We start from the raw sequence: 72,089 nt of genomic DNA, 5'->3' as shown, positions 1-72,089 counted from the left end.
ACTTGGCTTGAACCCAGGCCCCAAATAATCTACAGATAACATTCCTGGTTGTATGCATGACGTGGAGGAGAGAATCAGCAGATACAGAGGATAAAATAACTACACTTAATTCCTGCAAGAAATAAATGAAGCCTAAAATACCCATAAAAGGAATAAGATGCTTCAAATAATAACCAAGAAATTTTGAGTAAATGCCAATTGTATCTTTGAAAATAAAAACTCAGATGTTTTGTTACTTAGAATTATGTCTTTTTTTATACTGATTTACTTAATAGTTCCGTATACAAAAACTTCTAGAGGTGCAGTCTAAACTGTTTCTACCAATTCATGCTTTGCCTTTTTATTCTCTTGATACCATCTTTTGATAAGCAGTAGGTCTTAATTGTAATGAAGTTCCATTTATCAATCTATTCTTTTAGTTTTATTGCTTATTTTGTTCTGCCGAAAATGTCTATCCCAAGGTTATGAAGATAGTCTCTTTTCTTCTGGAAATATGATTGTTTTACTTTTTGCTTATATGTCTATCAATCTATCCCAAGTTAATTTTTGCATATACTAATTTTTGATTTGTCTATCCTTGTACCACTCTGACCTAACTCGACTAGTTGTAAAATGTTAGTACTGGAATTTTAAGAGGGATATCATTGAATTTGTAGATCAATTTGGAGGGTATTGATGTCTTTTTTTTTAATTTTTTTTTTAACGTTTATTTATTTTTGAGACAGAGAGAGACAGAGCATGAACGGGAGAGGGTCAGAGAGAGAGGGAGACACAGAATCTGAAACAGGCTCCAGGCTCTCAGCAGTCAGCACAGAGCCTGACGCGGGGCTTAAACTCATGGACCACAAGATCGTGACTCGAGCCGAAGTCGGACGCTTAACCGACTGAGCCACCCAGATGATGTCTTAAAAATATTGGGTATTTTGGGGTGCCTGGATGGCTCAGTTGGTTAGGTGTTGGACTTTTGATTTCAGCTCAGGTCATATTCTCATAGCTTCATGGGTTCTAGCCCCACATCAAGTTCTCCACTGGCAGTGTGGAGTCTGCTTGGGATTCTCTCTCTCTCTTTCTCTGCCCCTGGTGCTGTCTCTGTCTCTCTAAAAATAAATAAGCTTAAAAAATTATATGTTGGGTTTTCCAATGCATGAGAAAATATGTACATTTTAATTGACAAACTCTTACAATTTCTCTCAGCATTTTTTGTGCATTTTAAATTGAAGTCTAACGAACATACCGTGTTATATTAGCTTCAGGTGTACAGTGTGATTCAACAATTTGATCTATATCTTAGTGCTTATCAAGATAAGTGTACTCCTAATCCCTTTTATCTGTTTCACTCCTCCCTCATTTTTTGGATTTTTTAATAGTAAAAATAGTAAATTTTTTATCTCGCATATATTTCTTTAAAGACTAGCCATTTGGTATTTTGGTACGATTGTAAATGAATTTTTGTTTTAATTTTTTTATGTTTATTTATTATTGAGAGAAAGTGAGAGAGAGCACAAGTTGGGGAGGGGCAGAGAAAGAGGGAGACACAGAATCTGAAGCAGGCTCCAGGATCTGAGCTGTTAGCACAGAGCCTGATGCGGGGCTTGAACCCACAGGCTGTGAGATCATGACAGCCTGTCATGAGAGTCGAAGTTGGACACTTAACTGACTGAACCACCCAGGTGCCCCTGTAAATGAATTTTTAAATTTTTATTTACTTTTGTTGCTAATAAGAAGAAATTCAAATGGACATCTATGCGAATAGTGACTTTTTATTAATTCTAATTATTTGTAAGTTCCTTTGACTTTTCTAGGCATGCAAGCATGTCTTGAATTAATAATGACAGTTTTGGGGTGCCTGGGTGACACAACCACTGGGTGGTTGAGTGCCAAACTCTTAGTTGGGCTAGGTGAGCTCATATAATAATCTCAGGGTTGCTGAGATGAAGCCCCTCTTCTGGCTCCCTGCTGACAGCACAGAGCCTGCTTGGATTCTCTCCCCTCTCTCTCTGCCCCTCCCTCTGCTCACGCTCTCTCTTACTTGCAAAATAAATAAGTAAACATTTAAAAAAAACAGTGACTGTGAAAAGATTCTTTTCTATTCTTTTTATCTTTTATTTCCTTGTCATTTTACACTGGGTAAGACTCAAGTACAACATTGAATAGAAGTGATGGTAATGTACATCATTGTTTTATTCTTAGTAGAAAATTGTTCAATATTTAAGCAGCTTAAATATGATGATAGCAGTAAAACATTTATCAATAGCTTTTATCAAATTAAGGGAAGTTCCCTTCTTTTCCAAACCAATGAGAAGTGTTTTGATTTTTGTTTTTTATAATAGTGTACTAATTGTTATCAATGATCTTTGCGCCTCTATTCAGGTGATATATGAATTTTCTTTTATTTTAATGATAATAAGAATTATACTGATTGATTTCTGAGTGGTAAATAAACTTTAAATTGTAAAACTTAATACCTATTAGTCATAATGTCCACATATACTGTCTTTTACATATGTTACTGGATTCTAGTGTTTTTAGTGTTTTGTTTCTTGAGAGGTATTGGCCTGTAGTTACTCTTTCATGTAATGTCCTTGATTACCTTCATGTATCAAAGGTTATACTGGCCACATAAAACAAACTGGAAAATGTCCCTCATTTTACAACTTTTTGGAAGAGTCTTTGGAATTTTACTATTATTTCTTTTTCAAATGTTTAGCATAATTCACTTGGGAAATCATCTAGTCCTGAAGAGTCCTTTGAAAGAATGTTTCAAAGGAACATTAGTTGAATTAAATGTTTAATTACAGATTCAATCCATTTAATAAATATGCTGCTGTGCAACTTTTTCATTTCTTCTTATGGTAGTTTTGTTGATTTTTTTCAAGTAATTTGTGTATTTTACTAGAATTTTCAAATACATTGTCATAAAGCCATTTATAACATATTTTATTATTTTTTAATACTTATAAGATTTATAGTGGGTTCTAGTTTTTCATTCTTGATATATCTTGTTAAGGATATATCACATTTATTAATATTTGCAAAGAAAATTCTTTTTGATTTATCTGTGTTTCCTATCATACACCTGTTTTTCTTTTCATTGATTTCTGCTCTTACATTTACTTTTTTTTCCCTCTACAATCTTTGAGTTTACTTTGCTGTTTTTATTAGCTTCTTGTGATAGAAGCTTAAGTCATTAAAGTTTGACTTCTCTTCTGCTACATACATTTAGAGCTGTAATTTTATAGTTAAACACTTTTTTGGTTTTTGTTGCAGCACCCAAGTTTTTATGTCATTGTTTCATTATCATTCAGTTTAAAAAAATCCTATAATTTCCATGTGATTTAGTCTTTGACCCATGATGAACTCCTTAATTTCCAAACATTCGGGATTGTTCTCTTTATATTTATCTTCCCCCCCCCCCAGTTTAATTCTCTTGAGACAAAGGACATACTCTGTGTTATTTCAGTCTTTTGAGATTTGCTAATTCTTGCTTTCTAGCTCAGCAGATGGTCCAATTTGGTAAATGGTCACACGTACAAAACATTATTCTGCAGTTGTTGGATGAAATCTTCTGTATGTAGCAAATAAGTAATCTTGGTTGATCAGACCTTCTATGTCCTTCCTAATTTTTGTGTGTTGATTCTGTCACTTGAGACATGTGTTAAGCCCTCCCTCCTCCCATGATTCCTGAATTATCTACTTTTTCTTTTAATTCTATCATCTCTTGATATTGAAGCTATGTTATTTGGTACAAAAAAAATTATAATTCTTATATCTTTCTATAGGATCAAGAATAATGAGTCTTTAATGTAATTAAAGACTGAGATAATTGGATTTTAAAATAAACATGTAGCTATTTATTTCCTATTTGTCCAACTCTTCTTTGTTGAATTCCTCTTTTCTTGACCTCCTTCAACCAATCACTGTCTTTCCATTTTCCTTTTCTGTTGGGCTCTTATTTTTATAATCTTTTATCATTCCTTAAATGATTGCTCTAGAGTTTAAAATATGATTTCACAATTCATTACTTAAATTAATACTGCTATCATTTCCTCATGATACTGCTTACATTTCCTCAATGCAAGAAACTTAGGACAGTTTAATTCCATCTATCCCTGAAGGGGAACAGAATACACCACATCCAAATATACCATTTGGTATATTGACTATTTTGAATAAAAGCTACTTAAGCAAAATCCAGGGCAAGAAAGACACTGTGACCCTCCTTTGTCTTCCTGAAAGTAGTAAATAAATCTCTTTGTGAAAGGTCCCTTCCCTGTCTCAGGAGGAAGAGACACCCTTGTGATCAAGGATAGCGAATTTAGGGCTAAGAAGGCTGTAAGCCTTGTTACTTCTTTACTAATTTATTACTCCAAGCCCAAACCCTTCTGTCTTGTCAATTCTTCACAAATTTATTGTTTCTTTGTTTAAATGATATGAAAGCTGCCTACTTCGGCCACGTTTTTTATTTCCATATTTTAATGAGCTCCCCTATGTATGAAATTAAATTTGTTTTTTTCCTGTCAATCTGTCTGGTGTCAATTTAATTATTAGACCAACCAAAGAACTAAGAATGGAAGAAAGGAAAGTTTTCCTTCCCTAGACTATTTGCATTATTACATTATTGTCGCATATATATTATTGTATATATTATAAACTACACGAGACATTATTATTATTGTATTTTAAACAGTTAACATTCATTTACATTTATTCCAATATTTACTTTTCTGACGCTTTTTGTTTCTTCATGTAGTTTTATTTTCCAGCCAGGATCACCTTCTTGTATTGTATTTAAAGAACTCCCATTATTATTTCTGAAAATACAGGCATCCAACAATAATTCTCTCAACTTTCTTGTCTTTTAATCTGCAATTTGGTTCATTTCATCTTCATTTTTGAAGGATATTTTCCATAGGTATAGAATTCTAAGTTAGAGGTTTCTACTTCTAATACAATAATTTAAAGACAATATTCCTTTGCATTCCATCTTCTAGAGTTTCTGTTGGAAAGTCACCCATCTGTCTTATTGTTGCTCTATTAATGACAATGGGCCTTTGCTTCCTGTTGCTTTTAAGATCTTTTATTGTCTTTAACTTTTAGCAATTTGACTATGATGTCCTTAAGGTAATATATATATGTATATATATATACATATATATACATATACATATATATAGTATATAGACACACATATATATACATATACACACATACATATATATATCACATATTATATGAATGATATAGGTAATGTATATATGATACATATATGATATGTATTGAGGTTCTTTAATCTCTTGGTAAATGTCTCATATCACTTTGGGAAAAATCTCAGTAAATCAGAGGAGTGTAAAACCTGCATTATGATTATGGATCAGAGAACAGGGGTATAGAGAGAGGACTTAATTCAGATATCAGATCTTTTAGAAAGTCTTTGGACAGTCCCATACCTACTCATAAACCCTATGTCTCCCCTAGGTGTTATTTCCTAGAATGTTGCATTATAGCACATTTAATAACGTACTGTGCCTGTCTGTCTCTTTCACTAGAAATGAGCAGAATGCAAATAATATGGACCTTTTTTTCCCAATATGCACAAATGTGTGTGTATGCAAACATATGAAAAATAATTTTTATTAAGCATATAATCATATTCATAAAAATGACTTTATTATGCCATTATTTATTTGTATTTTTGTTTGTGTGTTTTGCTTGTTTAAAAAATTTTAAAACTAGACAATTGAATACGTGCTTTAAAATGCCCTGAATAGGGGAGCCTGATTGGCTCAGTCATCTAAGCGTTTGACTTCGGCTCAAGTCATGATCTTGTGGTTTGTGGGTTTGTGCTGACAACTCAGAGCCTGGAGCCTGCTTCAGATTCTGTCTCCCTTTCTCTCTGACCCTCCCCCACTCTCTCTCTTTCTCAAAAATAAATAAATATTTTAAAAAACTATTTAAAAATAAATAAATAAAATAAAAAAAGTTAAATGCCCTGAATAGTATTTACAATTAAGAGCTACTTATTAAAATTGTAAAGTTATGTTTTCCCCTATATCATTGAATTTACTGGATAAGGAGATCAATGCTTACATTGTAATTGATTTCTAAATTTTTAGTAAGTATAAAATGCCTACAGTAGATTCACCTTTAAAATTACTTTTAATTAAGCATAAAGTATAACACTAAACCATTATTTAATATTTACAACTCTATATCAATTATTCAAACTCTTAGTCAGTGTTTCTCTTCAACTACAACGTCAAATATCTTCAAGAAAATAACCATCCATTTGCTTGTCCACCTGTGGAATGAATTACATTATTTTGTCAATGGCTGGGAATCTTAAAATCATTTGCATATTCTTGGCATAGATTTTATTAACATGTATTGATCATTGCTTCTATATTTAATATAAGTAACAGAAGAGCAATACTAAATGTCCTATGATTAAATTCTTCTAAGTTGCTGTCAGTTTTTTAACAGAAGTATGCTCCTACAGATAGTTACAAGAGTGGCATCTGTAGGTTACTCATGTATATCTGCAGATATGGGACTATAGCAAAAATAATGTAGCACCTTAACCACAGTCTTACATAAAAAGCATTAATTATCTAAGTAGTGAAAGGCTATTCTGTGCTAATACTTTGTGATACAAAGATGACCCTACCATAGGCCTTGTAGCATAATAAAATAAGAGTTTTGGAATATTTTTGAATATGCAATAAGGGAGGCTAAGAGGTAATTGCAGTATTGAGATGCAGTTCAGTGCTATTGGTGCTTAAAGAGAACAAGCTTGTAAGGACAAGCTTGAATCCTAAGATTGCCAGAGGAGGTATTAAAGCTATGTGAGAAGGACGTATGTCATGGAGGGCACACACATACATACACACACACAAGCATCCAGAAAATGTTAACGATACAAGACTAGACAGAGATGTTGAGAAGTTTAGGTTAGTTCATCTATAGGAAATGTGTATGAAGCACAGCAGGAAAAAGCTATCAACAAAAACTGTCATCTCCGCATAAGGGAGGTCAACTGTAAGGAAATGTTTGCATTTATTCTATGGGGGCAAGAAGCAAAGGAAAGTATGTGAACAGGGATGTTACGTGTCAGGGTTGGCCTCAGAAAGACTGATTTAGCAATAAGATGTGCCAGAAATTCAGTTCCACATCATATTTAAGAACCTACTTATTCCTCACTTGAACCACAAAAAAGTACCAAAGACAATAGAGGTCAAAGAGAGTACAGAACCCAAGGAGAAGAATTAAAAACAAAGAAATAAAAACAAAACAGAATGAAGAGTGCCTTGAACCCAACAGAGTGAAGAAAATAAGTACTCGCTCTTTTCAATAAATAGATCACAGATCTTCCCAGTCAGTTCCAATTTCACCTCTTCAGGGAGACCTTTTTTGACTGCCACCATCTAAAGTACCCTGTAACAGTTGGGGAGAGGGGCAGAGGAGCAGAGGGAGAGAGAAAGAGAATCTTTAAGCAAGCTCATTGCTCAGTGTGGATCCAAGCAGGGGGCTCAATCCCAGGACACAGGGATCATGACTTAAGCCAAAATCAAGAGTTGGTGGCTGAACCAACCGAACCACCCAGGAGCCGATACTTTTGATACTTTTTTTTTTTTTTTTTTCTATTTGAACGTGTTTCTTCTTCAAATTGGTTTTATGGCTTCAGTTCATGAATCCAGTCAAAATAGAATTCTCACTATCTCGGTGTTTTGTGTACAAGAACTCCCTAAGTGCTTTGGGGAAAAGACCCAGGTTTCACACACAATTAATTCTGTTATTTCCAGATTGTCCTATTTGATTCACATGGCATTACTGAGCAAATGCAGATGTTGACATACTTCTTTTTACTTATTGCTTCTTTCTCTTTTCTGTAGCCTACTCTCATTTTTAAGTACAAATAGTGCAGGAAAAAGCTGAAGAATTTGGTGCTGTTCTCTCAGAACTAGCATTCTTTGCCTCATTCTTTCCCATATAAGGGTGAAATCAGGGGTAAACATAAAAATGTTTCTCTAGGCAATCTCTATCATAAGTTGACTATTCATACTACATGGACATGTTCCCAAAAGGATATTAATTTAATTCTGATTTCAGCTACAGATTAAACAAAAAGGTAATTTAGATGAAAGATATTGGTTTTCTGGAAAAACAGGCTTGGGTAACTGGTTCTGTGGTAAATTAATTCTGTTAGCAGAGATTCTTTAAGGATATAGATCCCATAAAGCACAAATTTACATTTATGTTGGTTTAAAAATGTTTGCTAATCATAAAGCTTCGCTGTCACCAGCTAATATATCAAGGCAAATGTTCATTATTAATGAATATTTAATAGCATCATCACCATTCCAAGTAGGTTTGGAAAATTTTAATTCTTTGCCCAGTCTGCCATGTGTGATTGGATCATCAATATTTTTACATCATTGTGCGGTTGACAGAAAGCCTATTATCATAAGCGTGGTAGTTACAACAGTTGAACTTCCTTAGGGTTAACTTGGGCTTTCATTAAAAAATTATTCTGAATATTGGTTCTGCAGGAATTTTCCAAGAACATTTTTTAATGTTCAGTAAAAGCTAGATCTCAAAATTAGATAATTCTCTACCTGACTCACTAAAATGCACTGAAAGGCCCTGAGAGCAAATAGCCAGATAAGGAGCATGGCAATGCTGCCTTGGACAGCTCCTTATTCCTTCAGGTCACCCCACTTTCCTCAGAAGACATGCAACTCTTATATGTGTGGACCTGGGTAAGGGGATGCTGTCTACCCCATTAGCCTGCGGAAAATCTTAACAATATTTTTTTTCCTAGGTAAAATTAAATACAAATAGAAGTTCTTGATAGAAGTTCTTGTGTTTTTTAAGTACTTTTCTTAATGGTTCTTCTTGTGCACACTCTGGGAACACAAACCCCACATTGGACACCATTAATCTATGTGAGAAACTATGGCGACTTGGATTAGGCCAATGAAAGTTGAGCTGATGCCAAGCATTACGTCTAGTGGTGAATGGTGTCAGAGACAACAATCTGTGCAGCAAATGGCACTTATTGTTATTGGATTGCCATATAGCATCTAGGGCTTTTTACCATTCAAAACTAAAAATATATTAATTTTCAAAAAGAAGATGCCTTGAGTTAATAATTCATATTTAATATTTCAAATTCTTATTTAACATTCTAGTGTTTCTTAACTTTTTGGAAAGTATACTTCTTTTCTCTTACATTGAAAAACTGAAAAAAAAGTACCCTAATTCCTTATTTGCATTTTTCTCCCTCAGTTCCCCACTAATACTACTATGGATGGACTACTGAATAAAGTTAAGTGCTTCTTTGCAGCTCTGTCTTTACAATATATTCTGCTAAAGATATACACTCATTGTGGGGTTCCTGGGTTGCTTAGTCCATTAAGTGTCCAACTTTGGCTCAGGTCATGATCTCATGATTCGTGAGTTTGAGCCCCACGTCGGGGCTCTGTGCTGACAGCTCAGAGCCTGGAGCCTAGTTCAGATTCTGTGTCTCCCTCTCTCTTTGCCCCTCCCCCCTTCCTCCCCCCCTGCTGTCTGTCTGTCTGTCTGTCTGTCTGTCTCTCTCTCTCTCAAAAATGAATAAATATTAAAAAAATAAAAAAGATACATGCTTATTGTGTTTCAGAGTTATTTGATATGTTTTTGTCCTCTCTGTCCTGTTCCCTTCTTATTCCCATGGGTAATCATTTTTATTCTTCTTAATTTATAATTCTACCTCCATTTTTGCAAATAAGAACAAATGTATATTATAACTGCATGTGTATTTAAGTGTATTGTTTCTGCTAATATTTCTTACAAGGGTAACATTCTAGTTTTATAATTGTGTACCATGCCTTTTCATTTAGTATCATATCCTGGAAGACAACTCTCTACCAGTATACAGAGATTTTTCTCGTTCTGTTTTTTATTTGCATAGTATTCCCTTATGTGACGTACTATTCGGCCATGTAACTTTCCAAATATGTGGATGGGAAACTGGAGGCTTAAAAGATGACAGAGTGAAGTAAACAGTCAGGACCAGCAGGAGAAAGAGAAGCAATTGACAGAAAGCCACAAGACTCCTGGGGAGACCCTCTGAAAAGGCTTAGGTTAGTGAGGCTTTCTTGTCTTGGGTGAATTATGGTAAATTGGTTGTAGTACCAATGCCAATGTATGTGTGTTAGGGGGTAGGAGGCTTCCCATACATCACCAGTCAATTCTCAGGCACCGGCAGGGTATCCAGGAATTCAACTCAATTCTGACACTGTCTAGCAGGAGGTAGCATCAGATCCCACAGGTGAAGGTTCAGTCCTACAAGATTGCCCCCCCCCCCCCCCCCCACTTCAGATGCCAGTTGGGAGCCCTATGCTTCCAACCCACCCAGCTATAGACTGGGATTCCCATGACTCCCTCCTTGTAGTTCAGATGCCAGTGCAAGTCCAGGTTATTACCTGCACTTCTAAGCAACTGGGTATAAATAAAAGGTTCCCACCACTTCCTCCTTGTGCTCAGTTAATTTGCTAGAGCAGTTCATAGAACTCAGAGAAATTTACTTACTAGATTACCAGTTTATTATAAAAGTATGATAAGAGAAGATAGGACTCAGTAGGCAGAGAAGGAAAGATTAGGGACTGAGGTCCCTGGGTGGGGAAAAATGCCAATTTTGGAACAGTGCTGGGAGTGTCTGACCACAGCAAACCCCCCCAAGCATTAGGTTTCTCTTAAGAATGTAACAGATCCTACCTATTCCCCCTCAGGTTTCCCCTCAGGAATTTTACAAAAGACCTAAGTCTGGCCATAGACCACCCCTCATACAATGGAAATAAGCCAATCAGGAACAGACAACCCAAGGCCTAGAGCTGTCAAGCCAATAGGGGTAGAACCTGAGAAGGAACATGGAGGAAGGGATGGGGGAGGGCTGACCAGAGCCTTATAAAACAGTGACCCTTGCTTATAGTCCTCAGGCATTCATTTTCCAATGTCCCCTCTCTGTGGAGAGAGCTTTCCTTTCTAATTTTATACTCTCATAATTTTTTTCCTGCTGCTCATTTTGTATCCACCTCTTCATTCTTCTGAAGCTGCGAGACAATGAACCTCAGGTATTGTGGTAAAAAATCCTGCAACAAAAGGATATAACTCAGGAACAGACAGATGGATGAGATGCATAGGGCAAGGAATGTGGAAAGGGCAAGAACTTCCATTCTTCCATTCCCTCTCTTGGTGTGCCGCTCTCCTAGCACCTCCACGTGTTCACCAACCTGAAGGTTTCTCAGAATCCTAGTGTTTTTGTTTTTTTGTTTTTTGTCTTTTTGTTTGTTTTTCTGGAGGCTACAACAGATAGGCATGGTTAATTACATCATTGACCATTGGCTGTTGATTCAACTTACAGTCCCCCTCTCCACAAAGGTCAAAGAGTGGGACCAAAGTTTCCCACCCTCTAATCACATGGTTGGCTCCATTCACAACCAGTGCCCATTCTTAAGTGTTTTCCAAATGTAACTTCATTAACATAACAAAACACACCTTTGTCACCACTCTCCTTCAACAGTTAGGAAATTCCAAGGATTTGACAGATGTGAGCCAAAAACCAGAGGAAGACCAAATATGTGTTTCTTATAATAAATCACAATATCACACATGGTAAGGAGAAATTTGAAGTCTTAGATTCAAACCCTTCTCAGTGAACTGGCCTATTGGATCTACATCTCACCAGAGTGAAAGGAATCACCGTTCTACAAGGCAGAGCCACCCTGGGAATCACTATCCTTGGGCCAGCTAGTGGCCTGAGGTGTGCTTTTCTGGAACATCTATGGTTTCTCTTCAGGCCTTCTGTGTGGGGAGCATAAAAATATTTATGTTCAACTGCTGCAATTTCCCTCAGCCAGAACTTCTTGATATATTGTTCTTTTCTTCTCCCTCCATGGAAATGTCTTTTGTATTTTACTTCCAACTATTTTTTGGAAAAAAAGGAAAAAAAGGAAAAAGGAAAGAACTAAGCAGGGAAAAGAAGAAAGGGGAAAAAAGGAAAATAGAAGATTTTTGGTGTATTTCAGTGATGTATTAAAGGTATAATCATTGTTGCTTTAGAAAAGTAGTTCCTAATACCTTACCAAAATTATCATGCCATCTAGTTCTAGATTTATTTTAAAAACTCTATTGAAAATAAAAGAATTAGATATACTTTTAAAGCAAAATTATTAATTATAATATTTTATTGAAAGAATATAAGTACAGCAGAGCTCACAAAGCTACAGTTGTTATGCTTTATAAGAACAGAGGTTTACACAGGTTTTATGTATGCACACATTCATGACATTATATCACAACATCAGAGCACCTTTCACTGCCACAGTGTTAGGAAGTGAATAAAACATCCAAATTAATCTTTTAAAAAATTTAAAACGATATAGTATATTTTAGGATTATGTACATGTTTGAAACATTTAGATGCTTTAAAAATGCATTATTTTCATATGTGCACCACAATTGTCTCCAATTCTCAAACTACTATGATACCAAAATTCTGTTTGTCAAATAACAAAACACAAGATCCCACGATCTATATCCAAGCACCAGTTAAAGTCAGCATTTAATTCTTCATCAAACCAGAAACTTCTAACATGTGCAAAGTGAAGTGGGTATTTAAAAGAATCATTGAAATAATTAAGTGCCTCAAATTTTTTCTTGCTTTAATTAACTGATTATATTAGAGAAAAATGGATGGGGGGGAATTGGATATTTTAGATTCATGTTTTTCTAACTGATGGACTCCTAGGCCTCTCAGAAGAAACTTCCCAGGCACTGGGGAAGGCTTGGGTATAAGCAGGTTCATTTTATGTGTAGCATATGTTAGAGTTTTATATACAATTGAGATCATAAAAAGTATTCTCTTGCTTTAAAATAAGTTTGAAAATACTAACATGGAAAACTGCTTCAAAATATATCTCATTTGGTTGTACTAACATAGTTTAAGAAATATTTCCATCAAAACAGATCATCACAATTATGTGATACACACATATAATGTCAATGACATACCTCAACCAGAAGTTTACCTAAGAATTTTGTCTTCATTAATTATATCAGGTGATAAACTTCTAAGCTTTTATGTACATTTGTTAGACTACAAGGACTTTGAAGGGAATAATACAATTTTATCATTAGCTAAATACTATGACCAAAGAACACTATCAAATTTTAGACCAACAAGTAAAAATGGAGAGATAATCTAATTATTTTAACACATCTCCTTTCAATCTTATGTACTATGCCAAATAAAAATAAACACTTCTGAAATGAGACACACTTATAATTTTGTTAATTTTAATTCTAATTGTATTTATGATGTAAACTAAATGAAAAATATACTTTAGCAATACTTAGTTAAGAAAAAAAAAACACTTCGATAAGCACCTCAGAACTAAAATATCATTAAAAAACATTATTTAGGAAAGTGAATGCCAAGATATATTCTCTCTTTTATCCTCTTAGAAAATTATGTCAATAAAGGCAAGAATTTTCAAATGCTGTCAGATTTAAGAAGTATGCAAGAATTCTAATACTGTGCAACTTCAAATTTTTTTGAAGAAAACACTGGCTTTTTCTTGCAGGCCAAGCAGCCATCAAAAATTTATTTTCATAATCACCAGAGGGCGCCAGTGCCTACAGCATGGTTGATGTAGGTGTGATCTAACCTTCAGGTGGTATTTGGACTTGGATATGGCCAAGCTAAAAAAGGCCTTAAAAAGAAAATTGATAACCTCTAAAGATATGTATTTAAATTCTGTAAAATCTAAATAATGTTGGACTGTCAGACAAAAAAGAGTTCACTGGCCTATTTATGGGTAACAGGATTTTATTAATATATCTGAATCAGGAATTAAATGGATAATACTTTTAACAATGAATAAAAAGAGCATTACTGAAGCTATTAACACTAACAATTCATTTAGCACCATATATTTAGCACCAGAATCGATATTGCTAGTTCACACTTAATAAAAACTTTAACTAAAAAGAAATCTCAAAATTGTAGTAAGGATATGGTGGTTTAACAGATTTTCAGCACCATTAATGAGTGAATTGTTAAACTTCCTAAGGTTTTGATTGACTTCTCATAAGTCAAAATTATATCATGACATAATTTTTAAAAAGTCATTTTGCATGGGTTTAAATATGCCTTTCCCCACACATATAATGATACAAAAAAAATATATATATATATAGTCAAATATACTGTTAGACATTGATAAAAATCTAACTTTACTCTCCCTAAACACTTTGGTAGGTAAAAGCTTCCATTTATGTCTAGATTTGCATCCTATGATACTGAGGAACATAAGGAATGATGTTATACAAGGGGGAGAACATATACCACAGGCTGAGCATTACTTTCCTTCCTGGACACATTCAAATGATCTGTTTAGCGTCTATATTCATTTCATAAGCATTTCACAAAACACTTCAACTGGCCTAACTGTGTATTAGATTTGCTTAGGTGAATGTTATAAGTTGATTTAACACATGTGTTAATGAGAAAAATGCATGTTGTTTCAATTCAAATAGTCGGAATAAATTGTAGTAGTTGAACTTGCCTTAGTGTTTGGTCAGCTCTGTGCTGAAGTTGCACGGAGCTTCCAAAGGAACATTTCCACAAAGGTTTCAAGGGAACATTATGGCGCCACAGCCAAACGAAGCCAGTAGGGATCCCCTGAAGGACCACAGAAGTCCCAATCCTTAGGCTACTGAACAGAAACAAAAATGATAATAATAAAAACTGTTCCCACCACATTTGAAAAGCAGATTGAAAAGGTGATCTGTCCTCACCAGGGACATTAAGACTGTGCCTACACAAGTCCTCAAATACAATTCTATAAAGAAATCCATCAGAGTAACAGCTAAAATTGTCATTTTTCAGTCTTCTGATGACATGAAAGCCAAAAAAAAAATCTATATTGTGACAGAAATTTTTTACTTTTTTACTGAATAAAGGGTGATAAAAAATCTATACCATAGAGGATCAGAAGAATACGTAGAATATGTAGGATGTAGAATATGTAGGATGCGACTTCTTTTGAATGAAATCATTTGAAATGAAAACCTCAATATTGACTATTTAAAGCTGCTCTTAAGAAATATCTTCTACCCAGACTCTTTCTGCCCCTGGGAATTACAGCGAGAAATAGCTCTCTTAGCACCACGGTTGAATGCTGTGAAAAATATGACATATGGTGTTGACACCAGCAAATTTTCATTTGCTTTAGCCTGGAAAATGAAACATTTCACATGGCTACTTTATATTACTAACTTTAAAAAGTACAGATAGCATAACAAAAATACCCGTTATATTTTCAGCTGAGTAGTTAAATTATAAATAAATGTCTAGCTCTAGTTGTGATTTGGAAAGGACTGTGGTATGAGTTATACATGCAGAGACCCTAGTCTTCATCTGGTATGTTTGATGATTTATCTGGATTTTTGATGCATTCAGAGCTTTGTATTTAAGACATTTTTTTTTGTTTTAATAAAACATGGAAAGGTGGGACTCCTCTACACTGTTCTAGACTTTTTAGTTAATTCTAAAAATATATTCTTAGACACATTCATTAAACACTTACTGTATTATAGCCACTATACAAGAAACTGGGATGAGCACAAAGAATCAGACAAAATTTCTGCCAAAGAGAAGCTCATAAGACTTAATTTTATCCCAAATAAGTTTCATAATGTTAATGATGCTTTTCATATTCATTAATTTCTATTAATATGGTAATTTTAGCCTCCTAGGAATCTCTGTGAAATGTGTAGCAAATATCATTATTCTTTTTCAGAACTGAGAAACCGAGCCACACAAGTAGTCCAGCAACAGAACTGGAACTAAGAACAGTCATCTTTGTTTAATAGTACTTTTGCTACTTCCGTAGAACTAATATAGGAAAATGAAGGATGGAAATACTTTCTAGATAAACCAAGTAAACATCCCACTAATTACTTTTTGCTCCAATTGCCCTTAGTTAGATAAAAGTTAGACTGGGGGCCGAGTCTTACAACTACTTCTGTTCTCCGTTTTAGTCTCCAAACATATTTATGTTTAGTAAAGTCTATATATGTGCCCACAAAAGCAGAATATTATGATATGAAAACATTTGGTCACCACATTCAATTTGTAAAAGGAATCAGGCCAATTGTTTGTCATCATGTAAACCTAAACTCCAGATGGTGGATTTTTCCCTCATTGAATGGATTTAATTAACTCATCTTTCAGTGCATCCACCCTAAGAAACTGCAAATGTGTAGAGAATTTTAAACAAGTAGCTTCCTTCTGTTATTTGCACTCTGGAACTAACGCTGTTTGCTTACTCTGTAACTCTATGGAAGCTTTACATAACTTGAATCTCTTTCTCTCCCTGTCTCTCTCACTCACTCACCCCCACCACACACATAAAATTAATATAAGTGTCTTGACCCAGATGTTGACTTTTTCTCTCTAAAGCGGTTTCCTGAATGAGGAAACACCACATTTCCAAAATCATATGAGTGAAATTTTCATAGTGACTTTGATTGGACTTCCACAATCAAATTTAATGGAGGACTGAAAATTATTCTTCTTCACAGACATAGAAATAAGATTTGGTAAGTAGTCCTTAGCTAACCATCTGAAGAGGGCTACTCTGCAAAGCCATAACTATGGTGTGCGTGCAGGATCTTTAATGTGATGCTCAAAGGCTCATGGTGATTGGATTGATTCTCACCAAATAATGACATAAAGAGACAGAAGTGTCCTGGCATCTCTCCAGTTTTTGTTTTTGTTTTTGTTTTTGTTTTTGTTTTTGTTTTTTTTCTGGCATCCTTTACCCTCTGCTGACGGGCCTCAAGATATGCTACACTCTCAGGATAGGCCCTTCTGAAGCTCTCCGCCTATATTTTTTTGTGCAGTAACTGTATTTCTGTGACTTCATACCTTAATTCTCTTGGGCTTTCTCAGAATTTTTTCCGCGTTTTGTTTTCTGTCTTCCAAAGTCACAACTATTTACTCTAATACAGTAATCCCTGGGCAGTTAATTCTTGTCCTGCCTCTTTTAGTTCCAAGCATTGTAGCTACATTTTCATGCTAATCAGAAGCCTCACATATTATACTGGGTGTCTTACCACCTATTCCCCCAACAGGTGAGCATGGTGGCATCTACTTCCTCAAGCTTACATTAAAATCAATTTAAAAAAAAACTGTAAATTTATAGCAAAATCATTAAACTGCATTATTTTCTGAATATTTTTGTGAGCTTCTTGAAGGCAGGAACTGTATCTCGTTATCTTTGCATTTTCAGAACATAACGAGCAGAGTGCCTTGCACACAGTAAGCACTCGACACATGATTAACTGATTCAATAAAAGTGATTAAACAAAAAGCATGATTTGACACTTACATAAGTTGAGCATATCCTTTGGTGAACCCAAATAAGACAAAATATACCTCCAGAATGAAATCTTGGGTGATCAATTAAATTATTATGTCCAGATATCACTGAGTATTATTTGCAATTTATCACTTTGTAGGAATTATAGAAATGGGTGCTGAAGATGTCCCACCACCTCATATATATTTCAGAATAGTGTTTTTAAAAATTTCCCTCAAGTTAACTACTAAATCACGTTATTGTCTGCGTTACATCATCTATTATATGTAGTGTGCGTGTATATAAATATACATATATGTATATATGTATCTATATACACGCACACTACATATAAGTCAAGTATATATTTTATTCCTTACAAACATAACATAATTCCTTTGGAAAGCAAGTTTTGGGATTGGATGCATCAACTATGTCAATACTATATCTACAGTATTTTAATTTGGGCTTAGAGATCAGAAGATAGAAATGGATGTTTTGATTACTTCAAGATGAAGCAAACATACTAGACAAACACAAATTTATACAATGAATAATAAAAGGAAAACAAGATTATTATAAAATATGTATACTATGTGCAAAACTCAATATATATATATGCCTATTCCCAGAAACCATTCTATTTCCTGAAGGAAAAGATAAGCTTATTTAAACCAGTATAGGTAGTTTGATGTTACTCCTGGAAAACAAAGATTGTCAGTACAAGATCCTCCATAACTTGGAGGGCAAGCTGAACATGGTACCCCTACTTTATATGGTGCTTCTCCAATCCAATTGCCCCTAGAAAGAAGAAAAAAAAACATGTAAGTGCTATATTAATGCCCATTTAGAACAATTTGATTGTCCTTAAGCACATGACCACATGTATTGACATGTAATGATCTTTTTTGAGAAGTTTAATCAGTTTAGGAAGGCACTGAAAATTGTATCCATTTCTTATTTATTCAGCAATGTATTATTCTCTAAATCTCACTTTTTAAATCTTTCTCTCTGCAAAAATTAATATTATCTTAATTTACAGACTAGAAGTAAAGCACTACAATGAATAGTGACATAATTAATGTCAAGCAAGGCCTGATGCTTATTCAGTCACCACATCTGTCTCTGTCCTATAACTAACTGCCTTCTAGAGCACATTGGCAGGACATACTCCCATTTTTAAAACTCCCACTAATGTTAAAGATGATAATATATACATGTACTTAGTATTTTCTGGGAGGCTTAGAAATGATGAGGTGAGCAAGAAGTTGTCATAAGCACAAAACGAATAGATTCGTTTCTAAAGTTGTAAAACATTTTAAGTTCTCAACATTTATAAAATGAGATACAGAAAACTCCATTCTCATGGTAAGAGACTAAGGGCTCAGAGAAGCAATTAAAGGTGATTTCAAAACCTTTTGTCATGTGTAAACTCATAGCTTTCGTTCTTCGTAATACAGTTTGTTTTTTGATAAGGCTAAACAGACTAAATTGTTTTGTGTTAACCATATTTTTATCTGTATTGATAGCCATGATAATAGTAATACATTAAAGCCATCACTCATGACAGTTAAAAATAGCCATAATGCCTTACTGTTCATTTATGAAGAAAGTAATAGATTTATTTTCAGTAGCATGGTACCTAGAGTACTAAGAAATAGCAAGATAGCCAGCAATTTGAAGGAAATTGAATGGTCAGGAGAAAATTTGGTTGCCTGTCAATAGTAAAAATCAGGGTTGAAGATAAGACAACAGTAGGTAAGAGGCTAAAATATGAAACAGGTGGTTCTCATCTTCTTTAAGACCTAAAGAAGACCAAGCAGTGACACTTAAAGTGTACCTACATAAACTATCTACTGAAATCAGTCATTTAAAAATTCAGGCTTTGATCTATAAAATATTTATAGAGGAAAATTTATCTATAAACATAAAAAACATGCTGATTAGCTATTCATATTACAAAATGTCATCAGATTCCAAGAGCGTCCACCTCTGTTTAGTTCTTTCTATACTCTGCCCTCTGGATAAGCTTCCTCGAGTATAATTTGACAATGTCACATGCTTACCCAGAAACACTCAAGAAGCTCGTGCTCTTATGAGTGTAGCTCACCCTTCTATCCTAATCTCTCCTATTTTATATTCATAATCTTATTTCCCTCTGTATCTTTACCCAAAGCTATAAATGTATATGGACCAAGCATATGCTATTTTGATTTCATATCTTTCTCTTTATTATACATACCTTTGGAAATTATATAGCACATATTTTTGGTAACATAAACTTAGAAATATAATTATATTGCATGTAAAAAGTATTACATATTACATTACAAACTTTTATATAAATCACAGATTTTTACCAAATAGAGGATAATTATATTCAATAGTAAATCAGTCAACTAATAAACGTATATTATTAATCCTTTTATTTTTTGTTTCCTATTCCATCTAATTAAATTCTCCCTCCCTGTCTCCTTCTCTCACTCCAACTCTCTCTCTCTCTCTCTCTCTCTTTCCCCCACTCCCCAAAAACAGGCATGAGATAACTTTATATTTGCATCGGAAAATTCACACTCAAATATTAGGAATTTACAACTTTCTTCATTGCCTAGGTTTAAAAATAGTGGTTCTTATTTATAACAAATAAAGCATATTAACACAATATATTAATCTCTTGTACCCATAAAACAATCAGATATCTCATCAGTAATACTAGAAAATTCTAAAAACAGAACAAACAATTGAAACACAAGTCTCTTTTACCATATGAGTACTACTTGGCCTATTTATGTCAGGAAGAAGGGTAAAGGATTAATAGGAAAATATAAAGTGTGAAACTGAAAATATCCAGCAAATGCACAATTTTAATGCTTTTGGTAATGCAGACACATTTTACTTTCCAAACCTTATTATTCTAATAATTGTGAAGGGGGACCATGGGGAAAATCACTATTTTTCTAACTTTGCAAAAACACTGCAACTGGCATACTACCATATAAATGAGTAATGCAGTTATTTGTGAAACGTTTTCTCATTCCCTCCCCATATTGGCAAAGTCAGAGAAAATCTTTGTTTGGAACTTACTTTGGAAGACACCAAGAGTGTCATAAATCCTTTGCACATTTTGGTATTTACTCCAAATGGGAACAGACTCATGTATAAATACTGGAACATTTTATCATCTGAAGAAGTATTGTTATCAAGAAGGCATTTTATCAAATGTTAACAAAGGCTTATTTATTCTCATCTTGTAAAGAATATTTATAAATATGACTATATTTTATAATCCTTGATCAATTTTCACAATACATTTTTATGTATTCCATAAGATAGAACTAATGAAAAAATTTTTAACTTTCAATATTGAAACTTAAATCATGACAAACCTTTCATTTAAAAAGAAGTCATAGCATTTAAATTTTCCCTTCCAGTAATAAATGACTCCTTAGCCATCTATAAAATTAGTAAACCGTAACTTTTAGTTTTATTCTTAAAAGAAAGAAGGAAGAAGGGCTTTCTTTTGCTTTCCCAGTTAAAAAAATAAGCCAACATTCTAGTACTGATAGATGGGAATGTTGCAGTGTTGATAAAGTCCCTATGAGATTCTTTTCTGATAACTTTTATAGAGCTATCGAAAGCCTGGAAGTACAGTGTTTATTTTACAGTTATCATCACTAAAAAAAGATGGTGAAGGGAATTTAGTGAATCTCCATACCTCAAATTACTTTGCGTAAAATTTTAGCCCCAAATACCAGTCTTTGTGAAAAATAACTGTTCATCTCAGTATTTTTCAGATATACTGGGGTGAAGGGAGATTTGAGAATTAGAGGCTATTGTACTTAAGCCTTATTCATATTAAAACAATTATCTGACTGGAGCTATTTAACATCATTAAAGGTTCCAGGAAGTAGAATCCAGCCTAGTACTCACTTTGGGGCATAGTTGCACACCAGGTAAACTGCGCGTCGCCATACAGCTCCCCAAACATTCATGTTTTGGCAGGTATGAATTGCACATCCTATCCGATTGGAGGTGGCCCAGACCATCTGCAAAAATAAACCAATACGTCATTACTGAAGTTAAAGCTAAGAAAAGGCATATTCCCCAAAACAGCAAGAACGTTTTTAAAACTATGAATCAAAACTTAACAAGACAATTTAAATAACCTGCGTATAATGTGTGCACATGGGGCCAAAACATCTCATAGGACATCTGGGGTTGCAATCCTGAGGATATGGAAAAGCATAATCTTTCACTTCATCATACCATGGCTTGACCAGCTGGAGAATAGAGCGATATCTAGATATCAAGAAAAACAATGACAACTTAGAATACAGTAGTGGTAATATATAGTGGACTCATGTTAAATTATAAGTTAATTAGTTTTTTTTACTGGTTATTCATGCTGAATGAAGAGGAAATCCATGCCTCATAATTACCATCACCACCTAGCAGAATCCTCTATTCCTCCAAGTAGGGCCAAGCATGAAAATACCCGGGACCAAAGCAGGTGAGCCTATACTCACTTAAGAGTATGTCTGGTTGTTTCAAAAAACGAAGTACAAATATTTCAAGAATCTTCATCTTTATCTTGTTTTATCTATATCAAAAGTTTCTCCCACCAGAATCATATATATAATTAAAAATTAGATATGCAAATGTAGTTGTGATACTAGAACTTAGTGTGTTTTTTTTCCCTTAAACTTGAATTACTTTCATTGTAATAATAGCACACCTGATTTTTCTCCTCTATATGGAAGAGAATGGGTCTTTGAAATGTTGGATGATGGCATTCCACAGTGGTGGAAAAGTTATCCTCTCATTGGGGACAGCCTTTCTCATAGCTGCACATACTTGCATGTATATATATATATATATATATATATATATATATATATGTACATGTAAATATAAATATTTTGTATAACACACACAGGCATACACATACAGATATATGCAATCATGGGAAAGTTGCATAAACACAAAAATGGCTTCTGCCACAGTCAAAACTTTTCTTGAGGATATAGGATATAGCACACATCTAATCCTTTCAAAGACTGTGTGAGGTTAGTGAAGAATACAGCCAAGGAATGGTGTTCCAAAGGTGAAATAGGAAACTGGTCTCCTTAGGCCCTTTAAACCAAATAAATAATCCTTGAAGACATCTGAGACAGTCATAGGCCAAGCATCATTGCTTGACACATAATGAGCACTCAATAAATATTTGCTGATATTACTTGAAATTGGTGTCACTACCCCTTGGGATTCATAAGTAATAAACCATGTGGATGAACTGTATCAGTGAAACTGCTTCCTACCTTCCAGTTCGTACCGACAGATTTTGGCCCAAAAATCTCAGTAAGTAAGAAGGTCCATGGTCCCAAATGCAAGTAGCTGCCCAAGCCTCTGCAGATTTTGCAAGATTTTCATCCCAAACCTGTGAAGGGGAAAAAAAAAAACCTTTCATTTTGCCAGTTTTGCTAGTAACTGACAAAAAGTAAAAGGAAGAAGTGGTACTACTACCTCCTAAAGTCCGTTCAATTCTGGTTCTTTAGACTATTTTAAATAAAAGGAAGCAAACTGAGGCCATTGATATTCAAAACTCTGTAATGCAATATAATCATATAATGGCATCCTCCAAATCCTAAGTACAAACATCAGTTTTAGTAAAGGATAGGTGAACAAAAATACCCTATCTGGTTGTAATTGGGGACACTTCATACTGACTACCGAAATTGTAGTCCACCATAGTCCATTGATGTTCCTAGAGGTCATCTTCACAGCACCAAGGAGCCATGTGATTAATATACCTTAAAAGCTAATATCATCCAATTATTTATTCAAATCAATTTACCAAAATTAATAATGTCTAATATTATACTGTAATTTTTAAGGGTCAAACCATATGATAGTATAATAATTCCCAAGGAGCCTTCATATTTTATATCATTTGAGTCTTTGGTAGTAGAAATAATATAATAATATGAGAAGTAAATTTTAGTTGGTATGAACTGAAAACAAACTATGATAAAAAATAATTTGACTATGCTACATAGGACTGCTATGAAAATATAGCATATGATGGTCCAATGAAATAAATTAAGAAAAAAAGTAATTTTTCTCAAAAAATGAAGGTGTTTAAATTGATGATGAGGGTGTTATTGATGTATAGCTTATTCTTTGAAAAGAATTGTGAGATCAAATTTAAATAAGCCTTAGATTTAATATACATTTATATTAGTTACCATATAGATTGACATTTTCATCTTTAAAGCTGTATGGGGAAGTTAAGCCAAGCATCTGTGGACCTGCCAATGATAAATCAGCTCTAAAATGGTAATACATATCTTTGTGAGAGAGTGTGTGCACACAAGTGGGGAAGGGACAGAGAGGGAGAGAGAGTCTTAGCTGGCTCCACATCCAGCAGGGAGCCCAACACGGGGCTCATCTCACCTCCGTGAGATCATGACCTGAGCCGACAATCAAGAGTGAGCCATAGACTCTATGAGGTGGAGTCATAGACTCTATGAGATGGAGCCATAGACTCTCTGTATATGAGATGGAGCCCTGTGTCAGGCTCTGCAATAGCAGCGGGGAGCCTTCTTGGTATTCTCTCTCTCTCTCTCTCTCTCTCTCTCTCTCTCTCTCTTTCTCTGTCTCTGCCCCTCCCCCACTCTTGCTTGCTCTCTTGCACACTCTAAAAAATAAATAAACTTAAAAAAAATAAATAAAGAGTTGGACACTCAACCAACTTAGCCACTCAGGCATCCCTGAAATGGTAATCTGTTTTATAACAAGTTACAAGGTACAAAAACAGAAAAAGAGAATATTTGTAATTCTTATAAATCAATATAGAAAAAAAATGCTTTCAAAATTTTTCCCTAGTGAAATGTCATTTAGTGAAGTGTTTTTCCTTTGTAATGAATGATTTTAATTGAATTTTATAGTTTGTATCATGACATTATTTCCTAAATCATTTAAATATTTACATATTATTCTATCTGAAAAAAAAAGTTATTCAAATTGTGTCTAGTGAGTGGTTAGTAGTATATTTTAGAAGGTTAGAAATTACACAAAAAGTGACAATTTTATAATTACTCAAATTCACATGGAACTCCCCATATGAAAGTGTATCAATGTCCCGCTGATCGTTGTGCTCCTATTTTTCATAGTCTCCTTTATTTTATCATTCTTTTGGTGACTTTCTCCTCTATCAGGTTGTACGGAGCTAAGCAAGACTCACCTACATTAGGGTTGATGGCTATGAGTGCACTGTGAGTTATAAAGCTTTTAAGCAAACTCACAAATCTGCTAAACTTATAACACTGAAAGCCTTAATTTTCCACAAGGGTAATGGGATATATATATTTATTTAATATAACAATGTATTTAAGTGAAGAGAAATTATTTTAGTGACTTTGAAATAAAACATGCAAAAATTAAAATAATGGATGAACTCTTCTAGAAATACTTTTGTCCCATGAGGCCATGGCAGTCACCTTCAACAGAAATTTGTTGGTTCTCAGAAGATGTTTTAAATTAGGAAAACAAAGCCATCTTACATAAACTCATCTAGAATTACGTTAAAATAAACTTACAAAGTTTGTATAAAATCAGAATTATTTAGAAAGAATCTGGAGTAGTTCTATGGTGGCAACAGCCACATCTCCTTTGTCCATATAAAGGAAAGATTACTGAAGGAGTTATAGCAAGATACACTTTCCTCAGTTATCCAGACTACATCTGCCAATTTTGAGGATTAAATTAAATGTGGCAAAACATTACACAATGCCATTTAATCAGTCAGTATTCAATGTTACATACAGTATCAAAAATGGAAGCCACTCTTTCTATCATGAGATTTTGTACTACTGTTTTCAGTTACTTAGCACAGACATAAATATTATAAATTATTACTTCAAACTTCTCCTTTGTTTTATCTGTAAAAATCTGGGCAAAGTGTATCAACAATACGAAATACATTTATAATGAAAGTCTTAATATTCTAGGACTGAAATGAACTTTTAAAAGCCATTTGTTTGACTGATGATGGATTTATCTAGTATTTATTCTTTTCATGTTTTTTTCAATGAAATATGGATTTATTAAATATGGGTTACAGTTCACTGAAGTACATAATAGCATAATTAATTTACAAAGGAATTCCAGATGGAATAGCACCAAAAAATTATGTCCCCTGATGGGTTCCTAATTAATTGTAATCACTTGGGAAAACAATGCATCTAAATATTATTTACATTTTGAACTACAATGTGCACTCAGATCAATAACTGCTAAAAACACTGAATTATAGTCTTGTCCTAAAATATCAGCCCAGCATGGCACAAATAACACTGACCTGAAAATCAAAAATCTTTTATTCTAACCCCAATTCTACTGCTAAGATCGTCTGTGACTGAAGACATGTCAATTATTCTTTCTCCCGCTTAACTCATTTGTGAAATAACATTGGATGGGGTCATTTCTAGGGTACCTTTCATCTTCTCTTCTCATGATTTAATATACCTAAGTAGCCTCAGCATCAAAGTGGCCTACCGCTTGCTCAATTCTAGCCTGTTCTGTTCCACAGAGAGAATAAAACTAGATTCCTTTCAAAATAATCAAAAATATTTAAGGCTGTTACAAATTTAAAAGTAATTTAGCATATATAACTCTATCTTTATGCTCATTAATATACTTTAAAACTTAAAATTGTGTATGTCAAAAAGATAAACCAAAAAGTCATGCCTGAAAAATATCTTACATGAACATACTTTGTTAACCATGATAAAGGACTTTGATAAGAAGACAATGTATTTAGCATTACTGATGTCTACATTTTTATGCATGACTTTCTATGTACAAATATTACAATGAAAATTTTGGAGAAGATAGTTAATGGAGGAGGGATAGTCACTTTCTTTCTCTCTGTGTGTTTACTTTTAAGGAACTGATGGGAGGGATCTCTGCCTGTCTCTATATTCCTGAAGGAAGATGCTAGAGGGCATGTTGGGCATGGGCTAGGTCCCCCACAGAAAGCTGGTCATTTTGACTTCCTGTGGGAGACATGGTCCACCGTCCCTTTGATACCTACTGCAAGGGAAGTCAAAGGTGCTATATACTCTTTCTTGCCTCTTTGTCCTCAGGCAAGACTCACAGCCATCCCATAGAGAAGGGGAAGATCCAGCTTGAGTAGGGAGCTCTGAAATTTAGGAATTACATCAGTCACATCTATGGGAAAGTTAAGATCTGCATTTGCCATCAGTCTTTCTCCATTGGTTACAACTTCCAGGAGAAAATGGGTATATTATTTATCCCCTTAATATCCAGTAGTATTTAAATTTGTTAATATGATGAGAGGTCTAGGAGGTTTGAAAATAGCAAGCAATGATAACTTTACTTAATAACAATAGGAAATTTCAACAAAAAGTTGGGGGCTATAGGGAGTGGTCCAATATGATCTATTTTTTCCTATCCAGAAGCTCTAAATTGCAATGAATGTGCAATGTGCAATGTGGCCAGTGTAACCATGTGAAAGAAACAAAAGTTCAGGAAATGAACATGTAAATTACTTAAGCATTTAACTTAACATAGCTTTCTGGATGCTTGATGGACAATCTATCTTCTGACTTTTTCTGAGTATGTGTAGCATTTATTTGAAATAATTTTAATATTATATCCTACAAATACAGCAACAGAAAAGGGCACACATGTGCACTTACTTAACACCCTATGGAATGCCTAGTAAATATGCAGCATACTACTTGTTAGCTTTATGGAAAAGCTAAATATCTGATACTTAGCTCTTATTCAATAAGCTTGAACATTCTGTATTTCTAGTTTTTGTCCTTCTTAAATAGGTAAGATGCAGTCACAGAAAATTTAGCTGTAAACACGTACAATTTGATCTTGCCTCCTAAAGGTGAGGCAAAAATTAGGCCTATTATGCATGGACACCCAAAAACATTTACAAGACCCAGTAGAGCTTAGATATTGACTCAATTAGATAGTTGACAAAATAAAGATTGCTTAAAACACACATATGCTTGTAGGTATGCCCCAGTGCCCCAAATAGTATTCTTCCATTTCTTGTTGTTAGAGCCATTTAGTTGGCCAGCTTATAAATGGATTGATTTACTTTGTACTAAAATGTTCACCATGAGGTACTCTACTTGTAAATATTAGCATCCTGTCTGTGGAAATCGTAGTTGGACTAAGCTATGAGAGATATCCAAAATTCAACCTGATGTCATTTAAATATCTAGAAGAGTTGTAGCTCCAAGAAATAGAAGGGGTATGAAAAGAATGCAGATTCTCATCAAGTTCGGTGGTCTTTAGAGCCTGAGCTGAAGAAATACAAAATCAAATCAAAGAATGTTGCAGTGTGGGAGAAGTTTGCTGACTTTCATAAGCAGACAGAATTGAAGAGTGATGTGGTCCAGTCCAAGGATGAGGTTGTTTTGCCAGCTAGTTCTGTAAGTTTTGGTATCCACAGCACAGTGACAGCCAGAATCAGGAAGCACACTGACATCTGAAACACCCATCTTAAATCCCAGTCAATAGCTTGGACAACAAGAGATGTCCGAATGGAAGGCAACCCTAGAAATTACTTGGGAATACATCCCCAACATTGTTTGGGATGACATAGTGCTTTTTTTGATGGGTAATATCTTTTAATTCCACACATAAGATTTAAATATAGAAGTGTTTGAAAGAATCAAATTAAAGTGTTAGAAAAGAATTTCTGACTAAGGAACCTATGTGAACTTAATATTATTAGTGGTGGTGAAGAAAATGTGCTCATTAAAACAAGAGGTTAGCTTTGTAATTGCAACATTAAATATACAAATGAGTAATTACTTACTTTTGTGATTTTGAGTTGGAAATTATAAAAAAACTTGTTAAATTTTTAAAGGAGTATTGCAAAATATAGAGCTGAAGAGTCACTTTATTTTAGACTTTGAAGACACTTCAGTATATGAAAATTATTTTCAATAAAATAACTGAAATACTTTTAAAAGTCAAATATATTAAATGTGTAAGTGCAGTTTAGGAAATTTAGTTAATTAAATCTGTTGGTAATAAACATTAAACAAATGTTGTAAAAATGCTAGATTTATGAATAGAACAAAAGATTTATAAATTGCAGTTAAATTAAGGAGGAACCAGGAATATTAATTTTGAAAACAAAAGTGACCTGTTGAAAAATCTATCCTGCTTATGGAAACCATCTTCAAAGACATAAAATGCTAAAAATAAAAAATATCACACTTTGAGTTTTTAGAGATACATTTCTAAGTTGGCTATTGTCATGGATGCTGTGATAACAATGCCATTGGAGACAGTTTGACATGTCCCTTGGACATGTATTTTTTAGAGCATTGTGTGGCCATTTCTTGTATATTCTGATACAAAGTAAAGTCCATTTAGATAGACAAGTGTTGAGGTTTCAAAAAGATAAGTTAGCTAGGACTGTTTGGTCTTCTCCTGAGTTAGTCAAATTGGAAAAGGAGTACTGACTTACAAAAGTGAGAAAGAACCATTAAAAAGACATTAAGTGATGACAAAATTATTTCCTCCAAGGGCAGCCAAAAGCTTTTAAAACACTTCATGGGCTTTTGAAATTGGTGGGTTTATCTCTATTAGGTAGAAATGCCTAGTGAAATAGCCAGTTAAGGAAACCGAGAGCTGAACACATAAGGGCCAGGGTTAAACCAGACAGGAGGGTAGGAATTTGTTTTGGTAAGGCTGGAGAAGGATGGGATGTTTGGGGAGGGGTAGGGCACAGGAAGAGAAAAGGCTTTCCTATGGGAAATTTTTGGCATTAGACTAATGAAATAATACAAAACTGATTCTACTTTATAGGAGAAATAGATAGTTAAAGGAACATGATTAAAAAAATCCCCTCAAGCCTCAAAAATAACTACAAAATGTGGGAACACATTATATCACAAAATATCAAAGTGAGGTCCTAAGCATTTTTTCAATGCTTAAGAGAAGATAATGAAGATTTCCCTCAGGTGAGGTGAGTGCTACCTTTCACGTAGGTGGGAAAGGAAAATTTATATAAGATGATGATGTAAAGTGCACTGGTTTTTAATGGGAATCATTGCCAATGACATACATTTCTTAACAACAAACAAAAAGGCCTCTTTTGACCCCTTTTCATCTTCTAATTACTGCATCATTCTCTCCTTCCTTTTACAGTGAAATTCCCTGTCTTAACTGAGAATTACCAATTTTTCTCCCACCCTTCTCTCTTGAGTTCACACAGGCAGACTCCCCACCCCACCTCCACACCACCCTGCTCTTATCAATGTCATTAGTGGTCATTTCCTGGTCACCATCTTACTTTCTTTATTCGTAGCTTTTGACATGACTGACACCTGCTGTTCCTGGACACACCTCCATCTCTTGGTTTCATGACCCCACACTTGCCTCTGTTGCTGCTGCTTCATATGTTTGCTGATTCTTCCTCATCTCTCCAACCTCTACTTACGGGAGGGTTCTTAGGACTCAGGCCTCGTCCATTTCTTTTCTTTTTTCTCCCCCTCCTTTGTTTCATCTATATTCATCATTTAGGTAATCTCATCTAGTCTCACAAATTGAAATACCATTTTTATGCTGGCGGTATTGTTCCAAATTTTATCTTTAGATTATCAGTTGAATTCCAAACTAACAATCCATCTACCCACTTTAAGCCTTCTATTTAGCATATCCCAAACTGAGCTCCAGATATTCACAACCCTACCCCACTCCCTACCCCTAACCAGCTACTCCTGTAGTATTCCTTCTACTAGTGAAAGGCATTGCCCATCTTCTAGTTCAGGGGTCACCAGATCTGTCCCAGAGCCTGTTGATATATTGTCTATGGCTGTTGCTGTGCTACAAAAGTAGAACTGAGCAGTTGCAACATATGCCATATTTACTATTCGTTCCTTCACAGAAGAAATTTACCGACTGCTCTTGTAGTTGCTCAGGCCAAAAAATCTAAGTAGTCATCTCTACTCTTCCTTTGCTTCATTATCTTATCTGCTCCTCCCCAAATCTTGTTGACCCTACCTTCAAAATACTGCATATTCAGAATATAACCACTGATCACCACCACTATTGCTACCACCTCAGTCAAAGCCACTACCATATGTTATCTAGGTTATTGCAAGAGACTCCTAACTGAGGCAGGGCTTCACAGGTACGAAGCCTTAATATATGCATTAATGAGGGTATGGATAAAAGATACGTATTCAGATTTGAGTAAGAGTACTTAAATATGATTGGTGGTTAGGAAAGAAAGTTTCAGTGCTTTAAATCTATGCATGGCTAAATCTGCACTGTGAAACTGTACTTGACTCAAGTGCTTTGAAGACATTAGAGCTCTGTATAAATATAGTCACTCTCAAATGACTGTGTTGGGGGGATGGGCTAATAAGGAAAATGAATAAAGTAGTGTTGGGTATAAGACGGGAAAGTACTGTTGCTGCTGGACCTCTGGATAGTTACATGGGGGAAAAAGAGAGAGAGAAAGACTTAGAAATGAGCAAATTTATCCCATCCAAAGAGGCTACTCCTCTCTAACCAATTGCTGACAAGTACGAGGTGGGCTCAATATCTCTAGAATTTTTCACTCCGCAGGATAATCTAGAAATCCTGATGTATATGTGAAATGTATCAACTTTAAAATTTGGCAAATAATTTTTTAAATGTAAAGTTATATACAGTTCAATATCATGCAGAGAAATATGCTCACTAATTAGAATGGTTGTTGAGACTACAACTTATGAACTCTGAGTAAGGTATAATTATGTTTACATAGATGTGGCATCTTCCCTCCTAATATCTGTGGACACTGGCAGGGAAGAGTGACCCAGGAGCCACCTTTGCCCCAAAACTCCTACAACAGACTTACCACACAAGGACTTCTATTTTATCCTCAACAATGAAAAATGCAAGAAATACAAATTTCTAGATTAACCAATAAGATCCTAGGTAATGCATTCATCTAGGCAGCCAGTAAATTAATATTCACTGGGAGGCACTAGGTATTGTGGGTTCAGCAGTCAGCAGGCCTGACATGGACTCTATCTTAAAGTTTAGGGAAGAGACAGGTAACAAAAACACTACCAAATAAGTAAATGAATAATTGCAAATTGTAATGCATCACATAAATACATTATTAGGTAATACACTATACATATATGTAATGTATATAATGCATCATATTAAAATGCTCCAAAAGAATCATGTGCTACTTAAAAGTTTGCTTCTTTTAAAGTTTCCTTAGCCAATAAACCATATTCTCAAGTGAACCTTGTTTCATGTTCTAGACCCACAGTGTCCACGTGATGTTTGGTTTTGAAAGCAGGTGGTGAATACTTTCAAGTGAAATTTTGCAATAATATAGAATTATACTTAGGATAATTCTTCCTTTTGCTTAGCCTATTAATCCTTTCAATATATAGTTTCTTGACAAATAAGTGGATATTTGAGCCACGTAATATTTTCTTCAGCTCACTTTTGTGTCCTAAACCATGATTTAAGAAATTTATCACCTGGGAAATTACTCCAGGATCTCCTGGGGAACTTTTGAGAAGATAGATGCCTAGCCCAATCCCGGACCTATCACATCAAAATGTTAAGACCGGGGAGCTTGAATGTGTGCTTGCAAAAATAGTTCTGTTCTCTTCTGGTTAGAAATAATTGTGTAAAGCTTTATCTGGTGGAGAGTCATTTTGACTGCAGAGAACTCTGGGCCTCCCCTCACCTCTCCCATCCCTACTCACCTCCTTGTCCTGCCATACCACATGGGACTTTTCAGTAAGAAAGGTATACTTCTAATGGTTAACATCTGTTAATTGTCACATATAAGCATTTACATCAGTATCCTTCCTCTCAACTCTGCTCTATTACTGATTGAAGTTAAATAAAATTAAAAATAGCATTTTATCAGAAAAATGTCTCACTGTTACAGACACTGGGTGGTAAACTCTATGAGGATGTTTGTTCTCTGTGTTCACAGAAAACAGAACTATTGGTGAGAGAGGTGGAGATATGGTCGTGTATGTTGCTATACAAATAAGCCAACATCATTCACTCTGAGACTGACAATTTCAGTAGAAAGGAACATGTATTCTATGGCTACACGGGTATGAATAACAGAGATAACAGAGGTATTTACAGTGCTTATTTAGAAATCATGGAAACTTTAAATGTCTTTATTAACTAAGATATCACAAATAACATATGGGAAAAACATATACAGAACTTTCTGAAAATCCAAAATCTTGAAAAAAAAGATAAAAATTTTAAAAATAAGGCAAACACTTTGCATTATAATGACACTGAATCTGTATTTAAAATATACATCCAACCTACATGCAATTTATGAGAGTATGAGAATATTACACGAATCAGAGGAGAAGGTGCCCACTGATTCTGCCAACCTAACTTTAGGATGCATCCACAGAAGTAGAATAAATGGAGAGTGATTTGTCATTGGTACTCTGCACTTGACAGGTCCCATGAATTCTAGGCATCTAATTATCAGAAGAGCATGCACATACAGGAACTCCTTGCTCAGAGCCACATTGCTTCCATTTCCTGAGACTTTAATGGGCACCATTCATCTGTGTATGTGTGGTAAAAAGTGTGTGGGGAGTACACTGATTTTCCATTTATTTAATAATACAGTATTGTACCTTTTCCAGTATTTTCAGAAAGCAAGTGTCTTTGTACAACCTTCTTGATAAGCTATGTTGGAATACTGTGCATACAAGAGGTACTTAATACAAGGGCTGAAGGCTAAGAAAGAGCTGAGTGATTTAAGATCAAGAGTCCCAGACATAAATGTTCACGGCTCTCAAAGACTTGAGGCACTATCATAATACAGAGTTTTCCTATATGGTTGCCAAGGGGAGAGAAAGAATACCGGGAGTAAGATTTGATTCCACATGAAGAAATACTTTCTAATATTCAGTGAGGTCCTCAAATAAAACGCATGTAGGGAAATTCCCCAGCCAATGGTCTCAACAGTGGGAGAGGAACACATGAAAAGGAGTGTGTATCATATGGTCTTTCAAAGCAGGGGCTTTGTTGTCATCTAAAACGGTGTTCACACCATTTTGTTTTACCTGCTTTGGGACCTGGGGGAATTTACTCACTGCTCTCCAAGTTCCAAGTCCTGTTTCTAAATGAGAAAAATTGTCCTCATCTCTCAAGACTTTTCTAAGGACTAGACAGGATTGTGACTGAAGAGTATTGAGCACAGCCCTAGGAGGACAAGGGTGTGCTTAATGGTAAACATTATTATCATTGGAGGCTCAGGCCCTGGAATGGTTGTGATCTCAAGTTAACTAGAAAGCCACCTAAAACCAGAAGCAGCATGAAGTGCACTTTTGATCATGTTATCTGGCAGCCTAAAGTTTAAGAGACCAAGCTTTAATCTCAACAAAGCAGGCAATCAGATAAAGTGAAAACAGATAGACCCTTAAGCAACTAAATAATCAGAAACAAAATTGTATGTAGATAATGAGTTTGCTTCCAGGGGAAATAACATCAGGCAGTGAAAGATAAAACTTAGAGAACATTTTAGATGTCTTAAAACTTATTAATGCCCCTGTGTAAATCCCTCTCTTACATATGTTCAATCTTTAAGTTTTAACATCATTTTTGGTGGATTCTGGCAAGAATTCTCCTTCCCAGGGAAATGTAATACCCATCACCTACCATTTAATACTGGAATTGTGAGCCAGGAAGACATTTTCATGTATGGTTAAGTTTTTTCACCAGCTCAGTGTTACAATAATCTAAAAACTGATTTCTTGATTGTTAAACTATCCTGTGATACACATGCAAATCCCAAATCTTGCCATTGCCCACATCGTTAGAAGAATTCAAATGCCTTTCCGCCTACCCACTGCCTGCTGAAAACATGATCTCTCTGGAATGCAGAGATCAACTTGGTAGAATGTTCATATTTAATGAAATTATGAAACGTGAATTTGATGCACTTTTTAGGAGAAAAAATATTGTGTCCTTAAGCAACATTTCTCAACTGTTTCAGTTTGGAGTATGTGGTGTGAAATTTTAAGAGTCATGAAAAGTTTAGTCTAAAACCCCAACTTGTTGGGCATTGTTCCATATTGATGTCAAAAAAAAAAAAATGCTTGGTACCTGATTTTAGACACTATGGATAACACAGACTGGAAACATTCAATTCCCATTGATGTACTTTATGCCAAACATTTTCTTTCCTTGACCACTTTAAGCTGTTAATCTTGATTTTTCCCTACCGTCTTCCTACAACATTCTTTAGAAATTCTCGTTGGCAATTAAATATCCCAAGTTCATAACTATTTAATGGCCACTGACTATTACATGCCTTTTAGATATGCTAAGTTCAGGACATCAGACCAGTCAGACTAGTTAACTTCTATTTTCCTGAAGTCCTCTGATTAGTTTCCAAAAATATCTTATCCTGAATGTGTCAAAATGACTAGATGGACTTGGTGCTACCCAGGCCCCTGAAATGGATTTAGATTTGTGTTGATTTAAGCCTCAGTACTTGTTTAAAAAAAAAAAAAAAAAAAAGGTACATGAAACCTTCTTGCAAAAATTCTTGAGTAGATTCCCAGACATAAAATCATCCATCCACGCTGTCTCCATGACAGTATCCTACCCCTATTATGCAAAGTAGTCCATGTTGATTACCAAAGCATATTCCTATCCAAACATTTTTATAGGAAGAATGTTCCCTCCCATATACTAGCTACCTTTTTCAATCATTATAGATGCATACCTTGGAAAATAAATCTGCAGCCACTTCATAACTACCTGAAATCTGATTTTGATTTTGAGTTCTCCAAAATCCAGAGAAACCCTGTTGTCCTGGTAAAAAACAGAGGTAACCCTCTTCACTGCTTCATCATATACATCTTCAATCTCTCCCATAATGTAAATAACTTACTTCTATTGATTTGATCTCTAAATTCACTTTGTCATATCCCTATGGGCTTAAATGTCAGTGTTCAGTTATCTCTTATCCAGACTATTAGAACAGCCTCTGAACTATGCACCCTGCCTTTACTTCTGCCTTTTCTTTCTTTTTTTTTTTTTTTAATTTTTTTTTTAACGTTTATTTATTTTTGAGACAGAGAGAGAGAGACAGAGCATGAACGGGGGAGGGGCAGAGAGAGAAGGAGACACAATCAGAAGCAGGCTCCAGGCTCTGAGCCATCAGCCCAGAGCCCCACGCGGGGCTCGAACTCACGGACCGCGAGATCGTGACCTGAGCTGAAGTCGGACGCTTAACCGACTGAGCCACCCAGGCGCCCCACTTCTGCCTTTTCTAATCCCTTCCTCACCTTGTAGCCAGAAAGACCTTTATGAAATGCAAATTAAGTATATAACTTCCCTGACTAAAACCTTCAATAACTTCCCTTGATTTTAAAATAAAACTAAACAAGTTTTTGCATGCCTTTTCCAGCCTTATCAAACACCACTTTTTCTTTTATACACTATATCCAAGCAACATTGAATATTTATCCTTGCCTTCGGTGTACCATTTACCTTCTTAGAGCACCTTACCACACCTACCACACCTTCTTTGCCTCTATACCTCGAGTCCAAGTCAGGGCAAAATATGTCTCATGTAATCCCAAAGCACCCTGTATTTTTTCTACTTCAGTACTCAAGTCGCTACTTTTCCACTCACTTGTCTGCTCACAGCTCTTCCTATAAAAGAGTGTCTCTTTGCTCCCCATTGAATCTCCTAGCACAGTGCCAGCACACGAGTAAATAAATACTGTGGAATGAGTGATTGAATAATGAATGACTCTTGCCCATCAGATCACCATAGCCATGCATTCTTTACATTGGGTGCCCAGAAAATGTTAAAAGTTGTTCATGAAGTGTGTTAACATTTACATTTGCACTTTAGAGGCTGTCTTTAAAATGGTTGCAAAGAAAATGTTCTTAACCTTCAGCTGACTCCATACATGAATAGCTGAACATTCATATATAAGTAACACGAAGTAAGTAGTATTAAGCAACATGCACCTTGGAAGAAAATTCCTACAAAATGTGCCCAGTGTCGATTGGAAGCCAAGACACTTAAAAGGCTCTACATCTACGAGAACAGGAATGTGGCATTCCAAATGTGCTGGAGAAATGCCTTCCTGTCAGCAGTCTTTCTCAGTTCACCACTGGCTGGCAACAGGTCTCAGGAGGCTTTCTAGTAGTCATAAAAGCAGTCATTGAAAAGATTTAGGTTAGACACATCAAATTTCTCATGTTTATAACAAGAAAATTGAGTTATCCTTCCCAAGTGAGAGGAAATGCACCATCTGGGACAATATATGGTTTCATTTAAAAAAAAAAAAAAAGACATGGATAGACATAAGTGTTTGGTCAACTATTGAATAAAGAAAAAATAAGGAGTTTAACATTATCTCCATTCTCTTCCCATGAAGCCCAAATGAACAAAATCAGCATTTTTCATCATTCCTGAGTCATAAATTATTGTGGGCAAATAGTTTATTGGCTGTTTCAAGGATGGATTAATCTATTCTCCATTCATTCATTGCAGTTATGCTTTCTGATACTTTACTACCTGCTGTGACTTGGTAACTAGTATTTTTCTCTTTTCCAGAAAAGTCTAGGAAGCCTTATTCTCTTAGCTCTGCAGATATTTACAGACACCAAACAAATGAAATGGCCCATATTATCAACATAGTGAAATTATATTACACTTTTTCAGCTTTAAGTTGTTCAGTACATATCCATCATTGTCTTTTCACTGTCCCTCACCTGCCTTGCCATCACTGTATACTGTCTATGAAGACTGCTATTTCAGGCACCGTGCTTCAGTTAGCTGTTCATACCTGTCGCTCTGCAGGTGCAGGTGTCTGACTTCTCCTCACCTGGCCTAAAGGGATGGCACTCCTAACCCAGTGGTTGCCTATTCCCCAGTCAACTTCACTGGCAGTCTAAACTCCATCAACTGCTAGGGCCATCTTTCTAAAATGCACCTCTGACCCTGCTCCAAGACCTCTATAGTCTCTCTAATTACTTTTGTATGAAGAAATGATCAGTCTCTTCTCAAACTCCTCAAAAGTATGGCTAACACATTATACTCTTTTGTTCCTGATGATTTTGTTCATGTGTTACTTTACCTACTATAACAGCCAAGCCTGCCCCTTCCTGAGCATCTATCTCAAATGTTCCTCCCTCAAGGAGCCTTTTCATGATTTTGCCAACAGGGATTATCACTTCTTTCTTTGATTTCTCCATGGTATTTTTCTGTACCTCATTTATTACATCAATCTTATGCAGTAGCGTATTACACTGAATTATATACTTAGTGTTTTCTTTCCTGTGTTGTTTTTTTTTTTATGGTTTTGTTTATATTTTAAAGACAAAGATTCTGTTATCAGTGGATCTTATCCTCTCATGGAGGGACCTTATCATTTTTAAAATCAATTTGTTCAATTGACTTGAATTCAAGGAATATCTTACAAATTTTACTCCATGTATGAGTCTTGCAATTTCATTCTTTTAGGGATAATTCTTATTCTAAGAAACTAGTGTGGTTTGTGGTTTAGAGTCATGGTTTAAGCTGCCCTTAGAAGAATGAAAAACAGCTGGTGTCCAAGGAGCTCTGGAAATTTGTCAATAAACTAATTGTGGAACAGAGGCCAAGAGTAAAGAAGTTTGACTTGCATATCTTAAGCCCTATCAATATTTTTTTTAAAAAAAGATACTATGTTTAGAAAATAAAATTTTTCAATATGTGTTTTTTTTACTAAAATCTGGCCAAATATCCAAAGAAAATATTATACAACTATAACATGAATGTCAACACTCAGAGTTCAAATTGCTTCTACTTTGTCAAGGGTACACTGATATAACCAAGTACTTAAAAGATGATAAAATCATTTAATTTTAAGGGGCTTTTTTAAAATTTAGAAAAACCTTTTATTTAAACTTCAGGTGCATGTGATAAAATATCATATGTGATGAGAATACTTTCATTAAAATATGTAATACCAAAATTGATGCTACTTATAAACATGTAACAATTCATAGACATTTCAACTAAAGTCATCAAATAAATGTTGATCACTGCTATACTCAAGAATTTGCTTAAAACATGGAGATATGAAGGTGAATAAACATGGCCTGAAAGCTTAAAACTAGAAAGTTTGCAAGATCTATACAAATAAGCGTAGACTGAGTTCAATTTTGATGACAGCAGAATAACAGACATGAATGGTTATTTAAAGAAGTTAAAAGAAGGAGAAATCAAATATAGTTGTGAGGGTAATATATATATATATATATATATATATATATATATATATATATATATATATATATATATATATATGACACAGCATTCTGAGACTTGAAGGGCAGAGCTGTAAATCATGGAATAACCTAAGGAGGAGACATAGGGAGAGAGGCAGCATGGGAAAAAGGTTCAGAGAGAAAAGTTGTGGGTAAAAGGGACCCAAATCAGGCCACACAGTTAAAGAAAGCCCTGGGCTGGGGCACCTGTGTGGCTTAGTTGGGTAAGTGTCTGACTCTGGATTTTGACTCAGGTCATGATCTCACGGTTGGTGAGTTTGAGCCCTGGGTTGGGCTCCCCACTGGCAGTGTGGAACCTGCTTGGGATTCTCTCTCTCTCTCTCTCTCTCTCTCTCTCTCTCTCTCTCTCTCTCTCTCTCTTTCTCTCTCTCTCTCCTCACAGTCCCTCCCCATCTTGCACATATGCGCACTCTCTCTCCAAAAGTAAATAAAAAAGAAAAGAAAAAGACCTGAGCTGAATACCCTCTTCTATGAGGCTCCCATGGCTGCTATCACTCACTGATGAGGATAATCTGAAGACACAGTTGGTGGTCCTAGTGAGCTAAGAATCCTAAATTTTTGAGGTACCTAGTAGAGGTTAGGAACTAAGCTCACTTTCAGACTGCTCACAATCTAAATCAATGTTGAACATGTTAAAATGAAGGTAGTGGTGTTAAATTGAGATCTGTATTTTTCACCTGGCCCAGAGATTAGTCACTTAACAGTTTCTGCTCCCAACTCCAAGCTGCCAATTACATTGTACTTCCCTCAATGTTTCTCTGAGTCTTCACAAGGGATCCACATGAATTATTTCAATGGTTCAATTTAATCAAACCATCCTTCTAACCCACAATTTCATTAAATTGAGCACATTTTTTTTTCTAACTGAACTAATCAATTTTGTCCTACCTCAGGGCCTTCTCCTTGGCTCTTCCTTCCACCTGGGAGGCTCTTCCCTCACCTATCAGTGTGCCTGACTTCTTCCAGCCCATCCCTGGCCACCCTATTCAATTTCACAACCTGCCTACAACCTGCTTTATTTCTCTCCTCAAACTTATCACCTTTTAATGTACCATATAGTTTATTTATTTATCTTCTTTTTTCTCTGGTTTTCCACCCAGGGGAACCAGATGCATTTTATTCATGAATGTACCCCAGTGTTTACAATAGTGCCTGACATAGAATAAATGCTCAATAAATATTACCTGAATAAATACATGGGCAAATGAAGTGCATGCAGTATTTACATGACAATTTGAGACAGTCATTTTATTTTATAGGATTTACTGTGCTAATTACTGCTTCTCATTAACTTGACTAAGTGAAAGAGGATTTATAAAGCATCCATCTACTGATACAACCAGCACTGTATCTGGGTCTTACAAAATAAATCATATCATAGCTCCCATATTAGAGAAATTTTAATAGAAAAGAATATGCATATTATAGGATTTCAGGTGGTATTTTTAAAGGAGGAAAGATATTCTTACACCTCTAGGAGTTTCCCCCAATGGAACATAAAAACCTAGCAAATGAAAAGAGGCTTCCTAACACAGGCATCAGCTTTGAAATTACACAGATTTAAATTCTAACTCTATTAATACCATTCACTATCAATACCACCTTGGCCTACTCATTAACTTTTCTAGGTCGAAGTGATTTTATTTGTAAAAATAAAGATCACAATCTTAACCTCATAGGGAGAATGTGAGCTATCAAATGAGATCATCTACAAAAACAATTAGCCAACTCGTTGGCATGTAGAAAAAAAAATAAACGCATTCGGAATGAATTAATTCTTGACCAGTGGGGGAAAATATAACCAGAAAAATATGGCTTTTTTCAACCATTTATACTGTGTTGTACCCCAATGTTACTCATGATGAGCCCTCTGCCTTCACTATCATTAAAATAGTGAATTGTATTATATATTGGTTGGTTATTATCTATATTATTATTTTTTTATTCAAAAGTTTTTAATGTTTATTTGTTTTTGAGAGAGAAAGAGAGAGACAGAGCATGAGTAGAGGAGGGGGACAGAGAGGGAGACACAGAATCAGAGGCAGGCTCCAGGCTCTGAGCTGTCAGCACACAGCCCGACATGGGGCTCGAACTCAAGAATCATGAGACCATGACCTGAGCCGAAGTTAGAAGCTTAACTGACTGAGCTACCCAGGTGCCCTGGTTATTATCTACATGATTATTCCCATTTTAAAAATAAGGAAATTGAGTCTCACACACATTGTGTAACTTGCAGGAGGTCACAAAGTAGGCAGCAGAGTTAGGGTTTGAACTCAGAGGATCTTGCCTCTAAAGCACTTCAGTGGCCTTGGCCCTACTTTGGTCTGCATAGCCATGTGATTAGCAGAGGAAATCTTTCCTAAACTCACAGTCTACATACTAAGCTTTTCTGATCTCACGTAGAATCTCATGCACATTGCTCTCACAATTTATGCTAAATAAAAAAAACTTATTTGTTCTTTTTGCTGCATCGGTGTATCACCTTCTAGAAAGTGCTAATGTTTATTGAAGTCTATTTCGCTCTAGGCTCTGGTCTAATTGCTCAACCCCTCAACTCATACCTTCCTGATAACAACCCAAAGTGGTAGATACTACATGTATCCTCATATTAAAGGTGATGAAAATGCAATAACAAATTCATGCATGTTATATTTCAGGACTGAGGTGTGAACCTAAGCATTTAGATTCCAAAGCCCATATTCTTAGTCATGAGACTATATTGCCATTCATACACCAGAACTGATTATATCCTCTTTTCCTCTTCCTTTAAAAAATCCTAAGAAACTGCATTTTCAGGGAGTCTAAATTGTACTTCTATGAACTATGACTCTCTTATATTTGGCAAGTCTTTATTTTTCCTGTAACTGACATCTACAATTAGTCAAACTTAAAAAGCTTGTTTAAATAAAAGGTGAATTTAGAGTCTGATAGAAATACTAAATTTTTGGGTGAGCACTTATAAAAGGTTTTTTGTGGTACCACCCCCACCCTCGACCCCAACTGAGAAATACCAGACTGGTGATCTTCATTGCCTTAAACAGTCTCCAAGCTGTGCTCTCAGAAGGTGCTGAACTTTAAACCATAACCTTGCATAATTCGAAACAAAAAATAAAGTAACTTTAAAGAGACATCTATCCTTTCAATACCAACTCAAGGGTTTTGTCTTGTTTTTTACTTCCTAAGCAGGATGATTTAAACACAGTGTGCCTATTTTTAAAAGAGCAAAAAATGTGTCCATGGCAAGTTGGAACAGTGTGCAAGTGTGCTGGCTTCACTGTTATCTGAACAACAAGGCACTAAATCACAAAGAGGAAAAAGTCAGCATGTTCTCTGAAAATACAAATAGATCTGTGTCAGGAAGAGCTTTGTCCAAGAAAGGGAAAAGACACCTACCCAGAGGACAAATCATGGACACAAAACCTGTAATTTAAAAAAGTTAGTTTCAAGAAATGTTTGAGCTTATAAATATGATTGTTAGATAAACAAAGCACAGAAAAATCCCATGTGAGTCTTCTTTAAAAAGTGTACCTTTCAAATGTGGTCAGTCAACATACCCCGCTCTTTATCTTTGTTTCTTATATAAGACCTGATTCATTAGTGGTTATGGGACTCACAAAAGAAAATGAGAACTGCCCCCCCCCCACACCTACCTCCTTTAATTCCATGATGGAACAAAACTTAAGCTTACTATGCACATAAGAACCTAAGTTAAAATGTGTACAGGGCTCCATATCCCTTTACACATAACCACTGTTTAGATTCTTCAACGAACAATCGAAATACAGCGTCCTCACCCAGAACTTAAAGGAAACAAACTCCTCTTACCATATATTCCATGTTCGCAGCTGGTGGGAACACTTTCCCCCGAACTTGATTATGGTAATCAAGAATGGCGATCATGTCATTCTGCGAAATGTAGCGCTTCCGCCTGGCTTTAGGGATATCCGCAGAATCTAGTTGTGCTTTTAGTGCTGCTTCAATATCAGTGAAATTATTGGTTGGCGGGGATGAGTCAGTGGAATTGAGTAAGACGACTGCACTTGCTTCACAGAGAAGGGAGAACAGGAGTGCGCTGCTGACTGCAGAGATTGCTATCATTTTGAGGGGTGGAGAAGAGGCCACCGAGTTTGCTTTAAAGCAGAAAGGTAGAGTTAGGGTCTATGAAAAGAAAAAAAAAAGGGGGGGGGTCCAGTGGGTATGAATTTACAAAGCCATCACTTGGGAGCATTTATTTGATTTTCTCTGAAAAATTCAAACAAATGTTGAACTCAAGCCTAGGAAACAACCTATATAGTAGTCGTTATACATTTTACTTGGTGTTATGAGTCAGATACCTAAGAGAAACTGCCTATAGCTAGAGAAAAATAAACAGTGTGACTACAAACCCTACAATGAATGTGAACCGCTTGCCCCAAATGCCTGTACCACATAATGCATTACTGCACATATTCAGAGGGAACTCTTTAGGAATTGAGATTACTCTTGAGAGTGAGAAGGAAAAATGCATCACAGTTAACAACAGAGAATGTGCTGATAATGTGTCCCAGACATATATGGACACCAAGTGATAGAATACATACCAAAAAGTTATAATAAGCCAATCTCATTTCTAAAAAATAAAAATAAAAATGTGAGCTAGTATAAAATCAATGCATGCAAAATAAACTTGTCGAGCTAAAGAGCTTACCTCTGCACAATGCCAAAATGAATATATTGTTCTTCCAAAAATTTAAAGTTCTTTGCTAGGTTGTAGCATGAACTCTTGTAAGAGTGTGTCTTATTACAAACTCAGAGAGCAAAACTCTGCAAGGTTTGAATGCTGCTGGCTGCAGGAGCAGCTAACAGCTTTTATATGTCACAGTCTGCAACTTCCAGAAAGGGCAGTCTTTCTTAGGGTCTCTCCTAGCCAAAATCAAAGGGGAGGGGTTTGGGATAGAAAAAACAGTGATTGGGTGGCAACCTTTTTATGTGGGTGGTGAGGAAATTGAGTCACACCCACAGCTTACAAAGTAGAAACCATAAAAGACAAACCCCTTTTTCTCTGGGCTTCTACCTTTTCTGTGAGTGGTTAATTTTCCTCATTTAATGCTTTCTAGTTCCTGGTTCCCATAAAAAAGGAGAGAAAAAAAAATAAAAGAAGACTGAGTTCTTGAAAACAGAGACGGCTGAGTAACAAGCAGTACATTTTTTTTTTAAAGACAGTAAATGACATGGGAGCTGAAAAGAGCAAGCTGATATTAAATCAAGAGATCAGCTCACATCATTAATCTGGGTGGCCACAAATATGATTCAAGAGGAATGCCAGGCAGATCAGTAGTAGCCAAACTATAGCATATGATATTAGGATAATAGATGCTCAAGTGGTTGTACTTTCTGTCTCCATGTGGCTTTATTCTTCCAGTGTATGTATTTATTCTCTCCCTTTGTTTTGTTTCACCCTCTCTCCCCTTTTTCTTTCCCCAAAGAGTGAGGCAGCAAATTGCCTGCCTTTTACCTGCCTTGTATATAATGCAAATAGAGAAGCTCCTAACAAAATGACAGCAGCCAAGATCACATCTGTTTCAGGTTTAAAAACATATAGTTGAAATCTAAGCAGAGTGGGGTTCAGCCTCTCAGGAAGCATACTGGAGGGCATAGCACAGAAGCAATGAAGAATTTAACAGCAGCAACTGGCTGACAACAGTTAGAAGTTCCTTCTCAGAAAGATGGCATTGGAGCAAAAGCCGTGTCCAGCAAGACAAGTGCCAAGAATGTGAATATTAGGGCAATCTGCAATGGAAGGACCCTCAAAAATGCCATGTGTCATGGTATCACTAGTAAAATGTGGACGATTCATAGTCAGTGGCAACAGGAATCCTGGAAAATGCACACTATTCAGTTTAGGAACTTACTTAACCTGCACTGACTTGTCCAGTTTGCCAATGTGATTGTCTTCTGCATATTTCGGCAGGAAGAGTACTATGTGAATTTACAGTCATCAGAAATGATGGTCATGTGGTTAGAAACACACCGGACTGGGAGCCAAGTTTCCTGGGCTATATTCCCAGTTGGGTCTTCAGCAGTATGTGTGGCCTGATGCATATTGTTTAACTCTTCATTGGTGCAGCCAAAAATGGGAGGAAAAAGGTACATATCCTATGGCGAGATTGACGTCATCAAATTCCTGAAGAGAACAGTAAGGCATTTGAAGCCAGAAGTTTCTCTGAATTTCAAAGTACAGTGATGAGATGCAGTCTTAAATGTTAACATGTATCAAAGTTCAAGTTTCACTATATTTTAGCAAGTATTAAGCTCCTACCTAAAGTGAAGTCATTTTAGGAGAGCTTAAGGTACAATACTGAAAGCTGTAAACAGAAATTAATTAACACTGTAGAATTGAAAAGGCAAGAATATATAAGCACAGGAGGTAAGCAGGAATAATAACAAAAATTAGAGTAGCTTGAGACAATGCATGTGGCTGCTCACAGTTACAGATTTCCAACAAATGGAGCTGTCCAGCTAGTGTCTTACCCCTTCAGAAGGTACTCATGCCTGGCACCTTGAATGAATCTCAAAGACACAGTGTTAAGGATTCCTGAACTAAATAGGAAGTTGGGCAACATACTCTCTGGGGCCATCCATTCAAAGATCCTAGGACTTTTGAGACTTTAGTGCTAGCACTGATTAACCTATACCTTTCAATATATCTCATATAGCTGTCCAGCATATATAGGACTAAAGGACTCTATTGCCCAAGGAGCAGATGAGCCTTTCTTCAGGATGGCTAAGCTGTTGCTTAGAATCTCATAAAAATCAACCATTGCCTTCAAGGTTACCTCTCTGTCATGTACACAAAAAGGTACTATCTCTTGAAGTTTGACTTGACAGGCTTCCATGGACATCAAAATGCATTCCTTAAGAAATGTGTCTGAACCATAAATGGGTTTTCTCTAAGAGGAAGTACGGGGATAGAGGAGGAGAAAGAGAGAGAAGGAATTTCTGAGTTGGACCTAAGTGGGAGATGACCTCTTAGAGTCCAATTACATGAGGACAGAGCTGATAGTTGCTCAATCCTGAGACCCTGAGGCATGTCGATGATTTCAGATGTCTTTCAACACACATGGATTATATTGTGGAATTTCAGACTATTAAGGAAACCCACAAGGCTATGGAACCATAAAAGAAAAGACCTGTGGGAGGAGAATTAGAAATTCTGCTTCCAAGCAGACGTTATTGCCAGGAGTATTTGAAATGCTTTGGAAGTAATTTTAATTTTAAAATACTTGCAAAATTAAGAGGCATACATCCAAGTTGCCAATAAGAGAACTATTAATGAACAACTAACAATGAGGTGGTTCTTTATGAGATCTCTTCTTGAAAAAGACCACTAACGTGTTGAGAGACCTTTAGGAGAATCCTTGCCAACAGCGACAGAAATGGAATGTAGCTACATTCCTGAAAAACACAAAAACACACATATAATGTATACAATTAGTAGCAATTTTTGTCTGTCTTGAAACCTGTGAGAAAATGATTGTGACTTTTGAAATGAAGTAAGATACAAATATCCCAGAATGGCACACCTGCTTAATCAAAGGCACTCCGTGTGTGTCTATGTGTGTCTTTGTGTCTGTGTGTCTGTACAAATGTATGCGTGGCTTTGGTCTAAATCCTTTCTAATCAAAATTTGTTCTATGGACTAGTAACATAGATATCGCAGGGAGCCTTAAGAAATACAGAATTTCAGACCCTCATCTCCTGAATCAGATTGCATTTTATTAGGATTCTCTGATGATTCATATGCGTTTTAAAGGCTTGAGAAGTACTATCTAAATCACTTTTTTTTTCAGAGACCCAACTATATGCCTATTAAATAAGACATTGTAAAAATCCATTCATCTAGTAACATGGGGAGAATCAAAGACAATATAGGTGTACACAAGTATCTTCGAAATGGGGAACACAAGTCAACTTCTACTTTCTAAGGAAGAAAGGTCACTGGGAAAGGTACCTGCATATAGTGTCTCCCAAAGAAATTACTTAGTAGTGGTCAGAGCCTTTTAAGATTGTTATATAAACCTTATTTGTAATTTAATTCATATTAATTTATCACAGATGATTGAAACAATGGAATGCAGCATACATGAAAGTGCTTTGTAAATTGTGACATGCTATATAAATAGAAAGTATAATTGTATTCTGTCACCCCCAGGACAGAAGTCCAAGCCATCCTTTGTGCCTCACTCTTTCTCACCTTGCTTCATACATACACTAACTTTGTAAAACATGTGCATATATTTTTAATTGAGCATCATTGACACACAGTGTTACATTTGTTTCAGGTGTACAACTTAGTGATTTGACAGATTTATACATTTTGCTACATTCACCACAAGTGTAGTTACCATCTGTCCCATTACATTATCACTCTTACAATATCACTATATTCCTTAGCTGTGACTTTTATTCCCGTGATTTATTCATTCCATAACTAGAAGCCTGTATCTCCCACTCTCCATCACCCTTGGCCACCATCAGTTGTAGATTTTATCTCTGGAATATCTCACCAATCCACTCCCTTTTAAATATCATTTTTATGACTACTTTTTTTCATTTCTCTACTGTTCAATTTTATTTCTTTAGTTAGTGGTTTTTATTTTAATACAGTTTAATTAACATTCAGTGTTATATTAGTTTCAGATGTACAATATAGTGTTTCAACACTTCCATACATCACCTGGTGATCATCATGACCGCAGGACTCCTTAGTCTCCACACCTGTTTAATCCACCCCCCTGCCCTCCTCACATCTGGTAATCACCAGTTTGTTCTCTATAGTTAAGAGTCTGTTTCTTGGTTTGTCTCTCCCTCTCTCTCTGTCTCTCTCTCTGTCTCTCTCTCTCCAAATCATTATTATGATTTCTTAAAGTTAATCCCATTATCTTTTCCTAGGATTTTCCAGTGTCTCTCCTCTCATTCAGTAGGCACGTTGTTTTTGGTTACCTTCTTAAAAAGCAAATAGAATAATGTCACTCATGTACATGTAACTCTCTGTTGGCTGCCCACAGGCCATAGAGTCAAGTTCAATTGCTTTCACCTGCCTTGCAAGGGCCTTGAGAATATAAATCAATTTACTTTGTAAACCTTACTTGCTGAAACCATTCCTTTCTATTTCTGTACCCCAGCTTTATACCCCAACTACAATTTACCACTTTCATTTTCCTGTTAGAATCAATAAGTTCACAAGCCCATGCGTATTCATTATTTAGGTAGGGTAACAGCCTTCTTGTCTTGGATAATGAAATTATTACAGGTAATTTTATGTTATTATAAAAAGAGTTTAGTAAACAGTAAGAAAACATTGCATAAATTGTGTATTAACTTCTCTTTAATAAATTTTTTTCTTGCTTAATGACAAATCTCAATAACATTCTGGAGTCATCAATATTTAAAGATGTCTAGGTGATCTTTGCAAACTTTTTTTCACCAATTTAACCATTAATAATTACTAATCAATCTAAAGTGTATTTGGGGGCAACTGATTAAGGGTGGAGGCTTTGTAAGAATGATAGAATTTTGGTGTTTAATATGTATATCCATTTATAATGTCATAGAGGATCATGAATTTATTGGATTCAGAAAATGTGCAGAATAAACCTGCAAAATATTCTCAAAATTTGAGCTCTCTAAATAATACTATATATAGATATAATAATACCAAAATACTACATTTCTAAAATAGTTGATAAATTCTATGAAATATATATAGTTATAATTTATTTGTTATATTACATGGTATTGTGAAGCCAGATTCAAGTATCCGTATTTTAATTCACCATTATCTCTTTTTTTAATCTTTCTTACAAAAAGTGATTAGGAACTAAATGTATCATAATGATATTTGTGTGATTATTCCAACTTCTGTGTGTTTGTTTTTCTTCAAGTAAAACAAACAAAACCACACCCAAAACAAACAAAAAAAAACCTTTTAGATTTTCTGCACTTTAAAAGCATAAAAATTAACAATATTAAGTGTGACCAAATTTGAACTTTCTCATTGGAAATAGTTCTGAAAACCAAAGCAGCCTTTTAAGTTCCTGACAAAACTTGATTTTAAAATAAACAAATAGGGATGCCTGGGTGGCCCAGTCGATTAAGCATCTAACTCTTGGTTTTGGCTCAGGTCATGATCTCACAGTTCGTGAGATTGAACTATGTGTTCGGCTCCACACTGAGCATGGAACCGCTTGGGATTCTCTCTCTCTCTCTCTCTCTCTCTCTCTCTCTCTCTCTCTTCCTCTGCCCCTCCCCTGCTTTCATGCTCTCTCTCTTTCTCAAAATAAATAAACATTAAAAAATAAAATAAATAATACAAAATAATAAAGAAGAATTGTTAAATGAATATTTAATATAAGAGCAGAGCAAAATTGTTTCTTATTCATCTAAGATCTTCAAAATTTACCATTCATCCAAAAAAGGAGAAGCCATTAAAGAATTTGCTACAAATAAACAAAAGAATAATTAAAGGTATTAGATATGTACTCCAAGAAATAGGTTCTGCATGAGAATTAAAAAAAGGAAATTCTCATCATATTGGTGAAGGGAAGTATCAGAACACAAGCTTTATATAATCTGGAGAGCAACCAGTCTAGATTGGAAAAGAACCACAAAAAGCCCCAATAGAGAGTGTTTCCAAGGAAAAATAACTGAAATTGATGGGCTTTATAATACTTTTTAAACATGCTGAGAGTATGTTTGTAAAACACTGTAGGAGGAAAAAGAAGTATAATTATAGAATACTACATGCTATACATAATCCTATGTACTATGGAATGCTGTTTATTTAAAAATAAATTAATTTATTAATAAAAATTAATTTGGTCAACAGTGCAGATTAAATATGTTCACTGAGCTAATAAACACATGACAAAAGAAGAGATTTAGATAAAAGAGAAACCACACTGGGATTGATTCTGTTACAGGAGCTTCTAACTGACAAGAGCCTCTTATCTTAATAACTCAATGACTGCACTCCTAGAACAACCCTGCTGTTTTAGAGGGTCCTTGTCCACCTTTTTTGTCCTACTGAATTTGAGGCTATGCTTTCATCTTTCTATATAATTCATGGAGTAAATGAGGCCCTGAATGAACATATATGTAGCAGTTGCTACCGTGGATATTTCATGGTTCTGGATAAGGGGTGGGCTTTCACTCATCTCAGGGACTCTCTTAATGCTTTAAAACAAAGTGTATGGAACACCATGCTCTATGGTTTCTTTAAGGTCAGTAAAAGACAAAGGCGCTTTTTCAGTTTTCTGATCAATCCTTAAAACAGGCACATATTTTTCTCTACCTCCCTTAGACGTCCTTCAGAAATCTTGGGTAATAATCTCAAGACCAATGTGTCTGGTGGATAAAGGAGAATCTCATAGCTTAACTAGACTTTATAAATTTATGGACTTTGACAGCCCTGAAGGAGGACAAGCATGAAGGAACTCTTCAAGCAGCTAGCGTGTTTGTGTTGGTGTCTGCGAAATAGCCAGCTGGAGACCTGTGTTATTTTCCACTAAGAGGCTTGTAGATACATCAAACTTTAATGGGTATGAAAGATTGTATAGTTAAATTTGTAAACATCTGGCTCCAGGAGATATACAAAAATCACAGTCATGGTGAATAGATAAAAGATATAGTTACGGTGGTAAATTCTGGCATGAAATATAAGTTATATCTGGTGAAACACGTGAAGAATCCAAAGTACTTTATAGGCAGATGGTTTGAGTTGGGGTATGTGTGTTGGTTATTTAGTGAAGGGAAAACGGACTCAGATGTTAGGATCATCCAGAAATTGTATGGTTATCCCACAGAGACAAAAAGCCCTCAAGTTCTATTCTAGTCAATAAAAAAAACCGTACATCTCCACCCCCTAATGTTTAGGAAGTTGATGCTAGAAACAAAGAACTGTACAATGACCCAAAGATAAGATATTTATTTTCCCTGTGCCAAGAATATATCAAAATAAAATCCAAGAGGTTCATGTTGTGGTCAAGTAGACTGAGAGATTTTAATGCACTTATTCATGGCATAATTTCAGACTTTTCCTATAGTGGGCATTCAAAAGATGTTTGTTAAATTTGATAAATAAACAAATGCAATATCAGCATGGCCTTTTCCTAATCCAAGACCTCAGCACACAGCCAGGAAAAACTTGGGCTTTCCAAAAGCCATCTGCACTCCAGCCAGAGTCATCAATTCTCTTTGGTCCTTTCACTCACTATGAAGAAGGTCTGGATAAACTTTGTGGGAAAGTCTCATTAGCTGCCCAGTAAAAATTTAGAAATGAACATATGGGGTGGTTATATTAGGCTGTGTGGAGTCATTAGTCAGATTATGTATGGCAAAGTACTTCATTTGTCATTCACACAGAACATGATTAGAAACGTGCAGTTGGGCAGCTCTAGTGAAGGGTGACAGGAAAAGAATTAAATATGTACCATTTGAGACATTTGATAGTAACCTCCGACTATCTGGTAATCAACAGTTATGACAAATTATGCTGAGTAAAATTATACATAATGGGTTAATATTCCAAAAATGATAAGCTGAAATAGCTATTATTCTTCCCTCAAATTGTGTTCCCACAAAGCCTGCCTGCCACTATGGCTCCAAGGAAAGGAACAGGTTAATGATATATCAAGCATGAGGAGGCTAGCACATAAGAGAAGTATTTTATAGACAGAAAAGGAATAAAAAGAAAGCATTTCTTGTTCCAGAGAACAGAAGAAGGGAAACAGGCAGATAAGCACTACAGCTATAAATCCAGGTTGCAATCCTTGGAGATAAAGCATGGATGGCAAAAGGTAGATACTTCATACAGAGCAGGAGGCCAAACGTAGAAAGGCTTTGACTCACTTCTAATATGGGCTTTTACAAGGAAAGTACATTGCAGAGTGCCCCATACCAGTATGCCATTCCCACTGAATGGAGTAGTGGCATGGATAGAACGGCATATTTGCCAGAGAGAAGAGCAAATATGGTATATGGCAAATCTCCCTCTGATCACAAGTATCACAGAAAGCAATTTCCTGCATGTCCAGGGGTGGAGAGTTTGGGGAACAGAAGAGGGACAACAAAGAATGAGGTAACCTTGTAACAGAGGCCGCAGGTGGAGATGTAAAACCCAAACCAAGAGTGTGAAAGAACAACCAGATTGAAATTCTGAGGACCAATGAGAGCTGAAATGAGAGCAAAACATCAAGGGAGGGACACTGGACTCCACTCTAAGTGATAGGCTCAAGTTTCACTACAATTTTAAGAGCAGATGTTAACATAAGGCCTAGCTACCAGGCAGTGCAGGGAACTTTGACACTAATTTGACTTTGACTAATTAGCATCCAGAGGACATAAAAACAGACACAGAATTAAAAAGCTCTATAGATTTCATCTACCCCCAGTGTCCTTGTGGCTAGAAGAATGGAGGAGAAACCCTGAATGGAGGAGAAACCCTGAACTAAGTAGTACTTACCCCAAAAAGATTGAATTAATCTGTGTGTCTGAAATTCCTCCTTTTGGCAAAATTAAGGATATATTTGCCCCTAAATCCGACAACCTAGCAGTGAGGGCTTTGGGAGAAGATTAGGGAAAAGAATAGAGCTAAATTGTTTTTGGAACAATCTTGCACTGTGATGTGTAAACTTTCAAATACTTTATAGATGTTTACATAGGGTTGTTTGGAGAACCTATCTGGATTGTCTAGATGTTATCTCTGGATTAAGCTAAATGTTAACAGAGAGCTACACTTTGGACTACATTTCTTTCAGCCTGCTGCAATGATGCTTCACCTGACCTGAGCATTGGGACTATGTCTCAGGTGTAAGAATGCTAACTTCAAGAGGAATGGTGTAATCTCAGTAATTCCAGGGATATTGTGAAGTGTGTTGTCAGTCACATCATTTAGTGTTTCCACCAGAAGTCTCAGCATGAAAAATTTATTTCTTATACATAATAGGAAAAACTTTATTTCTCCACCAGACTTTGTAAGTTTCTCCTTTATGTCCATTTCAAACCTTGTAATTGATTGTGTTTCCGTTTCTGCTATGGTTAACAGAACCTGACAGTCCATTTCAGCGCCCATTGTTGACCCTAGGATTGTATATCTACATATTCATATGGTTTTATATTCCTGGTCTGTTTGTATTTTTGCCAGCCATCATTTTAAATTATTATCTTTATTTTATTTACTTTTCAAAGTTTTTAAATCTTTATTTATTTTTGAGAGAGAGAGAGACAGAGCGTGAGCAAGGGAGGAACAGAGAGAGAAGGAGACACAGAATTCGAAGCAGGCTCCAGGCTCTGAGTTGTCAGCACAGAGCCCAACATGGGCCTCGAACCCATGAACTGCCAGATCATGAGCTGAGCTGAAGTCAGACACTTAACCGATTGAGCCACCCTGGCACCCCACAAAGCTACATCTTTCTGAGGGCAAAGTCTGATCTCTTGGTTGCTATAGTATGCCATCATTTTGGAGGAAAGTGAGGTTTATATAAATAAATTATCAATTATTAAACAATTATGAATTGTTTACTCAATTTTTAATCCTCTGTTGAGCACTAAAGTTCACAACAGAAATAATAATAAGAAATCAATCACCCTGCATTCTTAGGGTCTTATATATGTTATGGGAAAATTGCAGAAGATAACTTGTAATTAAATACGTTCATGCACAACATCACTCATCATCAGAGAACTACAAATTAAAACTACAATGAGATATCACCTCATACCTGTCAGAGTGGCTAAAGTTACCAACATAGGAAACAACAGATGTTGGCAAGGATGCAGAGAAAGGAGAACCCTGTCCATGGGAATGCAAACTAGTGCAGCCACTCTGGAAAACAATATGGAGGTTCCTCAAAAAGTTAGAAATTGAACTACCACTGATAGAAATGACCCAGCAATTACAGTACTAGATATTTACCCAAAGGATACAAAAAATACTGATACTCAGGGGCACATGCACCAATGTTTATAGCAGCATTATGAACAATAGCCAAATTATGGAAACAGCCCAAGTGTCCATTGACTGATAAATGGATAAAGAAGATGTGATTTTATAGGTAGATAGATAGATATAGATATAGATATAGATAGATATAGATGTGGTTATTACTCACCCATAACAAGGAATGAAATCTTGCCATTTGCAATGACATGAATGGAGCTAGAGAGTATTATGCTAAATGAAATAAGTCAGAGAAAGACAAATACCATATGATTTCACTTATATATGGAATTTAAGAAATAAAACAAATGCACATAGCGGGAAAAAAGGAGAGAGAGGCAAACCATAAAACTGAACCTTATCTATAGAGAACAAACTGAGGGTTGTTGGAAGGGAGGTGGGCAGAGGGATGTGCTAAATGAGTACTGCGTATTAAGAAGGGCACTTGTTGTGATGAGCACTGGGTGTTGTATGTAAGTGATGAATCACTAAATTCTACACCTAAAACTAATATTACACTGTATGTTTACTAACTGGAATTCAAATAAAAATTTGAAACTAAAAATAAATAAATAAATAAGTTCATGTACTAAGTAATAGAAGAAAGTCATCCGGAAATATTTAAATGGAAGATAAATAGCCAATATCAGGTTAATTGGGGATTTCTTATCAAGGTATAAAAATTAAGCTGAATATAAAATATGGCTAAGAATAAAATTGATAGAGGTGAAGACAGAGCCTTCTACATAAGGGGATTAGGTAGAAATTAGGCACAGAGACAAAAATAACAGAGTAATTTTATGGGACAAAGTGATTATATGTAGCCAAAGAATAGGGTTTCATAAGTGGATCATTAATAAAAGTTTCAATCCTCAAAAGTTTTAAGCCTAGAAGCTTGGGCGGGGGTGTGGGGGGGAACACTCTTACTAACAATTTGGGAAGAAAATCCCATTTGAGTAATAAAAGGGGAAGCTTAATTTGCATGTGTTGAGTTTGAAATGATATCCACTTGGAAATATCAAGCTGTGGAGTTAGAGACACGGTACTGGGAATTGGGTAATGGTCAGGATTTATTATGTTGGGCCAGATGAGCACAGGACACAGAACATGCTTGCAGGTCAAGTTCTGTCCAGAAACCAATCAACACTAGAGAATTACTTAATATGTGAATAAGTAACTTATCTTAGTCCAGTCAAGGGAGCAGGTGTAAAGTTTGAGAAAGTTATATAAATGAGAAAAAGTAGTGGAGAAATCTAGGGGAAAACAAAGCAACACCAGAATGTACAATCTCTCATTTGAGGCCTAAGGTATATGTTTCTAGGTATGGATGCGTGGTTAGATAAGAGTGTGTGCATTTGGAAGTAAACAAAGACTAAATTCCATAAAATTTAGTAGACTGTGATTACAAGAAATGGCCCTGGACTTCCAAAAATATTCTGAGAAGACTAGAAATAAATATACTCTTCAAAATGGGGATGCAAATGAAATCCTTGAAATTGTACTAGTTAAAGTAGTTTTGGTAAAGAGAGAAGTAGGTCAGAGAACAGTCTTTGGAAAATGACAGGTGTTAAGAAGCAAAAAGAAGAAAATCAAAGGAAGGAGATGAAGGAATGATTAAGACAAAGAGAACAAGAAGGAATTATGTTGGCCGTCTTTCAACTATAATCATACACATCATGTTTCACCCTAATTTATCTGCATTTAAAGATTATATCAAAATAAGTAAATATAATATATTATATATAAATATATACTTATTATATAAGCTATACAGTCTAATATTACAGAAAATAGAGGCCTTGACTAATTTGAAGGTGTCATTGTGCAGAGCTGGTGTTCCACACACCTGTAGTTACTGATCATAACACATGTTTTGAAGAAATTTCAAGACTCTACTTACCACTTAATCTTACCACTATCTACTGTGGTGGAACTCCATGCCCCTTCTCTCATGTCAATGCCCACATTTAGAGTCTTTAATGAAATGGGCAACAAATGCAAGGTGAATGTGTACAAAAGGCCAATGGTAACACTAATTTATGATACCTAAAAGCAACTTTTTAATCTTTTATCCCTACCAATTCACTTATATCCCTATCAGATATACCCCTTGTAAGGCTGATGGTCTGCCTCATGGACTTCCCAAATCCCAACCAATCCACTCCCAGCCTCTAATTCACCTTACCTTCCTAATTCTCTTAGACAAGAGGCTCTCAAATATTAGCATTATCAGAATCATCTTGAGGGCAGGTGAAAACACAGGTTTCTGGGGGTGCCTAGTGGCTCAGTTGTTTAAGCATCCAACTCTTCATTTTGGCTCAGGTCGTGATCATGCAATTGGTGGGTTCTAGCCCTAGCATGTAAGGTTCTGTGTCAGCACAGAGCCTGCTTGGGATTCTCTCTCTCCCTCTCTCTCTCTCTCTCTGCACCCCCCCCCCAGGTCTCTCTCTTTCAAAGTAAATAAATAAAGTAAAAACAAAAACAAAAAAACACATATTGCTGGTCCAGGATGGGAGTAGGGTCAAGAATTTGCTTTTCTAATATATTCTCAGGTCATGGTAATACTGCTGGTCTGAGAACTATGAGCACTATGGTTTAGAAGCACATTGTACTTATTTATATAGCTAGACTTGTTAGTTAATGTTGTACTTATCTCCTTCAGAAAGTAATAAGGCAAAGAGAAGACTCTCTTGTTCATCTCTGAACTCTCACTGGGCTGGCACACTACCCAGTACAATAATAATGGACAGTACAATAAAAACGGACAGAATGGACAAATTTACCCTCATTTCTATCTCTCAAGATTATTTTTTTATGTGTATGCCTATCCTCTAACTTAGTATCCCCCCACCCACCCTGCATGTAGAATAAGAACTACCTCTTCTCTCAAAAGTTAAATCTTCAAACTTGTGACTTTAAAGTCTTACTTTTCTGGAAGGGATGGATAATGGTAGAAGTGAGACATGTCCACAATTATTCCCTCTTCCTTTTCCAGGATTTCAGTATTTTGTCTCTACTTGTTTACCGTTTCCTGACTGAAAATTTATACATGACCTGCTTATTTTAGAACAACTTTTGGATATTGTTTTCTAACACGTTAGTCCACTCTTCCTCCCTCTACCTTTACCTTGTAAGTTTGGTATGCCTTCAGTCTCTGGCCTTGGGTCCTCAATCATGTCACAATATCTCATCAAGAAAGCTGTTCAGACGTCTTTGTGTTCAGACTGCACCTCTCACTCACACTGTGACTTCATACTCTACACTGCTTTCTACTAATTTCATACTCAACAATACCAGAATAATTATTATATACTTTACAAAATATTTTCTTTCAACTTCTCTGTCTCTATTCATGTCACCACTGGTCACCTATTAGTAGTATATAATTTAGCCCAAACCTACTAATTCCCCCTTGAAATACCTATTTATTTATCTCTATCCATTTAGACTTTGATTACTCCATCTTAGGCAGTCATGGTATGGGATGCTCAAATAAATGCTCAACTAACTACTTGACTTCAGTTTTTTCTAAAGCCTATATAACCCATTTACCATAATTTCATAAACACCCTTACATCTTATTATTCCTCTGTTTGAAGTTCCAAAAGACTCTTAGTCCACAAATATAAATCCTTCTTTCTCTGTCATGCTATTGCTTCCTATTTCCCATGAATACTAGGCTAGTCAGGTCAGTTGCCTCCATATGAGAGGATGCCTATCACAACCTTGGTGACTTGGCTCAGGGTGTGTCTTTAGTGGCATAAACTCACTTCCTCTTTACCTCTACAAGTCTTCTCTATAGGTTTTCCAGATTACTTCTACAAATTGTCTCAAATCCTTTGTCTCAAATCCTTTTGGAGACAAAAATGAGGAAGTATAAACCAACATTTATCGCACCTGGAACTAATACCATTTTATTCTGTATTTGATTATATGCTTTATTATTCCTTCTCTATCATGTGTAGAATTAATCTTCTAACTGCCGCATGATCATAAATTTCTTTTGGACAAGGATTATAATTTCTGTAGCTTCACAGTGCCTAGAAAAGTAGTTAGCACATAATATTAACTCAATAACTACTTTTTGGCTGGTAAGTTATTTGCACACCTAAAACTCAAAAAAAGCACATCTTACCTTAATGAAAAGTACAGATCAGACTATAAGTGAAAGAAAACTATATAAAAAAGTTTGAATTGTGATTCATATAAACCTTTAAACACTTAAAAGTTATCTTTTAAAAAAATGACTACCCTTGAACATTGGAAGTGAAATTGTCTTACACAAACCACTACATACAATCTTTATCTCTGACTAACAGGAACTAAAGCAAAGAGAACAATTTCACAACACTGTGGTGGGAAAATCATCCTGTAATACCCACTTTTGTTGCAATTTTCAGATGTTTATTAAACAACGTTTTGATGTGTACATACTCCCTGTAACGTCAGCCGTGTGGTCCTTCAACTCCTCCAAGTTTGTGTTGTTGGCAGAGGGCCACATCTTCCAGCCAACCTCCCAAGGATCTGAACAGTAATGAGTGGTACTCAAAAGTTGAAAAACGCTGTAACACAAAAAGTCATATTTTTCTTTCCTGGAAATGGTGGGAATTAATCCATAAGATACGCCCCGAGTCTTCTTCCTTCTTATCACTTCCTGGCCCTAAAATACCCGAAACTTGTACAAGCATAAGCTTCACATTTACCATAAGTTTTTCATAAACTTCAGGGTGAAAAATAAGAAACAAAATAGCAGGGCAGATGAGAGCACGTACTCTGAAAACATGCACCTGCCCTCCAGCACACATCCTGCACCAATACTTCACAGTCCTCTGATTGTCAGCAAATTACCCAACTTTTCTTAAGCCCAAACTTTTTTCTCTTTAAAGAAGGGATAATAATCTACCCCACACAGTTGTTGTGAGAATAAAAACAAATGACATATGGAAAGCATTTAACACAAAAATCCATACATACACACACACACACGCACGCACGTGTGTGCACACACACACATACACACATTCCACAGCACATTTAGGGTATCTCTGCCTATGTCCAAAAACTCTAGGAAGAGGGAGGAAGTAATCTGTGGGATGGAGGAGGTGGAGGGCAAAAGAGAAAAGGAAGGAGAATGTCCAGATTGTTAACAAAAAGAAAAAGGAAACATGTTCTTATGATATTCTAATTTGCTTTAGGTGGTATCCAGTTGAGAAGATAATCATAAAGAGAGTAATAGAATTTAAATTTAAATTTAATGTGTGGAATTTAATGTAAGGAAAGAGAGAATAAGGAGACTCGAAGGAAACAACTATAACTGAGGGACACAGTTTCCCACACTGCTCATTAGTGCCTTTCTCGGCCTCAGTGTGAGGTGTTCAGACTAGGTGCCATAGGAACAAATGTCAAATCCTAGAGAAGGTTCGGATTGAGAAAGCTGGAAGAAAGAACTGAAGAAGAGAGTAAACAGGAATTTGTAGAGCATGTGGGCTGTCTCGGTCGTAAAATGATTCAGTTGGGATGTCTGGGAAAACCCAGATGGCTGGACACACCGATAAAGTCTTGGTGTCACACTGTCCTAGCACATTGAGTAACATTTAGAACGGGACAGACTCAACTGTCCTTTGGTCTTTCTCCTTGTTCCATTTTCCCACCAATGCTGATGACCTTTGTGCTCACAGAGTATCTGTGCATCATCTGAGCTACATGAGTCCATTGAATGATGCACTTGTTCAGAAGAGATACATATGACTATCCAAATGTTCGGGCCAACTCCAGAGGGTGCCAAGCAAGATCCACTTCAACAGATCATAATTTATACTGGCAGCTGGACAAACAAAAGCAGAGTGACGCATGAACCAGCTTAAGAAAATTGCCAATCCTCCACCAACTGCTTGTTATATTACTCTTAAGTGTTTCTAAATAGGTCAGTTAGAATAACATCGTGTGGGCCATAGTAAGTCAGAAGAAAATAAATGTCACTTTTAGCAAGTTGAATTCTTCCTCTAAATGCCTTCTCTTTGGTTCTTGTAGTTAACCATCATCTGGTGAAGGGTAAAAAGCAAAATTGCCATGGTTTTGTAGTGGTCAGCAGTTTCTATGATTCACATTTCAACGTGGCCCTGTGACAACAGTGGGTCTTTTCCAGGTGGTTTTTGGCATTACCTACATAGCTGGTCATACGATGTATTTTGCCTTGGAGACTGGAAGAATAATAACAATGACCCCATCTCTCAGAGAACCACAACTGCACTCTGGCAGAGGATCTGAGCCAAAAACTCTGAGATTGTGAGCTCTAGGATTGTAAGGAACTCCAGAGTCTTGGGTCATCCAGCCTCTCCTTCCTCAATATTCAAATGACAAGATAATCCCTGGAAGTGTCCCAAATCAGTTCTTCTGGCTGAGATTGGGTCTCATGTCAAAAATGATCTCTAATAAGATTTTAGCCAGATGGGGTTGTGTCGATGGTTATGCACATCTGGAAATGCAACCAGAGGGACTTTGTCAGCAATGATAACTATAAAGTTGTCTTCTTTTTGCTTGTATATGCTCTTCTACCTATAGTGCTTCCAGAGTCTAGTTTTGAAGTAATGAAAAAGCAAAACTAAAAAGGGGGAAAGGGGACTTGAAGGGGCATTTTTTTTCTTTGGGTATATGAAGATGATGTATGAAAGTCATGATCTTTTTTGAACATAGGGAAACAGAGATCCCTAACCATTCTTAAATACCACTAATTCAACTTTTACTAACAATTGTTAAGTGTCAATTTTTAGTGTGTAAAAATTTTTATTCTACATTTTACATTTTTGTATTAGAAACATGTATGAGGTTAGACAAAAAGAAAGTAAGAGATAAAATTACTCCAGGCAATAATAAAATTAGGAAGACAGTGATGTCAAAACAATAATTGCTTAGCTGGTGCTGTTGTGTCTGTTTACTTGAAACTAAGAGTAAATGACAACTTATTATACTTTCAGAGAAAAAGTGAGGAAATTTGCTTTGCAGTCACCTTAAGCAATTATATATAAGAGTGGAAAGTATCATAGGAATTATGCCATCTCTTTTCACTTGGGAAAACAGAGGCAAACAAACATCTACACCCAATTCAGTTAAGTCTCCCTCCATAATATGAAAAAAGCTGCATGCAATGCATGCTCAATAATGTTAAAAAATGGGAAACAATTAATAACACAGATCCTTGAAGGTTTGTTCCATTTTTATCTATAGATGGGGTATGAATGATAAGATGGCATCAAGTACGTGCTGAATGATAAAGGGACAGAAGAAAACTTGACACACAACCTCAAGTCATGCATGCCAAAGAAATAGCAGCTTTAGACAAAACAGTGGGACCTGAGAAAATGACAGATCAAGGTGCTAAGAGGAAACTCGATTAATTTCAGTAACCAGGATTTGTCTAATGTCATAGATGCTGAAGTTTAGTCCAGGAATATTTTAGGAAGGAGGTTAATTCACATGCGGTTAAGGTTAAGGAATTAGAGAAGATTTAGGGATAGGTTAAAGGGGACATTCCTTACAGGGAAGATAACATGTTTGTGACCCAGATGGATGGAATAAAAATGATGACTAGTGAGCAATAAATTGCTAATTGTTGTTCTAATTTAGAATCTGGAACAGGATGCAATCAGATGAAAAGAAATGATTGCTATAGTGTCAGTATACAGAAAGTATTAGGCAGATTATTGGGTTAGAATTGGAGGGGCACCTGACTGGCTCAGTTGGTTAAGTGTCTGACTCTTGATTTTGGCTCAGGTCATGATCTCTCTATTTGTGAGATCAAGCCCCACATTGATCTCTATGCTGACAGCACGGAGCCTGCTTGGGATTCTCTCTCTTTCTCTCTCTCTCTGCCCCTCCCTTGCTCATGTTCTCTCTCTCTCTCTCTCTCTCTCTCTCTCTCTCTCTCTCTCTCTCAAAAATAAATACATAAACATTAAAAAAAGGAAATGGATATGAAGTTCACACATAAATTCTCAGCAGATCCATCCTATTTAATATAAAATCAGGTTAAAATTGCAATTCTGCGGAGTGTAGAGGACCACAACAGGAATCATCACAGGACAAAAGAAAAGGCATATAGAAGGAAGCAAAAATAGAAAAGGAGGTCACTCTTAAAGGATTTCCAAAAAATACTTTGAATAAATAAATTAAGAATTAAATTGTTGAAAACTAGTGATAAAAGTGTATTTGATTCAAAAACTAAAAAATACTTGGCTTCTCCCTTCATCACTGTTATGTTCTGACCTCTTGGTAACTCATCTCAGTCATGGAGAAATTGCTACTTGATGTATTGCCTTTCTTTCCATTCAAGTTTCTGATATTATCCTAAGGAAGTCTATCATTTCACAGAACAGTCATCCTGGTATTTTTATTTTGTAAAGTATCTTCATTAAATCTAGTATCTCTACTCTGTGACCTTAGCAGCTTTCACCTTCATTTCCTATTCTACAACCCCACTTTCCCAGAGTCACGTTTTGAGTCTTGTCATTAACAGGAACAAGATTTTTGCATGTCAAAAATCTTAATCTCTGACATCCCATTTTGTGACAATGGTTCATGTTGTAAAGACCTCAAAATCTGGGAAACAAAAGTGTTGCTATGAAAATAAAGCTAACAGCCTTGAATTGAGCTGTGGATAGCACTGTCTCCAGCCTGAGAAATATGAAGTCCTACCTATTCGGTGACTTAAAATTATTATTATTTTCATTGTTACTATTATTTATTGGTAGAAAGCTAAAATTTTTTGGCTAATTCTGGAAAGCATTTTTTGACTGATTATCCACAGGAGGGCACCTAAATGGTGAGAATGTGAACTTAAAAAACTCCAACCTCAAAGGACCCCAAGAAGGATCAATATAAAGAGAACCACACTTAGTCATATTATCCAGTGATGAAAAGCAAACACAAGAAGAAAAATCTTAAAAGCAGTCAGAAAGGGGAAAAAAAGACTTAAAGTGGAAAATGACAATATTAACAGACCAAAAGATAAGAAATGACATCTTTAAAGTGCTGGGAATAAAATTTATCAACCGAGAATTATATATCTAGTAAAATCATTCTTCAAATATGAAGGAGGAAGTAAAGACATTTTCAGATCAAAGAGTCTTAAGAAAATCCAACACCAATAAACCTGCATTATGAGCGGTACTAAAGGAAGTTCTTCAGGATAAAAGGAAATAGTACCTGATGGAATCTCAGATCCACAAGAAGGGATTAAAAAGCAATGGATGTGTTCAGTATGGTTCTGGAGTTAAGACTCTTATGTGGATCCTGAGAAACTCAACAGAAACCCATGGGGGAGGGGAGGGAAAAAAAAAAAAAAAAAGAGGTTAGAGTGGGAGAGAGCCAAAGCATAAGAGACTGTTAAAAACTGAGAACAAACTGAGGGTTGATGGGGGGTGGGAGGGAGGGGAGGGTGGGTGATGGGTATTGAGGAGGGCACCTTTTGGGATGAGCACTGGGTGTTGTATGGAAACCAATTTGACAATAAATTTCATGAAAAAAAAAAAGAAAATAACCGATGGACAACGAAAAAAAAAATAAAAAATAAAATATTGAAAAAAAAAAAGATCTTGTGATAAACAATGGTTGAGAAGTTACAGCATTTTCAAGTCATTTTCCATGGAGTGCATGGAGGTAGTATGATTTGTGTTATGAGTATATATGTAATGAATAAATTTGATATGTGGATGTTCCACAAAGTAAATATGAATTTTTAAAATAGAGATTGAAAAGTGGATGGGCCTTTCTTTCTTTCTTTCTTTCTTTCTTTCTTTCTATGCTGTTATTTTTTAAAAATTTATTTTATTTTATTTTACTTTTTTAATTTACATCCAAGTTAGTTAGCATATAGTGCAACAATGATTTCAGGAGTAGATTCCTTAAGGGCATTTCTTTCTATGTGGATTGGGACAAAGCTGACCAAAAGGATTCAGAAGCCCAAGAACACTGTTAAAGAGGATCTGACTGCTGCCTTCTTAACTTTAGTGTAGATGATATTCAAAGTTTCCAGGATTCAGGCAACCAAAGAAAATAATTCCTAAATCAAGTACATGTTAAAGACTGTAAGATATTTTATTTTGTGATTTGGGGTAACAAGATTAACCTAAGTGACTGTCAAGAATCTATAGGAAAAGCCCAGGTCTGGTGCAGGGACAAGAGTAATTATATTTACTTTGAAATGAATGCAAAAGATGTCAGAAATGTGACATGGACCTTTAAGGAAGCAATCTGAAGAGTTCTTGATACTTAGAATAAATAGGTCATACCCCTTACTTACCAACAGACTGTTAATCTCTACCCAATCCCAAACCGACTTCATTTTATTTTTTACTATTACAGGCTAAAATATATTCTAAGCAACTCACACATACCCACCACATAATTACAAAGGAGGATTATATGTTCCATGTATGTTGGAATGTACTATGTACTAATGCAGAAATGTACCATGTGCTAATGTAATTAAACTAATTTACATTGCTGCTTCATTACAGGGTAGGAACAGGAAAATCTGCTCACTGAATATTTAGTAGGTCATATTACTTCATATTTATAAATTTTAAAGGGTGTCTAATGGCAATAGTTCTTTAATTATCAAACTAGAGAGTTAACAATAGAGATAACCAAAATATTGCTTATTCATAAAACAAAATATGAATATCCTAGAACAAACTTTAAAAACCCTAGCATATACTTTTAACAGAGAAAGGAAGACTATATTTGAAATCTGGTAGATAATTTAGTAGACAGGTCTTCGTTGGAGCACGAAGGCTCATCTGAGATTTTAGCAAGCTTATCAGCAGAAATGGTTTTCATGATGCAGTAAGTGCCCAAGCAACTCAAGCTCACATGCTAATTACCTCCTTCAATTTAAATGGAAAATCCTCAACCTAATTCCATAAGCCTAATCAGTAGTAGGATTTCATGATCATTTTTTTTGCATAGCTTATACTTTTGATTCATCTTAAATTTTTAAAATATTTTTTATTTATTTTTGAGAGACAGAGAGTGAGCAGGGGAGGGGCAGAGAGAGAGACAGACAGACAGACAGACAGATAGACAGAACCAGAAGCAGGCTCCAGGCTCTAAGCTGTCAGCACAGAGTCTGAAGTGGGGCTTGAACTCACCAGCTATGAGATCATGACCTGAGCCAAAGTCAGACTTTAACCAACTGAGCCACCCAGGTGGCCCTTGATTCATCTTATAAAATTGTTCATTTAGAATTTTTTTAGGATATAAAATAGAAGAAAAACACTTTTGATGTTTCCCAACAGTGAGGAATATGTGTATCTATACCACTCCATTTCTTCTGGACAACTTGGAGAGAAAGCAGAATGTATAAGGTGTGGCAGTTTTTTCCCACCTTTCTTCTTTCATTTACTAACTAAATCCCAGATGTGGATATTTAGTCTTGCTTTCCCTCCACTGGGAAATTACCTCATGCCTTCCCTGACTCATGAGCTATATACACAGATACTGTAGGTCATTTCCCACTAAAGTATTATATTTTGGGAGCAGAATACTAAAAAGTTTAAAATAACACAAGTACCACAGTCCAAAAGTCTGAAATTATCTTTGGAAAAGTCCATGATATTTTATATTGAAAAAGTAGAGTGAGAATTTTTACCAGTTAATCAAGACTTTTATTAAATATTTATGTGTATTAAGTATGATACATAGACATTGTATTTAAGAGGAGCAAAGATAACAAACATGAAATAATAATGCAGTAATACATAGAAATATGTAACCAAGTGCTAAGTGTATACACACACACACACACACACACACGCACACACACACGCACACACGCACACACTATTGGTTTTATTTCTCTGAAGAATCCTGACAAATACACGTGGTTATCTGGGTAATTTGTCTTAATTTCCCCACCATACTAAACAAAATTGATGAAACCACATATTCTTAATCTTGTTGTCTTTAATACTGCCTAGCATAGTAATTATAGCAAATGATTCAGTCAGTTTTGGAAAAAGAGTAAACCAATGAAGACCCAAAGTTGAGTGGCCCTAAGGAATGGACATATATGAAAATAAATAGAATATGAAAGAAACATATACTGTAAAAGTCAGTGCAGCATAGAAAGTTCTGTGTATTTATTATTGAAAAATTAGAGGAAATAGGAAATTAGTGAAAGGAAGGAGGGCAGAGAATAATAACGTTGAACTGTATTTGGAGGTTGATTAATTGGCTTCCTTACAATTATTATTCTTTTAGTACAAAGCAGTGATATTGAATTTTTGAGACTAAGAAGGAACAGCAGGAGGAAACTTGTGAAGAGGAAAATGCAAATAGTTGAATAGATATCATGTTAGTACAATTTTCCCATTTGCTTCTTATGTAGGCCTGGTCTTTTAAAATGGCTCTTTCTTCTTTTCTGTTTCAGTAAATAAGACTGCCCCAATGCTATCTGGTGTTAGCAATGTGAAAAATCATGATTATCACTTTATGATCTCATATAATTATCTTATTAGTAGTACTGGTCCATTTTCTCTGTCAACAACATAGATATAAGAAACAAAAATTACTTAAAGCTTCTAGAATTCTGGAAAAGGTAATGGAAAGGTTTAAAACAATAGAGGTAATTAGTCCTCTATCCAAAGCCCACGGATTTAGATAAAGATCAAACCAATGTTGACTATCTTTAATTGTACAAATCAAACATGAATAATATTAATTTTGGAATAAAAATAATTTGGGGTATGTTTATTTTTATGAAATTTAATATTCCAGATGACTCAAAGAATCATAGTACATAAAAAATGAGATTACCTATTACTATTATCAGTCTTACTGGATATTTCCACTGTGTCAATTCAGCATCAGACTAAGTTTGATCTACCATATATTGAGCATCCAATAATGCTAAGCTTATACAAGAAACATTCTGAAAATCAAATTTAAAGCAAGAAATATTATCCTAAATATAAATGCCAATATACTAAGGTTTCAAAAGGTGAATTAGCTTGTCAACAATTAAATAAGCTAATAAATTTGAAGCTGGGATTCCATCCAAATTCCTTTGACTCCAAGTCCAGTGCTTTTTCTGATTCCCCTCTGCTGGATTGTGTATAAATTCAAAACTTTTTTAGATGGCTAGGTCTTTTTTGAGGCCAAACAGAGAGACTGTTTTGATATGCTTTAGATAAGTATGAGAAACTTGCCTGCAAATGTATTCCAAACCATCTTTAGAACTCTGGCCACTACTTATTCTAATTCTCTGCTATTGGGAAGCTGCATCTCCCAACTGGGTTTTGTTTGTTTGTTTGTTTGTTTGTTTGTTTGTTTGTGATCACAGAGACAATGGCAGGATCACAGTATGTTGGTTGCCTCAGAAAACTGGTCCTATTGGTCAAAGGACAATTACTTATTTGATAAATAATTATTGCCAACTTTCAAAAAATATAAATAAATGATGAGGCACTAGGAACATTTGCAATTAATTTAGATCCAAAAATTTCTGTGTAAGAATAATTCTTCAGGGGTTTAGAAATAAAATATTAAGGCCAAACATTTACAATTTGCAAGGAATAATTGCACCAACTTTACAACATGGTCTAAATGAAACATAAGGCTTTTAAAGGATTAATGGTCATTATATTCAACATAATCTGTAAGAGTAGTGAGATGAGTGTCTAAAAAGCAAACATAATGACCAGACCACAAAACTTAGTTCAGAAATTCACTAACAAAACAGCAAAATAATCAAGCTTATCACAGTTGTTTAGATATGTCAAGTTAATCAATTCATGAGTTCTTTTCTGTGGATTTTGTTAAGAAAATCAAATTGAATTTAAAAAATGTAATTCAGAGACTATAGGAATAAGTGACTATAGGAAAACAAGTGATTGATCAATAAATATTTCCTTACTTTTAAAACCATTTTCACAGAATAACCAGATAATACAACTCATAGAACAAAACAAAAACCATAATGAAATACAGGAGAGAAGACTAATTCTACACTTGCTTAAACTGATGTTGTACTAATCTAGACCCATATGTGATATCATCATTACGTTACATGAGCATTAAGATGTGTCCTGTGTCTGTCTCTTCCAGCTCTTTCCCCTGAGTCTCTTCCCCACTTTTTCCCTTTAGTTGACTTCTTTCCACTTCTGACACAGCATTCTGAAAACACTTGGGGGAAGGGCATACTTCTTCCTATTCCAAAGTCAACTCAGCAACATTAGGAATTCTCTGAGAAATATTTTCCTTAAATACATATGACTCAGGAAACAGTTTATAATGAACATCATTTTTTCCTGAAGGGAGTATCATCTATTTTCTTATTTTGAGGGTAAAGAAATATATGCAATCTATTTAATTCTGAAATATTTACATAATAGAAGTGAGATGTAGCATAGCTAATCTGAACAGTGAATAGTACAAAAGTAATTTACAGTAAGTTAATAATAATACAGTGAGAAAAGGTTTATTTTCTCATTTTTATTTCTTATGCAATTAATTACAATTAATATTTCTTCCTGAACAGGGTAAGCCCAAATAAAGAGCTCAGATTATCTCATAGAAAAATGTATTCAGTAAGTAGCTTCATGCATCTGAGTTGAATGTGAAAATTTAATGAAATGGTGGTTGCAGAAGCTTTCAAAGAGCAAGTCCTGAAATTAGGAAAGGAATTCAGAGAGGAAAAAACAAAGAAAAGTTATAGAAAACAGCATAAAGCATAGAAAACAGATTCTAGAATTCCAGGAGAGTACATGAAAACTCAAGGAATCAGAAAAAAATAAGGAATCAAGAAAAGCGAGGAATTGTTTAATATTTTCAAAATCTAGCTTGCTCAACTTCTTCTGAGAATTACTGAAAATGCACAAAGGATTCATGAAGGGAGATAAATGATGCATTCTTTTAGCTCAGTTACTTATCCTGAGTGGATTAGCAATGTACATGGGAAACTTTGTAGATTTTAAAGAGTCACAACCAGAGTTTATCAACCCACAGACATCTGATGACAAGATGGGAAAGTTCTCTTGGATCCTAAATTAGTGTCCTTGTTAGCTTTTCAATGCTCCTCAGAACCAGGAAATTACACTAGTTTTCTTTTGGTTGCTGAAATTTGGCTTTTAGTCAGAGTTAAGGGCAATGTTAGGTGTAAATCATAAGAGTTCTTGTTCCAAATAAAATATTATTTTTGAACTGGGTCTTAGACTAGACCCTCATATATATCAGCTGTTCCCAGGCAGAGTAGCAAAAAACATCTGTTCAAAAAACATTGTTTATTTTATTCTATCTCCTAATATTGTGCTTAAAAATGATTATAACAATACTGGGGGAAAGACCTGGCTTTTCTGTTTGCATTCATAGCAAAGAATATTTTATTTAAATAATAAAGCAGAGGAATATAGGATCAAAATCAGTTCTCCAACTTTTTAGTTTCTAGAAGTTGTGGACTTTTAGTTTTGGGTGATGGGAGTCTGTTACACATGTTTCCTTATCTTTGATCTTCCTAAGACTCTGTGCCCTCTTCCCTCCCTTCTCTTCATTGCTAGCCCCTGACATGTTTCCCTTACTTTTGCCTAGCCAGTTTCCCTCAGTAGGCTCTATTTTTCAGTTCTGTCTATGGACCCAGACACATTCCAGAGTGGGGCATTACATACATAAGAACTTACATTCCAAATCTAATGGGTCTTGAAATTAGATCTTGCTGCCCACAATGGTGAATTCTAGTTGCCAACTCTGTCTCTGAATCTTGGGATTCTGGATGACTTCTTTCCACTCCACTTGTGACACAGGGCACAGTTCCTGTCTTGTGCTCTTAACAAGCTCATTCTCCTTAGGAAGTGAAGACACCTTGGGCCCTGGTGGTTATTGGGTTTGCTAGCCTCCTACCCCAGTAGACCGGATTGATTTTATGTCAATTTCGGCTCCTTGATCCATAGTAGATTAAGAATACAGTAAAATCTTGGATTGTGAGTAATTTTTCTGAGTTCTGCAAGATGAGCAAGCATTTATAATAAATTTCAACTTGATAAATGAGTGATATCTTGCAATATGAATAGTATGTGACATCGAATGTCACATGATCACAACTAAGACGATGGTTCTTCTCTCTCTCTCTCTCTCTTGCTGTGAGATTGTGGGTGATCATCTCCCATGCTCAGATGCTCGGTCTCAGGCAGCGGTGTTTGGCAGAAATCAGTGATTTCTCAGAATGTTGGAAGGTGCCCATAACTGGCACTAGTGTATTTTTTGTCACTTCAAAGCACCTATGGACAGTCCTTTGCTTTTCCATACAAGAGTAAGATTTAGGAATGCTTTGCTTCATTCTAGGTCCCTTCATAGGTTCCTTGTTAAAGTTGCACGAAAAAAGGATTCCATTGGGCCACTAGATAGCAGTGATTCCATCCATTAATGATAGTGCAAGTCATCCTACACAATACCCCTCCTCTCTCTTATCTCCCTCACACCAGCCACGAAGGTTTTCAAAGATAAGTGCAGGTTAATTTGTTTATTTTTCCTTGTATTTTGTATTTTCTTTACTATTTTGTATTATATTACAGTATGGTAATCATTTTTATATGAATAGTTTTGGGTTGTGGAACAAATCATCTGAGTTTCTGTTATGGTGAAATTTGCTTTGATATACAAGTGCTTTGGGTTACAGGCTTGTTTCTGGAATGAATTATGCTCGCAAACCAAAGTTTTCCCATACATTCTAAAATCTTCCACCAGAATTAGCCAGTTTTTTCTTTATATTTTAGGTTTGTAAATATTACACACCACAAAGGAAAACTTACATTGTTAAGGAATTTCAGAGAAAGAAAGGACTGATCTGGTTCTCAAGGATCAGGAAATTCCTTGTGATGCTAATGTCTCAGCTGGCTGGACCTTGAAAGATGAGCAAGTTTTTAGACATATGGAGATGAGGGCAAAGAAAATATGGGAAAAGGAAATAGTTTAAATTAATTCAAGCACGGATAATATACAGGTAAGTGTAAACATACCTGATATACTTAGTGGAAATGTAAGCTCTTTATATAAAAATATGGGAAATGCATTTGGAAAGGTAAAGAAAGCTAGATTATGCCCTGCTAAGACAATAAAGTTTTCTGAATAGGAAAAAGAAAGGAGAAAGCTACAGAACCAATATTTATTGAGGGCATATTATATACTTGGAATTTCTGTGTTCTTTTATTTAATTTTTGTTCCTTTGAAGACAGTCCATTCACCAAATATTTGTTTGGCTTTCTTTCTCAATGAGAAGCAATAGTGAAGGCAGTGGGGATATAATAAATTAATGGAGTAAATCAGCTCATATACAGCCAGAGATGTCAATCTCACAAAGGGTAAGCAACATACCTAAGGTATTACCCTCCTGGTAAGAATCAATGCCAGGCTCAGAAACTATATCCATCTGACTCTTACACTGATTTATTGTTTGTTGTTTTCCACTCTATCATGCTACTTCAAATCATGCTCAGAATCGAACTTCATGACGATTCATCTCACAGAACAGTGTTCATTTTCCATTTCCTGTACTCCCTCCTTATTTCAGGCTCTTATTCTTGTTTCCTGTAACTGTGGACATCTCAGCTGTTTCTCTGAGTGCCCAGTGTAAGCATGACTTCCTTCTGAACATTTCCTGATCCCCCATCACCCGCAACAGAGCAGCCACACATGAACTGTTATATCACAGACGAGCCACACCACTAACATGGTCCAATATTTCATAACCAGTTTCATGCTTAGTAGCACAAATATTTAATTCTCCTACTTGATCGTAAGTCCCTGGAATCTGAGGCTTTATAAACTGATGGAAATGTTTTGGGTTATGGAAACAATAAGTGGAATGGGCCCTCCCTTGTTTCAAATGAGGCTGTATCTAATAGAAAAGTCACATGTGTACTCAGAGACGCTATAATATCTCTATAGAGTAGAAACAAAGAAGTGGCCTCTTTATATGTATAATAATACCTCACATATAAACAGGCAAATAGTAACTATTTTTTGGACAAAATTTAAAATGTTCATGTACTTATTCATGACAATATAATTTCTGATATGTTGCTTCAGAAGTATTCATTTTAAAAATATGAAATGTGACATATTTCATTTTAAAAATGTGAAAAGAGACATTACCTTACACTTTTCCTGTTGGAAAGCAGGAATGTTCTTCCTACTGTACTCAGCTGTGCTTACACCTTCCTTCTTCAGAGGTCTAGATTTGAGATTACCATAAAGTTGGCCTTCATTCTGTTTGCTTTTTCCATGCCACTAGCAACAACATTTTCCTGGTATTTCTATTGAAATACTTTTGGCTCATAGTGTTTGGCTCTCTGGCC

At 35.6% G+C, this 72,089-nt stretch overlaps 1 protein-coding gene across 1 annotated transcript; it reads right to left on the bottom strand.

The window, feature by feature from the left end:
* Window positions 1-12,206: 12,206 nt before the first annotated feature.
* PI15 (peptidase inhibitor 15) lies at window positions 12,207-43,615 on the bottom strand. The gene is made up of 6 exons (XM_019453309.2): window positions 43,456-43,615; window positions 42,594-42,898; window positions 22,724-22,842; window positions 21,572-21,704; window positions 21,336-21,451; window positions 12,207-18,206 (listed from the first exon to the last, which is right to left on the bottom strand). The coding sequence occupies exons 2-6, from the start codon at window positions 42,864-42,866 to the stop codon at window positions 18,071-18,073; spliced, it is 777 nt and encodes a 258-aa protein (XP_019308854.1). The 5' UTR covers window positions 42,867-42,898; window positions 43,456-43,615; the 3' UTR covers window positions 12,207-18,070.
* Between the last annotated feature and the right edge of the window lie 28,474 nt (window positions 43,616-72,089).

Source organism: Panthera pardus, unplaced genomic scaffold (assembly GCF_024362965.1).
Source record: "Panthera pardus isolate Hobbes unplaced genomic scaffold, ASM2436296v1 HiC_scaffold_7, whole genome shotgun sequence".
NCBI classification, from domain to species: Eukaryota; Metazoa; Chordata; class Mammalia; order Carnivora; family Felidae; genus Panthera; species Panthera pardus.
The sequence above is the reverse complement of the archived record's forward strand: the minus strand, read 5'-3'. Positions and strand labels throughout refer to the sequence as shown.

What these genes read in the sequence shown, in the direction of transcription:
- PI15 (XM_019453309.2), bottom strand. Translation starts at nt 42,866, where the DNA reads ATGATAGCAATCTCTGCAGTCAGCAGCGCACTCCTGTTCTCCCTTCTC. An exon ending in TGTGCACACATTATACGCAG is followed by an intron (nt 21,452 to 21,571) that starts GTTATTTAAATT and finishes TTATTTTTGCAG; the next exon opens with ATGGTCTGGGCCACCTCCAA. An exon ending in GTGTGCAACTATGCCCCAAA is followed by an intron (nt 18,207 to 21,335) that starts GTGAGTACTAGG and finishes TCTTCTTTCTAG; the next exon opens with GGGCAATTGGATTGGAGAAG.